This window comes from Quercus robur, chromosome 9 (genome assembly GCF_932294415.1).
Source record: "Quercus robur chromosome 9, dhQueRobu3.1, whole genome shotgun sequence".
Classification (NCBI taxonomy): Eukaryota; Viridiplantae; Streptophyta; class Magnoliopsida; order Fagales; family Fagaceae; genus Quercus; species Quercus robur.
The window spans coordinates 51,577,703-51,649,791 of NC_065542.1; the positions used below are offsets into that span (position 1 = coordinate 51,577,703).

The 72,089-nt window shown below is 34.7% G+C and overlaps 3 protein-coding genes and 1 pseudogene across 3 annotated transcripts; 1 reads left to right on the forward strand and 3 right to left on the reverse strand.

The window, feature by feature from the left end:
• Positions 1-11,911: 11,911 nt before the first annotated feature.
• On the reverse strand, positions 11,912-23,549 carry LOC126698994 (probable xyloglucan glycosyltransferase 6). Its single transcript, XM_050396542.1, has 5 exons — positions 22,548-23,549; positions 15,594-15,902; positions 13,558-13,848; positions 13,361-13,474; positions 11,912-13,023 (listed from the first exon to the last, which is right to left on the reverse strand). The coding sequence occupies exons 1-5, from the start codon at positions 23,277-23,279 to the stop codon at positions 12,388-12,390; spliced, it is 2,082 nt and encodes a 693-aa protein (XP_050252499.1). The 5' UTR covers positions 23,280-23,549; the 3' UTR covers positions 11,912-12,387.
• Positions 23,550-33,724: 10,175 nt separating this feature from the next.
• On the reverse strand, positions 33,725-37,434 carry LOC126701178 (uncharacterized). Its single transcript, XM_050399299.1, has 2 exons — positions 36,975-37,434; positions 33,725-36,843 (listed from the first exon to the last, which is right to left on the reverse strand). Exons 1-2 carry the CDS (start codon positions 37,432-37,434, stop codon positions 33,725-33,727), a joined length of 3,579 nt encoding a protein of 1,192 aa, XP_050255256.1.
• Positions 37,435-39,085: 1,651 nt separating this feature from the next.
• Positions 39,086-49,550, forward strand: LOC126698995 (SART-1 family protein DOT2-like; annotated as a pseudogene).
• A 2,683-nt stretch (positions 49,551-52,233) lies between these two features.
• Positions 52,234-56,753, reverse strand: LOC126701179 (probable LRR receptor-like serine/threonine-protein kinase At3g47570). Its single transcript, XM_050399300.1, has 3 exons — positions 54,062-56,753; positions 52,919-53,395; positions 52,234-52,510 (listed from the first exon to the last, which is right to left on the reverse strand). Exons 1-2 carry the CDS (start codon positions 56,751-56,753, stop codon positions 52,920-52,922), a joined length of 3,168 nt encoding a protein of 1,055 aa, XP_050255257.1. The 3' UTR covers positions 52,234-52,510; position 52,919.
• Positions 56,754-72,089: the final 15,336 nt, after the last annotated feature.

A 72,089-nucleotide genomic window follows, 5' to 3' on the forward strand; every position in this document is an offset into this window, starting at 1 on the left:
CTTTACCCCCCACATCCCACAAGCATTTATACTTGTGTAGTAACCACCGCACATCCTTCGTGTGGTGGTATTTATCAAACATTTCAAAATACCTAAGGATGGAGTAATTATTTAGTACTCTTGAAGTAGGATGAGGTGATACTCTCTCCTCTCACATTTACGATGAACCTCACTAATTAAACACGGATAATGTGTCAATAGTTTATGGAATAAAAACATAACAAGGTTTACTAAATGAGAAAGGAGACAGTACAGCTGACTTTATGAGGCTGCATAATCTACCAAAATGTGCCCAGCACATCTCAGGGAGCCCTACATGACAACCATTTAGTTACTTAGATTTGAATGGATCTCATGCATAAATGTCATAATTCAATCAGTACATAATAGAAGTTTTAAGTTGATGCTTGATCGCGCGTAATCAACATCTTATGATAAAAATATAAAATACCAACTGGGTTCTAACTTTAGATCATTCATTCTAATACCATGATTAATATCCGATTCTCTCAAAAGTTTAAACTGCTACAAAATAGTAAATTTAATCATTTAAGCTATGTTCTAGCATTTCATATAGTTAGATTATTCTTTTACCTACTGTTAAATGGTATGGAGTATTGTGATAGTCTGTTAACAGCAAGTTGTGTAACACAGTCAATGGCGTAGTACTACAAGTAAAACACTGTTCTAACTCTATTAGAATTATGGTCTGGTCCCTTACATCTCTCAATATGTAGGAGCTTTAAGCTACCCATAAAGCAATTGGAAATTCAGCAAAAAAAGAAAAGAAAAAAAAGAAAGCAATTGGAACGAAAACATTTTGATCAAAAACAACTGAAAGATTCAAATTGACTAAAGACTACGAAAACAGACCGATATTTTGAGCGAGATGGAATAGGGTGTTGACTAGAAACTATTTGATATAAGCGATGGATTATATCCTTCTTTCACATAAATGTAAGTTCTAAGTACGAGATTCATGTATGAAGTCCACCTTAATGTGAGAGAAGGGTATAACTCACCTAGTATGCTGAATAATTTATGGAGTTGACAATATCAATTTAGTGATAAGTCAGTAATGAGAAAGGGCTGTATTCAAATAGACTGGCTCTTTCATTCAGTCATTGAATGAAAGAGCTAGTAAGCAAATCCTTAGATGGTAATACAAAAAATTACGAAATCTTATTGCAACAAAACTAAGCAATAAAGCAAAAGAAAAAGAAAATACCAAATATAAAAATGGAGGTAGGTTCTAATTAGCTTAATTAGTAATAATTTTTATTAATCATCATAAAATGGATGTCATAAATTGAAATTTTATTATATTTATCAAAATAAAAGTGGACTATAATGGCACTTCGACCCTCCATCTACCCATCACAAAGTCAAATGCTGTTCATAAGCATTAGTCCAAATATGACAGAAATGGTGTTCCAATTTTACAAAGAAATAACATCTTATTCCAATTGCAAGTTAGAATTAAGGAATTCAAAGAGATCAATTAGAATATAACACGTTAAATCATACCTTATAAAAATAAAAAATAAAAAAAAATAAAAAATAAAAAACCTTGAATCATAGAACTACAATGAAACATACGATCAATGCTTATGAAATCAGCCATTATCAAATTTCATTATTAAAAAAAAAAAGTTTGATCCTTGTAGATGAATAAGCATACTAGCAACCTACTCTAACCCTCTTCCTTTGTCTAGGCTTGGTACCAACTATGAACAAAATAAAAGTAAAAAGTTGATATTTAAACATTGTAAAGATGCGCAATAATTATTAATATCTAATCATTTTGATATTTTATAAGTATGGAGAATATAACAGGACAATATAATTTAACAATGGATTTGTCAAAATATTTATCCAATAAAAAATATTATGTAGTGTAATATAGACAAAAATTATACAATTGTAACTTAAACCTAACATACATTGAAATTCATTTCGTAGCCCATAGGTAGCTTATGCTTCCACCATATAATTTTTTTCTTTTGAGGGATTTTGGAATATAGAGCCTCAATACCTTTTTTGTCACTCAACTTATTTTGAGACCCCAAAAAAAATCTACAAGATGGGTGAGAGGATTCAAAACACAAATTCTTCTCATTAAAAGAATCCAACAATGACACACTAAACTACAAGACTTTTAACATAAATAACATAAAACATCATTTTTAAACTGCTTCATAATGTGCATATTCATTATTCCACTCTGTATCTTTTCAACTCCCAAAATTTTACTGCTGACTTGTCTCACCTCTTTCTCATAGGGAAGGGCTTGTGTCCGGTGGAAGTTATCACTAGACACGTCAGGATTTGGACACATGTCTAAGAGTGGACACGTGCCCGCAATCCAACATGTCCAGGGATAACTTCCACTGGACACAAGCCACACCCTATTATCTTCTCCTCTTTATATTCAAGTTTTAAAACATTTTATTGGATCATTGTGTTTCCCTCAACAATAAAAATTTCTTTCAATCCTTGCTTTTTCTTTGATGCGATTTTCAAGATGTGATCACAGTAGTGATATTGTAACAGAGGAGAAATCACGGGACTACATAAATACACTTGCTGTAAATAATTTGAAGCAAAAGTGCGTTGGTAATCACCTAGTAAAAATACAGGTTGTATGATGCTGATATAATTCTTTGCATACTCTGGCCAAGAAAGAAAAATGAAATTGTAGACATTTCGAAGTGTCTAAAGTATAATGACGTAGTATTTCCTCCTCTCATAATTATAGTGAACTTCACTTAAAACATCGATAATGAGGCAATAATTTATGGAATAAGAACAAGATCTTCTAAATCATATTTTACACGCTTGGTCTCATATCATTCGTAAGCCAAGGGCTGCGTAGTCTACCAAAGTGTGCCCATCACATCTCGGCGTGCTCTGAATGACAACCACCTGGTGACTTAGATTTGATACATCCGGTGACTTAGATTTGATACATCTCATGCATGAATGTCATAATTCAATCGGTGCATAATAGACGAGTTTTTTTTTTTTTTTTTTTAACGACCGTATTGTCTTAGAATATTTTACTATTCTTTTGGTTGCGTGTCCATCCCATATACACCAAGTTATTATGAAAAAAAAAATTCCATGATAATAATCCTAAGATGCTAGCAAAAAGTTTTGAACTAAGGATCTTGTAAATTTCATGAGACCTTAGGAATCGCTAAATCAACCTCTTATAATAAAATACCAAGTAAGTTCCAATTTAAGGTCACTTGTTCTGATCCCATGACCAGTACTATTGATTTCTCAAAACTTTAAGCTACTAAGAAATTATAAATTTAATTATTTAACTGATATTCTAACAGTTCACACTGACTACACAAGAACAAGTATATTCTTTGCCCTTCATTATTGTTTAAAATGGTACGGAATATTCTGATAGTCTGCTAACATAATGTTTTGTACCACATTCAAAGGCGTGCTACAAGTAAAACATGATTAATAATTAATTAGTCCTAGAATCAACGGACACTGTAACCTTTTCAAAAAAAAAAAAACGGACACTGTAACCGACAAATATGAATACCTCTAGTAATTATTGTCCGGTCCTTTATAAAGCAGTGGGTAACGAAAATATATTGTTTAAAAGGCTGAAAGAAGCAAATTGACAAAAGATGATGAAATAAACCAGTATTTTGAGCGGGATGGGATGAAGAATTGACCTGAAATTATTCAATGCATTCGGTGAACTATACCATTCTATGTGATTTTTATGTACACGATTTACATGTAGGGTTTATCTTTATACGAGTGGAGGACGTAATCTACCAAGTACATTGAATAATTTTACAAACTTGACCATATCAATTTAGTTACGTGTCATCAATGCAAAATGGCATTATTCCAACTTTCCAATATAAACTAGCCATTTCATTCAATCATTCTCACTAACAATAAGATCCTTATTACTAAAAGAAAAAAATTCGTTAAATAAAAAATCTGGGATTTAATCACTGCCTACACCAAAAAGACAATTAATGTCTTGATCTGAAATAAAGACTAAAGAGCAATCATCATGGAACAGATGCCATTCATTTGAAATACTATGTTCTCTATTAAAAAATAAAAAATCAAGAGATAAAACAAAAGCAAAGGAAATACCATATATAAAAGTGGTCAATAACGGCACTTCAACACTCCCATCTACACATATCATAAAGTTAAATGCTGTTCATAAGCATTAGTCCGAATGACAGCAATGTTTTCCAAATTTACAAAGAAAGAACATCATCCTTTTCCCATTGCAAGTTAGAATTAAGGAATTCAAAGAGATCAAATAGGAAATATCACTTTGAATCATACAACTATTATAAAACATATGATCAATCAACACTTATCAAATTAAAAAAAAAAAAAAAAAAAAAAAAAAAAAAAAAAAAACCCAGAAAAAAATGGTTTGATCCTCATAGTTGAATGAGCATATTACACTGCTATCTTATAAAATCTATATAAACTTTTTTTTTTGTAGCATAAACTTTTATTTTCCTTGAAATATACTTTCGTGCCTAAACCCTGGGGTGTTCAATTTTTTTTATTCCTAATATTTAAAAAGTTACAATTTCATCATGAAATATTTAAAAATTCTTCCTTTCATTTTTCTTCGGTTAAAAAATTTGCATACATGCCTGATAAAACGTCAATATGGTATGTTAAAAAAATTATTTGGTTTGAAAGAGAGTTAATGACAGATGAACGGAAGGATGATATTGATACCTTTTAGATTTTTACCATTAAATTTAATTAGCCTTTCCTTCACCTAGACTTGAAACTCATATTGCAGATTTGCAGCTATATATATTGAAACTCATGTTATAGGTAGCTTATGCTTCCGCCATATGGCCTTTTCTTTCGAGGGATTGTGGAATATAGAGCCTCAATATCCAACATTACACAGCTTTTTTTTTTTTTTTTAACATTATTTTTTTTAAGTTGTTCCTTAATAGTTAATACCATTTATTATGTCCAAAAACAAAACATCTTACAAGTAAGGTGAGAAGAAATTATTAAGTCCATTAGAGGATTGTTGAAGTGGTTTTTTACTAATCCTCACAACCAATAAAATGTTGCCACCCATACAAGTGTGACATTGTTTGGTGAGTTTTCTTCTTTTTTTTTTTTCCCTCATGCTGATTCATTCATATGCATAGATGTGATTGGTTGGGAGTGCCATTTCAGCAATCCTCCCGATGAACCTAATAATTTCTTGTGATCACAGTAGTGATATTGTAACAAAGGAAAAATCATAGGACTAATTTTTTTCTTTTTAAAAAAAAATTGAAACAAAAGTGCATTGGTAATCACCTAGTAATAGTACAGGTTGTATGATGCTAATATAATTCTTTTGTGTTCTCAGGCCAAAAAAAAATGAAATTGTAGTTATTTCTTGTCATTATCATTTATGAAACACTAGTGTGTAACAATCACAATTTTATATATATATATATATATATATGATTTAGAATCTCATTGTATCTAGGCTCTTCGGTTTTTGCACCCAATAATTCACTTACCACAAAAATTAAAAAATTAGATGAGACACATGGCATAAAATGGAACTTTAATTCAAATTCAATTTAAAATCTAATTGAATTTAGACTTTTTGATTTTTTTCACCTAATAATTCACTTGACACAAATTTAAATATTAAATGAGACACGTGGTGCAAAATTAGACTCCAATTTAGAATTTAATTGGATTTTCTCTTTGGTTTGGCTATTAATATATATATATATATATATATGATTTATAATCTAATTGGATTTAGACTTGTGCGCACCAAAAATATAGTTAATTGGCTAAGCCTATTTTTGGACTCACAACCTATTTGTATTGTGGGCTTTGGGTTTCCTACAATGGGTAATTCCTTGCACAGAGACCCAGGTGCACACTCTAGACTATACAAACTTGACTCTTTTTCCTCTCTAAGTTGCTCTCCCTACTACTCATATTATTATCCCTTGCTCTCCTTTCTCTCCAGAATTGCCAACCCCTTTTTTTGAGATTATCACTCTTTTTCCCCTTGTTTCCCTCAGAGTTTTCCAACCCCCACTTCTCCTTTTATTCTCTTATTTATAGCTTGAGATAAGTGGAGGTGTTATGATTATTCATGATTATTAGTGGGAATAGGGGTCCAATTCCATCGTTTCTAAGTGGATATTTCCTTGGGAGTGGTAGTAATGGCATTGGAACTGGTTCCTATCTCCAAAAGGTTGTTCGGCAACGATATTCCCTAAGGCAATATCGGGCAATTGAGACATGGTACCCCCGAGCAATCACATTCCCAACCAAGATGCAGTTGATCGGGAGAGGCCCGAATTGTGCCTCAAGGTGTGTCCGGGTCAAGATGACAAGCTCAATGGGCATTGGGTCATTTATTGTGGCACGAGGCCTGGGCCCATGGCCTAGCGGGCCTGGGGCCCTACCTCATACAAGGGGTTAAGGTTATGGACCGTACCATAGGGCCAGGGTCGAAGGCCCAAAGGGCTTGGGGACTCCATACCATACAAGACTCTTTGGTTTTTGCACCCAATAATTCACTTGTCACAAAAATTAAAAAATTAGATAGGACACATAGCACAAAATTGAACTTCAATTCAAATTCAATTTAGAATCTAATTAAATTTAGACTCTTTGATTTTTGCACCAAATAATTTAATTAACATACAAATTTAAAAATTAGATGAGACACGTGACACAAAATTATACTCCAATTTAGAATTTAATTGGATTTTTTCTCAACTTTGGCTATTAATATATAAATAGACTAGTGTGTAACCCTGTGTATATGCATGGGTACATTTAAAAACAATCACAATTATATATATATATATATATATATAAATGATTTAGAATCTAATTGGATCTAAACTCTTTGGTTTTTGCATTCAATAATTTATTTGCCACAAAAATTAAAAAAATTAGATGAGACACATGGCACAAAATTGAATTTCAATTCAAATTCAATTTAAAATCTAATTGAATTTAGACCATTTGGTTTTTGCACCTAATAATTCACTTAACACAAATTTAAAAATTAGATGAGACACGTGGCGCAAAATTAGACTCCAATTTAGAATTTAATTGGATTTTCTCTCAACTTTGGCTATTAATATTAATATATATATATATATATATATATAGATTTCAATGTGCCTGAGAATAGAGTAAATATTTAATGCTTTTGGAAAAGGATGAGGTGATACTCTCTCCTCTCACATTTACGGTGGACTTTATTAATTAAACACTGATAATAAGTCAATAGTTAATGGAATAAAAACGTAACAATGTCTACTAAATGAGGAGACAGTACAGGTGACTTTATAAGGCTGCATAATCTACCAAAATGTGCCCTACATGACAACCATTTAGTGACTTAGATTTGAATGGATCTCATGCATAAATGTCGCAATTCAATCAGTAAATAATAGAAGTTTTAAGTTGATGTTTAATTGTTATTAACATCTTATGATAAAAATATAAAATACCAATTGGTTTCTAACTTAAAGAAACCAATTGGTATTAAGCTATTAATTTGGCTACTGTGCCGCAACAAAAACCAAGCTAAAGTTGATACACCGAAAATTCTTCTAAAGCAAAATAGAGGTGTTTAAAATTATTTATTTATCTATTTATTTTTTCTCATGTTGGATTAGATGTTAGATTAGATTATAACAGTATTAATACAATACTTTTTTTTTTTTCAAAAAAATTAAAGTTAATTGCTTTATTTGTATTCTTTAGTGAAGTTAAAGTTTAAAACAAAGTTGAATTGTTAATTGGTAACTTTTAAATTATACAAAATTGCTTTTCTTAAATGTTTTTTTTTTTTTTAAATTTGAATTGATGAGACAAATAAGCAATGGGGGAAGGAAAAGAGAAGATAGAAAATGAAGGCATCACAATCCAACTGATTGCCAAAGTTATCACATTGCCTTATTATTTGAATTAGGGTGGTTTAAGAATTATAAATTACGTTCTTTGTTTTTTTTTTTTTATGATATATATGATCCATTTTTCATTTTTACTCAATCAACGCTCTTTTGCCTTTCAACTGGTATTTCTTATTCTTTTTTTACATTTAGATATTTCAAAATCTATTCTTTTCAAATTTCTCTCATTTGTGTGTGAGGGTTTGTTTTATTTACTGGCTTAAAAAGTGTTCAAATGAATTTTTTTTTTAAAAAAAATAATAAAACTATAACTATTTCAGCCAAATGACTAAAGCAAACTTTACTTAATATTCGGTACATTTATTTGTCTTCACTCTCTAACAAAGTCATTTTATTCATCTGAAGGTTGAGACTATATATAACATTATTGGTGTTAGAGTTACCTCTATTGGTCTTTGTATTTTTTTTTCTCTTAAGTTGTAACTTTCATAAGTGAAAATTTACAATTTTTGTTCGACTCTTCCATGCATCGCATTGGCCAACGACTAGTTTGTTTTGATACTATGATCAATATCCAATTCTCTCAGAAGTTCAAACTGTTACGAAATAGTAAATTTAATCATTTAAGCTATGTTCTAGCATAGTTAGATTATTCTTTTACCTACTGTTAAATGGTATGGAATATTCTGATAGTCTGTTAATAGCAAGTTGTGTAAGAGAGTCAATGGCGTAGTACGACAAGTAAAACGTGGTTGATGATTCGTAGAATCAAGGGACACGGTAACCGACAAATACGAAACTGTTCTAACTCCATTAGAATTATGTTCAGGTCCATTGCATCTCTCAATACGTAGGAGCTTTAAGCTACCCATAAAGCAATCGGAACGAAAACGTTTTGATCAAAATCGACTGAAAGATTCAAATTGACTAAAGACTTCGAAAATAGACCGTTGTTTTGAGCGAGATGGAATAGGGTGTTGACTAAAAATTATTTGATATAAGCGGTGGATTACATCCTTCTTTCACATAAACGTTAAGTTCTAAGTACAAGACTCACTGTGAAGTTCACCTTAATGTGAGAAAAGGGTGTAACTCACGTAATCCGCAGGATAATTTACGTAATTGACAATGTCAATTTAGTGACAAGTCATTAGTGGGAAATGGCTGTATTCAAATAGACTAGCTCTTTCATTAAGTCATTGTCACTACTAAAAAACAAAAGAAACAAAATCCTTAGATGGTAATACAAAAAATTGTGAAATCTTATTGCTACAAAACTAAGCAATAAAGCAAAAGAAAAAGAAAATACCAAATGTGAAGGTGGGTTCTAATTAGCTTAATTAGTAAAAAAAATTATCAATCATCATAAAACGGATGTCATAAATTGAAATTTTATCATATTTATCAAAATAAAATAAAAAATAAAAGTGAATAATAATAGCACTTACCGTGAGACTCAGTTTTAAAGTTGTTTTTGTTGAAAAAAGTACTTGCAAGTCCCGTGAATAATTAAAGTTATTTTTGTTGAAAAAAGTACTTGCAGATCTCGTAAACAATGCACGAGACCCACTAAAAAAACGTACCTACCGGAAAACGCTCAAAAAGCATTTACCAAACTCACGCATGATTGAGGAATTCAAAGAGATCAATTAGAAAATAACACGTTAAATCATACCTTTAAAAAAAAAAAAAAAAAACCTTGAATCATAGAACTACAATGAAACATCCAATCAATGCTTATAAAATCAGGATTTTCTCTCCACGTGGGTCTAGTAACAAATAATATGGCTGAACTAACCGCGCTCAGGTAGGGCTTGTCCATGGCATGGACTATGGGATTTAAATTTATTTACCTAGAACTTGATTTTAAAGTGGTACTAAATTGGTTAACCAATCCCAATACGAGTTTCCCTACTAATATGATGTCTTTAATTTGTGATTGCAGGAATCTCTTAGAGCATGACTGGGAAGTGTGTATGCACCACATTTACCGTGAAGCAAATTAAAGTGCGGACACTCTGGCAAAGCGGGGAACTCACCAACGGAACCTTTTGACTGTCTATAGTACCTATCCCAGTTTTGTATATGTTTGCTATGTAAGGGATTTGGCTGGCCTGGGCGTGACTAGACTATGTGCCCTAGGCTCAGATGTTGGTGATGTATGAACATTATATAATATAAATAAGACCTCCCGTTTTCCACCCAAAAAAAAAAGAATGAATAAATAAATAAAAAAGGTTTGATCCTTGTAGATGAATAAGCATATTATATTGCTGTCTTATAAAATCTATAAACCTTTATATATATATTTCCTTGAAATATAATTTCGTGCCTAAAAACTTGGTTTAAGATTTTTTTTTTTTTTTTTTAATTCCTCTTATATAAAAAGTTTCAATTTCATCCTAAAACATTTGAAAGATTGTACTTTCATTTATCTGGGATTAAAAGAATTGCATACATGCCTTATAAAACACCGTTGTGGTATGTCAAAAAGCTAATGTAGCCTGAAAGAAAAATTGACGGATGGGTAATATTGATACCTTTTAAAATTTTAGTTTAGTCATCAACTTATTGCAACCCTCTTCTTTCATTTGGGCTTGAATCTCATGTTGTAGGTAACCTATGATTCTACCATATCGCCTCTTCTTTTAAGGGATTGTGGAATATAGAGCCTCTTACATCACACAACTTGTTTTTAAACATTAAAAAAAAAACACATGTTCCTTAATACCATTTATTATGTCCAAAATAAAATCCTACAAGCAAGGTGAGGAGGATTTAAACCCAGATTCTCCTCATTGGGAAAAAAAAATCAGATAATGGCATTGTACAAGACTTTTGACTTTAAACCTCATTTAGAGTGATAGAGTCGTTCAAATGTGCCTATTTATTATCCAGCTCTATATCTTTTCAACCCCTAAATTTTTCTGCTAACTTGTCTCATCTCTTTCTCAATATTTTCATTTTATCTTCTCCTCTTTATATCTAAGTTTTAAAACAATGTATTTTGTCATTCTGCTTACTTGAACAATAAAAATTTCTCCCAATCCTTGCCTTTCTTTGATGTGATTTTCAGGATGTGATCACAGTAGCGACATTGTAACAAAGGTAACATGAGACTACATAAATAACTCTGTAAATAATTTTAAAGCAAAAATGCGTTGGTCATCACTTAGTAATAATACAGGTTATATGGATGCTGTTATAATTCTTTTTTATCTCTCTGCAAAATTTAAAAATGAAATTGTAGGTGTTTCTTGTCATTATCAAGCATTTTAAAGTGCCAGAGGATGTACCCTCGAAGAAACAAGAAACTTTACACAATTCACTAAACATGTATCTAACTAGGGGTGTTCACCAAACCGCACAAACCGCAAAAATCGTACTAAAACCGCCCACAAAATAGCATAACCATACCACACCGCAAATAACAATACATCACACTGCATGATGCAATGTGGTTTGCGGTTTTATAATATGAAAACCGCACCCTCTCTATATACTAATATATTTATTTATTTTTAATATTAAATATATTATTAATAGTTTAATAACCCTAGTTTTCAAAAAAAAAAATAATAATCCTAACAAGTGTTGACTAAAAAAGCCAACCCAAAATAAAGAACAACTAGCTAAATAACTTAAAACTTGGCCAAAAAAGGGGGAAAATTAGTTTTGGGATGGGTAGGAAATGCCCAAAATTTGAAAAATATATCAACTTCAAACCTCATCTTATACGTAGCACCGCACATGTGACTGCAAAAATGAGATGCGATGCAATTATGATTTTGGTTAAACTTTAAACTGCACTACACTACACTGCACCGCACCGCACATGTGACCGCAAAATAAAGTGTTGTGCAGATATGATTTTAACCAAACCACATCGCAAAGTGCGGTGCTAATAATGACCCAAAACCGCACCGCACCGCGAACACCCCTGTATCTAACCGTGCCTATAGGAATAAGACAACATCCACAAATTTGAGAACATAAATTTCATTTCAACCAAAGTATATCTTATTGTACACAAATCTGTTGATAACAAAGATTAAAGAATTTTAATAATCTAACAATTCCTGTCTTGTTTGGTACATGCAAAAAAGTTTACTTGGTAGCATACAAACAAACAGATTGAACATAAGAATCCTTTCCTCTTCACCATTTTTGAGGGTCATATCTCTCTGCAACCTTGAGACAACTTTATGTTAACTTGAGGCATATGACTTGACGGCAACAACGATACAATAGCCCTTTACACAAAAAGTAAACTCATAGACTACAAATATGTGCCAGGCGTGAAGAAATTGGTTCAATGAGGGGCCAAGAAACACAAAAGGCAGGTGTGAACTGCCAATACTCTAGCCAGCACATTGGCTCCACTCATGGTAAACTGAGTCCCAGTCCAAATCCTGGGGAAATAGCTTCCAACATTACTCAAAAATCAAAATACTAAAGGTCAACTCACCTGCTCGCCTATCAAGTCAAGACCAACAATTAAGAAAGTGATCCCTTGAAATAATAGGAAATAGAAGTGAATTCCTTGGGCAGACAACAAGCTTCTCACTGAGGCAGTTAACAAAATGAATGCAAGAGTAAGTTCCTTCCTATACAACCGGTTTCTTCTAGTTTTACCCATTTTTTTAGATGTCTCTAGTTTGCTCAGCTCTTCAAGGCCCGAATCTGAGGATGACCTTAGAAGACCGGTAGTTTCCACTAGGGGATCAGATTCCTTCTCAAATGCAACTAGGTCATTCTCTGATGATCTTCCCAATTTCTTTGTAACTATCCACTCATAAGAACTTCCAAACCGAAACAATCCAGATATCATGGCATTAAATTTGGTCACAGACATGGTGTTCTCAAAAAGAAGGTAAGGAACTATAAATGGGATTGATCGTGGTGCTGGGAGAATATTCAAAATAGACATGATTCCTGGAACATAACAAACAACCCAAGCTGGTAGCTGAGCTTCTGGCAGGAACATGGTCAGGGGGAGAATGATGCAAAAGAGTGTGAACGAATAAAATGGCAGGATGAGCTTCCGTAGGAGGAAGAAAAGAAATATCAAATTGGCTTTCTTGGCAAAACTCACCTGGAACGTCAAAGAAAGTAACATTAGAATGAGATATAAAACATACTTAAAGCTGAAGTACTTAATACCAAACATCAAAGCCACAGAATGATGAGTTAAAAAACTTAATTGAAGTAATGTCTTAGAAGGATACATTTAAATGATTTTGTTTGCACAACTGTGCATCTTTATGTTTGAAAGTCTTAATGGAACTTTCATAGTTTGTTTATCGAAGAGAGTGCAATGATTTGTCAACTTCATAATCCATCTTTCCTCATGACCATTTATCAGGTTTCTTAAACTTTCATCATATTCAATGTCTTGCAAATAACACCATAAATAAATGAAACTTCCATACCTTAGAACGGAGTATGTCAACAAAGCACAAGCGGAGCAACTGCATTGGACCTGAATGCCATCTGTGTTGCTGTTTCTTGTATGCTTCATAGGACTCTGGGAGTTCACAGAGGCACTGCAAGAAGGGGTAAGATCAGAAAAGCATATGATTAATCTTAAAACATGTTAAGAAACCCTGTGAATGGGAATACATTATACCCTAACATCATCCAGATATATGAACTTCCACCCACAAAGATGAGCACGAACAGCAATGTCCATGTCCTCAACAGTTGTCCGTTCCAACCAGCCACCACAGTCTTCAAGGGCTTTAATTCTCCAAACACCAGCAGTTCCATTGAATCCAAAGAAGTTGATAAACATGCCATTGACCTGTTGCTCAACCTCAAAGTGGAATGACAAGTTTATGTTCTGCAACCTTGTAAGCAAGTTCTCATCCTTGTTCACAAATGACCACCTTGTCTGGACTAATGCCAGTTCATCATTCCCCTTCAAAAAAGATCTGAAGTTAGAAAATCAAAACTTAAAGGTCACCAATATCTACTTTATAATCTACAAAATGTTTCCATACTAAACAAAAGCACTCAATAAAGTCAATAGATGGTGAATATTGAGGGTTTGGGGAAAAGGAAGAAACTTGAATAATTACGCTGACATCAATTAGAATAGCCTCATCAAACTACTATTTCCACAACAGAGTTGAAAAAGAGTTTTCAATCGTATTTAACTTTTTTCCCTCTCTATAGGCAATTCAACTCACACACCCATAAGGATTGAACTCATGGTCTCACCCCTCCACCCTTTGTGGGAAAGGAGACACCATTTGGTTCAAAGACAATTGGTGCTATCAATCACATTCATATTTGCATCCAAACACAAATGTCGTATTGATTAAAGGAATCAATCAACTCCAACATCCAAATTCTTGGGAATGTGATCCCTAGAAATCTAAAAAGCTTGGAAATGTTAGCATGGCTGTTTGGTTTGATTAGGAATTCACTAAGATTCCCACGAATGTGAGATCCTCTTATATTGGTTTATTCCTAGGAATCCTATAGGAATTATTGATTTTTCCAAAAATATCTTTGTACATGATAAGCTTGAAATACCTCAATATTTTAATTTTACTCTAAAACATCAATCATCCAGTTCCACTAACATTTTCTTTTGTTTTTTTTTTTTTTTTTTTTTTTTTTTTTTTGGGGGGGGGGGGGGGGGGGTTTGGAACCCATTGAGACACCATAAAGGAAAGAAAGACCCAGAAAAGGGGGAAAAAAAAAAAAAAAGGAAAAAGAGGACGAAATGGAGATTAAAACAAAATTGAAGCAGTAGTGAGCACCACATAGAACAAATGACTAGGGGACGAAAAGGAGATTAAAAGAAAATTGAAGCAGTAGTGAACACTACATAGAAAAATTGACTAGAAAACAAGTATGCAGCTTCCCTTGGCCATAGGGGTTCCTACATCATGGTAGTGATAAAGCAATGAATTGAGCAACAATTGAGAAGATAGGAGAGGGTTTGTGTAAAGAGAGGAAAGTTTTAATTTGGTTAGTTGGAGCTATATTAAATGGGATATTATTGTCATTTTATGAAATAAAAATAAAAATAACATTCCCTAGTCATAGTAATGTGGATACTTACCAGTTCTGAAGGGGATCGACATTCCCAAAGAAGTAAGTTTTAATGGGAATCTGGATATATGTATGTAGGAATCCATAGGAATATCTTGGTATCCTTATGTATGTGCATGACATTTATATTGACAGACAACTATCGACTTCATTTGAGAAGATTGTAAACCACCTAAACAAGTAAACATCTTATTACTCTTGTTTGAAATAAAAACTATATACATGATTTAACAAAGAACCACATCATTCTGCAAAGTTATGAACAACATGCACAGCTGCCAGTCTAAGAAATGTATCTAGACCGAGGTTTCTCCTCTTTCTAACATATTTTGTCTCTTACCATAAAAAAAGAAATTGATTTTAATAGAATCAACTACCAGGCTAGTCCAGGTTGTCCACATCACAAATACTCCTTGACGTTGTTTATGCTGAAATTTGCACGTGTAATAAGTATTTATATATGTATTGTAGACATAAGCATGGATACAACTTGACAATCTAAACAACGGCTATTCTATGTAGTGTGCTTTTATATCATAACAGTAACCATTAAGCATGCTCGATAAATTAGAGTAGATTAAATATATCTTTTAAAGTTACCTTAAAATAAGGAATAGTTTTCTTCAAGAAATCTGGTCCTGGCTGAAAATCTGCATCAAAGATTGCCACAAACTCGTAATCTTTTACATAATCACAGCTCATTGCAGATTTGAGATTTCCTGCCTTATAGCCAGTGCGAATGAGACGGTGTCTATACAATATGCGAACACCCCTTTGTTGCCATTTCTGTACTTCTGCCTTGATAAGTTGTTGGACATCTGATTCATCAGAATCATCAAGAACCTGTACAAGCATTCTCTCCTTTGGCCAGTCCTGGATACAAACTGCTGCAATAGATTGTTGGTAAACCTGTGCAGCACCCAAGGACAGTAGATATTAAGGTTTACTGAGGAAAAAAGGAAAGAAATAATACAAAAAACACTGAAAAACTGAAACAGAACAATATATACATAGATGTGTGTGTGTGTGCAAATAAAAAACCGGCATTGTCAATTCAATGCAAATTTACTATGGATTAAATTAAGAAAAAATTAAAATAAAAATTGAATATTTGTGAACGTAAAACAGCAAACAAACATACAAACACACACAATATAATAATAAATGATTATGATTTTCTACATAAAAATAAATGAGAGCTCCTGTCCATATCCAAGTAGGTACTGAAAATCATACAGAACAATGCACATTCTTCACTCTTCTCTCCCTTTACTCTCTCATATCATGTTCTGTAATTATACCTTGAACTTTATGTTCTTGAAGAAATGTTATAATGTTTTTATTAGTACACAGAAACACACACATAGCCTGTAGGTCTTGAATTCAGGACCCAAATCTTTACCCCATTCTTATAAAGGAGAAAGTGTCATTTGAGTCAACGCTCGTTGACGTTGAGCATACAGCAACAACAACAACCACCAAACCTTAATCCCAAAATTTTGGGGTTAGCTATGGATCTCCAACACACCAGTCAGGCTCGGCCACATTTATTCTTTTCTGCCATTCTCTTTTATACAAAGTTATAATCTCTATTACTTCTTTAATTAACATGTCCTTTTTTACTACTTCTAGTAATGTTAATTTTAGTCTTCCTTTACCTTTTCCATTCCTTGAATCAACTCACTCTTTCTCACCGGTGCATTAATAGCTCTCTTCTAAACTAACCAAACCATCTCTTTTTTTTGATAGATAATAACAGTTTTATTGAAAAAAAAAAAGCACAATGAATTTACGATAGTAAACTCACTGCACTGAAAAGAATACAAACCAATCAAATAGAAAGGCTAACAGAATTAAGGAAATCAAACAAAGAGTGACAATGCGTAAACCCCCAAACCCGGGACCACTCAAACAAAGTCCTGAGTAGCAAAGACTTCACACAGTCTACAAGTCTCTCAGTTTCCTCAAAAGTACGGGCATTGCGCTCCTTCCAAATTAACCACATAATACAAGCTGGAACCATATTCCACACTTTTGAAGTGTGACTCCCCAACCAATTCCACCATGCAGTAAGAAGAGAAACAACATTCTTCGTCATCACCCACTGAACCCCAAACAAACGAAGGACTTCACTCCACAAAGTATAAGCATACTTGCAATGGATCAATAAATGATCCACAATTTCCTCTTCACATCGACAAAGGCAGCACCAAACCATCTCAAGCAACTCTCCCTTATTTTTTCATCAATAGGGGCTGTCCTTATCTTTAAACGAATTTCCTTATTTCAAATCTTAACTTTCCTTATATTCTACCTTTTATCCATCTTAACATTCTTATTCAATTACACTCGTTTAATGAATATGTTACTTCTTAACAGCCCAACATTCAGTACCATTGAGTATAGTTGATCCTTTTTTTTAATAGATAGATAGAGTAGGAGAGGGGAGAGTGGGGTTCAAACCACAAAGGACACCATTATCGCAGGGTATCATTGGAACCCCGAGTATAGTTGGTTTATTTACATTTAGATTGATGATCGCCGAAAGGCTTATGATATGATAAGTCACTACAGTAACAACAAGTCTTAATCCCAAATTTTTTGGGTTCGGCTATAGATCCTTAACAAATTAGTTAAGATCAGCTACATGAATTCTTTTCCTCCTTTCTATTCAATCTGAAGTCATATTCTATGTTACTTCCTTAATTGACAAGTCCCTTTTTATTACTTCTACTAATGTTATTTTGGGTTTTCCTCTACCTTTTTTAATTCCCTTAACTTAAATCAACTTACTCCTTTTTACAGGTGCATTAATCTCTCTCCTCTGAACATAACAACCATCTTAAGCGACCCTTTATCATCTTTTCATCAATAGGAGCTACCCCTATCTTTAAGGGGGTACAAATACAATATGATCTGTCATTGCTAAAAGAAAAATTTTCACCATTTTTGGATAACTATGTCACTGCTAAAAGATTTATTGTTAAATGACTTAAATCTGTTACTATTGGGCAACTTAAGCAGCAACAGAATGAGTCTCTTACATTTACTTTCCAAATATACTCTAACATGTACCATATTTTTATTTTTGTTTACTTATATATTATTTTTCCAATCCTATCATTACTACCTATTATTTCTCCTCAAGGCAGTCAGAAGGGATCCATTAAGATCAATTCAAATTGGACAAAAAATTTTAATTTTCTACCATCTGCATCTTCCCAGTTACAAAATCTACATGCATTCAATCTTTTTAATCAAAGATAAGACAAGAGAAAGCTATCTAAGATAGTTTGGTTATACATGATGAAGACCTCTAAACACAATAGGAGTATTTGGTTCACTTTGGAGACACAAAGGACAAGAGAAACATCAAATAACAGACTGGTAGAGAGCAGTGAGTGAAGACATGAGGACTTCGCAGAAGGCCTGGCCTATACCTTAAGTAGACCAGGATGGAAAAAGAAGACATAGGAGCCAAAACCAAGTTGTATGGACGTGAATTGAGTAGCATCCAACAGTCTTAGACAAAAGATCTCTTAATTATGCATGCTAATCTTGAGTCACTTTAAAAAAGAATATGTGACATCATTTGAGATGGTAGACAAGCTTGGCAGTTGGCGCAGCATACTTACAGTTAACAAGGATACAAAAATGTTGCACTATGCAAGACATGGTACAAACTGAAGGAGACAAGAAGTCAATTGTATAAACCCATTGTCTTTCATCTCTATTTCTCTTGGCCACATGCTTCAACAGAGAAATTGAATGCAATACACCAAAGAGGAAACTATTGTAAAACTCACATGTGGTCTCCATAAGGCTTAGGTAGAATCACAATACTTTTCATTATACATGACTCCCATAAATGTGCCAGCATTATAGCTTATACGCAGTGATGAAATTAATTAAAATCACCTTTTGTTGTTGGTCACAATTTATAAGTGAAGAACTTTTAGTTCCGTTATCTTAGTTCTGCCCCAGGACGTGAAACTGGAATGCTGCTCATCCTACTCGGTCGCAAATAGTAGCTGTTAGTGTACATGAGGCCCAAGCTCATCAGTGGGCCCAAAACTGTACTACTTTACTGCCCTACTTCATACTATCTAAGTTGCACTATTGTGGAGTACCACGTATTGTACTTGAATATTGTTACTATTAAATGGCCTCTCTATATATGAAGACCTCCTCAGTACAGTTGTATACAATTCAATCATATAGAAAATTACATTCTCAAATTTAACATGGTATCAAAGCTAGGTTCCCCATTCTTCATCAACCTCATGGGAATATCCTAATATATGTATCCTAATCTATTCTAACACTAACAAATACAAGAATTTTTTCATAACCATTGAATTTTGATAAATTTTAAGCCAGAATCATATTTAACTTATGTTTTAGCTTACTAGTGCAACAACGTCCACAATTGGCCATACAAGAGTTTAGAATCGAAAAACCAACAACTGGTTCAGCAATGGATCCCCAAATTAATCGATCAAGGTCAGCCACATGTAATATTTTCCAACATCGTATTTTGTTCAAACTCATACACCCTATTACTTCCTTAATTGATATGTCATTTTTCACTACTTCTATTAATATTTTTCGTTCCCTCAACCTAAAACAACTTATGCTTTCTCACTAGTGCTACATTTAAAAGCTCTACATTTAATCCCTCTCCTTTAAACATATTTCACAACTCTCAAGCTATAGGGCCGTGTATAAGTAAATGATCAATAGTCTCCCCATCCCTCTTACACATGCAACACTAATCAATCACAATTACTAAATGCATCCGCAAATTATGCCTACAAACACATTTTGGATAAATTTCAAGCCAAAACCATCATTTCACTTATGCCTTAGCTTAGCGGTCTTTGAAGAGTTCTATTAACATTGTAAGTTTGAAAAATCTCTCAATGCTACTTTTATTGCCTTAATCCCTAAGAAGAATGATGTCTCTAATTTTTGAGATTTCAAACCTATTAGCTTGGTATGGAGTATTTATAAGATCTTGGTTAAGGTTCTGGCAAATCGTTTGAAAGTGGTGTTAGATCAGTTAATATCTAAATCTCAGAATAGCTTTGTGGGAGGTAGAGAAATCCTTGATTCAGTCCTCATAGCCAATGAGTGTGTTGAAAGTCAGGTGAAGAGTAAGATTCTGAGAGTGATTTGTTAACTAGATATTGAGAAAGCTTATGACCATGTGAAGTGGGAGGCTCTTTTATATTTGTTGAAGAGAATGGGCTTTGGGGAGAAATGGTGTAGATGGATTCACATCTACATCTCCACAGTTCAGTTTTTTGTGTTGGTCAATGGGTCTCCAACTGAATTTTTTGGTAGTTCAAGAGGTTTGAGACATGGGGATACGCTATCTCCAATGTTATTTTTGGTCATGATGGAGGTGTTTAGTAGGATGTTGAAGAGAATGGAGGGGCAGGTTACTTCATGGCTTTAGAGCAGATGGTAGGAGAGGTGGAGGGGAATGTGTTTCGCACTTGCTATTTGTGGATGATACTATTCTATTCTGTGATGCAAATGTGGAGCAACTCCTTCATGTTCGTTTGTTACTTCATTGTTTTTAGGCCATGGTAGGATTGAAGCTCAATGTGTCTTAGAGTGAAATGGTTCCTATAAGTGAAGTGAATAATGCGCATGCTTTGGCAGAGATTTTGGGTTGTAGGGTTGGGTCTTTGCCAATGACTTATCTCGGTATGCCGTTGGGGGCATCTCATAAGGCCCCCTCTATTAGGAATCCTAAATTGGAAAAAATAGAACGAAAGTTATTTGGGTGAAAGAAAATGTATTTGTTGACAAGTGGTAGGCTAACTTTGCTTAAGAATACGTTATCTAGCCTTGCTACTTATTTTTTTATCTCTTTTCACCATCCCTACTCATGTGGCTAACAAAATTGAGAAGTTCCAAAGTTATTTTTTGTGGGGTGATTCCAAGACACGCTTGTTGGGTTGGGATAAGGTGTGTATGCCTATTGCCGATGGTGATTTAGGGATTAGGAAACTAACCACTTTCAATAAAGCCTTACTAGGAAAATGGGTTTTGTGCTTCGGGGTGGAGGAGACTCGACTTTCGAGGAGGGTTGTAGCTACTAAATTTGGGGAAGAATTTTTTTTTGGGGGGGGGGGGGGGGGGGGGAGGGAGAGAGGGGGGGGGGACTTCTAAGCTAGGAAGTGGAGTTCACGAGTGTGGCTTGTGGAGAAGTATTCAAATGAGAAACTTTTAGCAAAAACATCCAGTTTAAGGTTAAGGTGGGGAATAGAGTGAAATTTTGGACAGATTGGTGGTATGGGGATCTTCCTCTTCATTTGGCTTTTCTGGTCTAATATAATATTGCTACTAATAGAGTGGTCTCTCTCGACTCTTCTTTGATAAGGCAAGGAGCAGAGGACTTGAGAGATTGGGAGGTTCGTTTTATTAGGGGTCCTTATGATTGGGAGGCAGAGTTGGTGGATGATTTCTTTTGGTTCTTGGCAGCCAATTTACCTTCAAATGATGATGGTGACCATATGAGATGGAAGTTGACAAAGAATGAGGATTTTAATATCCGCTCATTTTATCATAAGTTGCATGGTTCATCTTCCGTTGTTTTTCCTTGAAAAGGTATTTGAAAGATAAGGCACCCCGGTGCATCATGTGTCGTTGTTGTGGGGAGATAGTGGATTATTTGTTGCTACATTGTGGGAAGGCTCATCGTTTGTGGAACTTTGTCTTTGGTACTTTTGGGATTTCGTGGGTTCTCTCAAGATCAGTTGCAGATTTCTTGTTTGGCTGGTGGAATTGGTTGGGGAAGCATTCATCTAGCATTTGGAATTTAGCTCTGTTGTGTTTGATGTGGTGTATTTGGAGGAAACGCAATTGGCGGACTTTTGAGGACTTAGATAGATCCGATGACTAGTTGCTTGCTTTTTTTACTGGTTCCCTTTTGATTGGTCTAGGGCTTAGAAACTCACATCTAGTGAATCTCTCCCTTTGTTTCTTAGCTCTCTATTTCTTTGTAATTAGTTTCTTTTCTCTGTTTGTTGCTTTTTCTTCTCTTTTGCAATTTTTGATATGCTTTTTGCTTCTTTGCATAAAACTCTCTATATCTTTGTAATTAGTTTCTTTTCTCTCTGTTTGTTGCCTTTTCTTTTCTTTTGTAATCTTTGATATGCTTTGTGCTTCTTTGCATTAATTTTTTGAATACACATCTTTCTTATTTATCAAAAAAAAAAAAGGGTCCAAGACCCTCCAAGAGTTCAAAATCACTAAAAATAAAAATTGGGTCGGGTGGCCACATTTAATCTTTTCTAACTCATACACTATTACTTCCTTAATCAACATCTCATTTTTCACTACGTCTATTAATGTTAGTATTTTCAATCTTCCTCTACCTTTTTCCATTCCCTCAACCTCCTGAATCAACTCACTCTCTCTTACCTTACCTTACTGATGCAACATTACTTCTTCTCCTCTAAACATATACTAACCAAAAACACAAAAATTACAATAGAAAAAAAAAAGGGGGGGGGGGATATGAAACCTACATGTTCTTACCTCCCTCTCATTGCACATTGGGATTTGCACCAACACCATGGGATAATACTCCTCCACCGCCCCCACATTCCCCTTCTCCTCATCCGCCGCCGCGTACCGCACCGTCGCCACCGGCTTAAGCTTCCGGAACTTGATCCAAAAACACCCAATCATCAAAACCACACGATCAACCGACTGAATCAAGAACAGCACGATACACACATTCGTCAACGCCTGCAACGGCGGAGCCAAGTAGTTCGCCCGAATCGAGATCCAGCTCGAATACACAAACCCCAGCATTCCCAACACCTCGTCCGACCCAACCGGCGGCCTGAAATGCCATCCTTTGAAGTACGCCGCAAGCTCCAAACACAGCAAGATCAGAACCAGAACCAAAAAAGCCTTGATCAGACGGTACAGACGCGACGATGAGGACGACGAAGACGAAGAAGACGAGATCCGACGGTGGGAGATGCGGAGGAGATAAACGACGCCATTGGCGAGAAAAGCGAAGAAGGAGAAGAGTTGCTGGAACCTCAAGAGGCATAGCCAGTAGAGCTGGCGAGCGCTGCGTGACCGTCCCTTCTCGACCGTCGGATCTGAGGTGGGAGTGGTGACCTGTACGGTGAGGATGTCGTTGTTAGAAGAAGAAGAAGAAGAAGTGTCGAGGAGGAGATCGTGGTTGGTGTTGTTGTTTTTATCTCTTTGCTGGTTCCACCACTCCTGGAACTCGAAATTCTCAGGTCTTGTCATAATTTTTTTTGACAAACCTTAATCTCTTTTGGTTCGGTCTGTCTCGTGTGTTTTGGTTTTTTTGGTTTTCCTTTTTTGTTGCTGAAAGTGAAGAATGGAAATGGTGGTATGTGAGTGTGTGATCCGGAGGAGGAGGAGGATTGGATACTGTTAAGGTCTTAAGCTAAATTTAGACAAAAGTACCACCAATTTTAGCGGGGAGGTTTTTTGCTTTGCCTCTTTATCATTTGAAGTTGTAGGAAGCAGCAAGCAGAGCCGTGTGAATGTGATGTGCATGTGCCTCTTTGGAGTCAAGACACATCAATACTTAAATGGTTTATGTTGTAAACTCTAGAGAATAGACCCATCATCATTTCTAATAGTTTTTTAGTGGTTAGTACTTGGGATGGTTTTTATTTTGATTATTTAATCAAATTTGATTTCACTTTGCCCTTAAAGTTCATTTCTATTATTGATCTGTTAGTTAAACACCAATAGAAAGAAGTTATTTCCTTTGGTTTAAATTTTCTTAACAATCATATTATTCTTAGACATAAACAAAATGACCCTTAATAATTAAAAAAATTAAAATAAAAAACTTAAATTTAAGAGTCCAAATGAAAGTAATCAAGGGTCAAAAGTAGGGGCATTCACGATGCAGTTCAGTGCGGTTTTTTATCATTTTATGCACCACACCTAAATTTTGCAGTTACAAGTACGATGTAGTGCAGTATACAAGGTGCGGTTTGGTTGGTTTTAAGATGGTATATTTTTCAAGATGTCATGGCAAATTTCTAATTTACTATTAATAATAATAATGACAATATGACAATAAATTTTTTAAAAAAAATATAATGTGTGTAACAAATAAAGTAGAACAAATATATACAAGACAAAAAAAAAAATCATTTAAGATTGATAGTAAACTAAAAGTGTCACAAATATATTGTATATACAAAACAAAAAAATAATAATTTTGAACTTTCGATTTTGTGAGATTGAGAGCATGAGATGGAGAAGTGAATGATTTTTTGAACTTTTGATTTTGTATTTAACCAAAACGAAATCATTTTAATATGAAACTGGAATGCACTAACACTAGGCTGATCACTTACTTCATATAATATTAAATTATTATATATATCTAATATAAAAATAAATAAATATATAGGGATGTAGTGCGGTTTTTTACAGTTTTTTTATCATAAAATTGTACTCCACACCACACAATATGGTGAGGTGCAATTACTTTATTTTGCAGGTGATTTTGGTCGGTTTAGATGTTGTCATGCATGCATTTTAAGTGGTTTGAAAAACACCCTAGTCAAAAGTATAATTTTCTCTTTCTAATACTAATCATATTTTTTTTAAGTTTACAAAAACTAGTTTTTTTTTCCCCATTTTTCAAGGCAATTTTACTATTTTAACCTCTTTAAACATTTTCTCTTCTTCTTTTTTTTTGGGTTGAAAAAGGCCGATATATAAAATTAAATGAAATAGAAATAAGTTAATTACATATATTGGCTACCTTATGTTGAAAACAATTTTTTTCGCACCAAATGGCATTATTTCATTGGTGACTCATGCCACATCAACATTATTATAGATATTTGGATAAATATCTTTCAAAACACAAAAGAGCCCATATTTTATTCATCTACATGAATTTGGCTCAAATGGCCTACAAGATCTTCACTTATAAGGTGGGTTCATGGTCCATAGTCCTTCTTCATCAATTGGGCTCATGACCCACAACATCATCAACATCACTATATGGATCAAGCTCGATCAAAGATTGAAGAATTATGATCCATATTATCTCTCTTATACTTATGGAAACAACTTCTCCAACAAAAACTTATATTTACACAAAATGAAACTTATGGTCATATGCCCATGGCAAATTATCTTATATTTTTGGGCTCATGATCCAAGCTCATGAGTCTCATTGAGGAAACTTTGGGAGTTGTGATTTTGAAGGGCCAAAAAGTATGTTCCGTAAATCTCCACAATCTATATTTGATAAAAGAAGCCTGTTACTTGACATGTCTTCTCCAACTCCCTGAAGTTTGACAAGACAATTTGTAGTAAATAACATTTGGTAAGCATTCTATATTACATAACACTTAAAATGATAAAACTTCTCAATACTCTTTACCTAAAACTTAATGTTCATTATATGGTACAAATTTTGAAATCTAGCCATATTATTTCATATAAACTATATTATAATTTTCAACTAAATCTAGCCCAAACTCATGGCTAAACCTTATTGGCTATCTCTAATTTCCATATATAAGAAATATGTTTAATATCTAAGCCAGCTACTGTAATCAACATTAAATGCAAGATCAGCCCAAGTATTCCCTTCTAACTACCTAATTTCAGCTTTAAATACTCTTATTGTTCTCCAAGATTTTGTCACAATGTAAAAATATTAGGATTTGGCTTATCTCCAGTACTTTTTTAACTGGAGATCTCCTTTTGTTTTAAATACACAATAGCAAATGGTAGTAAGTTTTAATCTCCACATTTTATTTAGTTAGTGGGTGATGTAGCAGTTTTTCAATAAAACAAAAGGAGATTCTAGTTAAAAAAGTATTTGAGGTAGGCCAAACCCAAAAGACTGTCACTATATCTCTAAAACTTCATTAAATATCAACCAATTAGTTTATTACTTACTAAAATTACATTGTAATGAAACCATGGACTAAAAATATAATTTCCAAAACATAGAACTTAGCTAACAAAGCACTAGTAATGTTCAGCACCTGACACATGTCCTAAAGTGGCATTATCAACCATTAATGCTCAATCCCAATAACTAGATGCTATACCCAAAATAGCAAGACATCCTCAAAAGGGATTTTACCATTTTAATCCAAAATCCTAGTAGCCAACTGCCCTTCCAAAAATAGCAAAATTGCATAAAAAAAGATCTTACCATTTCAAGCCAAATCAATGAAAAATATGCTGAATATTTTGTCACTAGCATGACATCAGCAAGTTAATCTCATCTACTTCAGCTCCAGGCAACAACTATCTTAAAACAGCTTCCTTCTAAAAAAAAAAAAAAAAATCTTAAAACAGCTATGATAGAACAGCTATTCCAGTAACCTTAAATTTTAGAATTTCCTCTTTTGGATAAAAACTAAAACTCACTAAAGAAATTACCCTTTTTTGGCTAAAAAACCTTTCCAAATTTTCCTTATTTTCTGATTTTGCCTTCAACTAATTCCATTTTAGTTTCATACTTGGTTCCATTTAAAGAGGACCTAGCTAAGCCTTAAACATATACTCTTTTCCTACACTGTATACATACATTCTACAACTCTTCTAAAGAATCTAAATACCCCATTCTCTCATCTTCTATCTTTCGGAAATTTTACTATTTTGCTGCCCATAAACACATTTCCATGCACTTTTTTTTTTGCTGGAGTAAAGAATGTGGAATGATGTGAGTGTTTGATCCGTAGAAGGAGGAAGAAGCTAATTTTAGGGTCTTAAGCTAAATTTAGACAAGTACACCAATTTTAGCGGGGAGTTTTTTGCTTTGCCTTTGTCTTTGCTTGCAGCTCTATTATATATATGTTTTGTTTATCTTATCATTTGTAGTTGTAGGAAGCAGGTCATGTGAATGTAATGTGCATATGCCTCTTTACTCTTTAGACACGTCAATACTTCAGTGGTTTATGGAGTAAACTCTAGAGTGTAGACCCATCATTTCTAATAGATTAAATTTCATTTTTGATCCTTAGTACTTGAGAATTTTTCATTTAAGTCCATCAAATTTGATTCCATTTTCAAAGTGGTCCTTTCGTACATTTCTATTATTATTTTTTTTTTTTTTGATAGGAAATACTCGCACTTTATTGAAGAAGAAGCAAATTACAATTTGTCCTCATTACATGCATGATCTATTAAGCTAGGGCACTCCTCTAGCCATGCAATGTAGTCCTCAACATGTTGGGCATGTTGGGCCAATAGATGGGCAGGGACATTTCCCTGCCTTTTGATATGTGACACCTTCCACTGCCTAAAGTGTGAAGCGTGATCCAAAAATCCTGTGAGTACGTTGACCACTGAGGAGGGAGGGGAGACTAGTCCCTGTAATGCATTGCAGACCATCAACGAATCCCCTTCGAATTCTGCTTCTCTGATCCCCACCTCCCTAGCAAAGATGACTCTCATTTCCCATGCTTTTGCTTCTGCTTCTATTGCTCCTAATGGGAACTTCCACCTTTTGCTGAGGGCTGCAATCACTTCACCTTCACAGTCCTGAATAACAACTCCAGCTCCAGCTTGCTTTCTTTTTGTGAAGACCGCACCATGAATGTTGACTTTGTAGAGTCCGTGACTTGGAGGTTGCCATGAGACCGTGGCAGTGGTTACCCTCAGATGCTCTGTTTTGGCTTCATTGGCGCTTTGATATTCCGCCACCAAGTTCATGGCATTTCTCAGGATTGTCCGACCTGCCTTACCTTTTCCGCCCATCCGGAGATCATTTCTATTCTTCCAAATGCCCCAGCAAACCGTAGTGACCTGCTCCAACAACCCAGGCCGAAGGTGCTCATTCCTCTGCAAACCCCCAAGCACGTCAATGAACTTCCAATTTGCCGAGATTTCAAAAGGCAAAACAAATTTGCTGTTACGCCAGACTTCCTTGGCATGGTCACAGAGCCACAGTAAATGACAGATGGATTCTTCTTCTTTCCCACACAATTCACAAACCCCGTTTTCTGTAATTTTCCTCTTCGCCAGATTTTGTTTCGAAGCAAGGATGTCTCGGCTTGCTTTCCAGGCAAAAAATTTGATTTTCTGAGGGATGTTTAAAGACCAGATAGACTTCCATAACCTTCTTCTGGCTGCCCCGTTTGAGCAGTCAGCCATGGCTGTTTGCTTTTGCTCCTCTAGCGCCAATATGTAAGCACTTTTGACAGAGAATTTTCCGCTCCGGTTTTCAGCCCAGATTACTCTGTCCCTGTTGTTCGTTGTGCTGAGGGGAATGCTCAGAATTTCATCTCTATCCTCGGGAAGGAACCATTGCTCAACCTTGACTCTATCCCACTCCTTTGTGTCTCTGTTTATGAGCTCACAGACCAGAGCATCTTTAACAGAGGGCCTTTCTGGTGTAGTTACCTTGTAGGTACTCGGCCTTGGGATCCATTTGTCACCCCACACCCTTATTTCATTTCCCATTCCTACTTGCCACCTCATGCCTCTTCGAATTACTCCCTGAGCTGCCATTATGCTTCGCCATGCATACGACGGATTCCGGCCAATAGTCGCCTCCCTGAAATTACAGTGCGGGAAGTATTTGGCTTTGTAAACCCTGCTAAAAAGGGATGTGGAATTAGTTGCAACCGCCACCCCTGTTTGGCCAAGAGAGCCAGATTAAAGCTCCGTAGGTCTCGAAAACCCATACCACCCCGATCCTTCGGCATACACATTTTGTCCCAGCTCAGCCATGCTAGTTTCTTCTCGCTCTTAACTTGACCCCACCAAAATTGTCTGATCATTCCTGTCAACTCCTCACACAGCTTCTTAGGCAGCAAAAAACAATTCATCGTGTATGAGGGCACGGCTTGGGCCACCGCCTTTATTAGAATTTCCTTCCCAGCTTGTGTTAAAAGCTTTTCCTTCCATCCTGAGACTTTGTTGGCTACTCTTTGTTTGAGTTGGGCAAAGGTATTGTTTTTTGACCTCCCCACGAGAGATGGCAGCCCGAGGTAAGCTTCATGGGGCTTGATCACTTGGGCACCAAACATGATTTTTACCTTCTCTTTTGTTGCATTGTTTGTGTTGGGGCTGAAGTACAAGGAGGTTTTGTTGCTGTTTAATTGTTGCCCTGAGGAGAGTTCATAGACTTTGAGGATCCGTTGGATTTCTGTGGCTTCGTTCACTGTTGCTCTTCCAAAGATTAGGCTGTCGTCGGCGAAAAAAAGGTGGGACACCCTAGGACCCCGGGCAGAGGCAGCCACACCTTTTATGGCATTTCTTTGGGTGGCCTGATGCAGTAGGGCAGAAAGGCCTTCGGCGCAAAGGAGGAAAAGGTAGGGCGACAATGGGTCGCCTTGCCTTAGCCCACGGGTTGGGAGGATATGACCACAAGGATTCCCATTGATACGGACAGCATACTTCACCGAGGACACGCAGCGCATCACAATGCTAATCCATTGATCATGGAAACCAAGCTTCCGCATAATAAGTTGTAGACAATCCCATTCGACGCGGTCGTATGCCTTGCTCATATCCAACTTGACCGCCATCTCCCCACATTTGCCTTTCCTTTTCTTGCTAATGTGATTCATCATTTCATGAGCAACCAACACATTGTCTGTGATGAGGCGTTCAGCCACAAAGGCGCTTTGGTTCTCACCTATGATTTCCTGCAAAACCCGTTTCATCCTATTCGCCACAACTTTGGATGCTATTTTGTAAGCCACATTACACAATGATATTGGTCTATAATCAGTTACTCTCTCAGGATTCTTTGTTTTTGGGATAAGCACAATGTGAGTGTCATGGAATTTTGGGGGAGCAATACCATGGTTTAAGAATTCAAGTGCTGTATTAATAACAATGGACTTAACAGTGGGCCAAAAATGATGATAAAACAGGGGAGGCATACCGTCTGGGCCCGGAGCAGTAAGGGGATGCATTTGCTTGAGCGCCTTCTCCACTTCCCTTGCCTGGAAGTCTTGGATGAGAGAAAAGTTCATTCTCTCGGTGACCTTTGCTTGTATGGCATCTAACAGCTCTCCCGCCACATTTGGTCGTGAGGTAGTAAATAGCTGCTCAAAGTGGCTCACAAAAATCTGCCCAACGAAATCCATATTGTCATGCCACACATTATTTTCATCCATGATCCTGTTTATCATGTTCCTTTGATGCCGGTTTGAGGCCTTGGTATGGAAAAAGGAGGTGTTTTTGTCCCCTGCCTTCAGCCAGTTGTTCCGGCTTCTTTGGTGCCACATTTCTTCTTCAATACCGAGCCACCTGTTCAGTTCCTTTTTTATGTTATGAGTTTCTTCTAGGTCTGTGGCAGCACCCTTCAGATTCTCAAGTGCTTGAAGTTTTCTTTGTAGCTCAGCAACTTGTTTTCCTACATGCCCAAAACTTTGCATGTTCCAAGACTTTAGTGATGCTTGGCACTCCTCAATGCAAACTTCCAAAGGCCACTGAGAGACTTTACACCGACCCCTTTCCCAAGCCTCATGAACCACATCAATTTACATTTCTATTATTGATCTGGAAGTTAAGTACCAATAAAAATAAATTGGTTCTTCTAGTTTAAACTCTCTCTTAATAGTCATATTCATAGACATAGACAAAATGACCCTTAATCAAACACCCTAAATTTAAGAAACCAAATGAAAACAATCGATGGTCAAAAATATAATTTTGTCTTATTGATACTAAGAACATTATTTTTTTTAAATTTACAAAAACTGGTTATTTCGTTTTACAGGGCCATTTGAAAAAAAAAAAATAATATATATATATATATATATATATATGTGTGTGTGTGTGTGTGTTGGGGAGATAACACTTATAGAGGAATTAAGAATTTGGCTGCAAAGTGAGTATCAAAACCAATTTTTTGTGAGTTTACATAATTTTGTCCTATTTTTGTAATCAAAGTTCTTGGCATTTCCGACCTTTGTTTGGCTCAAGTGAAGTACCATTGGAAAGATTGCAATGTTTACTTTCTAAAGATGCTTACTTTATGGCTCCTATGTTCATATTTGGTAAATTTGATGCCTTGAAAGGCAGTGAGAAATTCAATTTTAAGCACAAAAATCTCATTTTGGTATTTTATCAAATTCTTTAATTTTTAAGGGAATTTAAGGCAATCAAGAATAGCAAATTGAAATTCACAATGAGACATTTTCGACAACTCCTTATTTGGGTCAAACCAAGGTTGTTTAGTTTTAATTCAATCGAGTTTAAATTAGAATAAAGTTTTATTACACTGGTCTAAAAAATGACCAAGTGTTGGACACTTTTTTCTTATTTTTTGCGGTATCTTGCTCATTTTAAATTTGACATGGCCCCATTACTTGTCATTTTGAAGGGAATTCAATTACTTACAATATGGGTTCAAATTCATCCCGATCAAACAGTTGGATATTTGGTCAAATTAAGGTCAAACTTGTCATTTATAGGAAAAGTGATTGGAAAATATTTAATTTTGATGCGAAATGATGAATTTTGGTGGTGGAGTGAATTTTTGACTTCTTTTGACCATCAGTCAACTCAATCAAAGTTTGATTATCAAATAGTATTTTAGTTATTTTGAATCTTGACACACAAAATTGGTACATTCGACATCTCATTATGACAAATTACATTGAATTTAGCACTCATTCAATCCTGGGATCATAATTATAATTTTTGCAATTTTTTGACTTAAATTGAAATTTTGACATGCGAGGTGAGGGTGAACAAAAATATTATGTCAACACGTTCTCCACAGCTAATCAATCCAATCTCTCCTAAAGTCATTCTTCAAGCTTTCTCAAGGCTTCATTTGTGGCTTATTCAAGGCATTTTCGTGGCTTCTTCAATTTCGTCTTCAAGACATTCTTCACGGCATTTTCACGGGACATTCTCTAGCTTAAACCAAACTTAAAGCTCCATCCAACTTCCACCTTGAGTTTGAAGGGGGGTGGGGGTGGGGTAATTGGAGATGTTCAAGCCCTAATATTCTAGGCCCAAGTCTTGTACTTGTATTGCAAGTCTGTTAACTAGGGTTTAGCTTGTTATAAATACCCCTAATAGGTTTATTGTAACTTAGGATTTATACTTTACTCATACATCAAGATGTAGTTTTCAAGGGGTTTTCTTTTGTGGACATAGGTCATCAAGTTGAATCACATAATGTGTTATTTCTTTTATGCTTCCACTTTCGCACTCACCTCCGATTTATTTAACATAGCATCAAAGCATCTTTGACTTCATTCAAAAAAAAAAAAAAAAAAAAAAAGACGAAAAGAAAAAGAAATAACACATTATGTGATTCATCAAAATAATTTCATATGAAGAAACAACAATATCACTCAAACACAAAATATTTATTATTAAAATAAATTCCTTTATTATATAGGTAAATTAGCCCAAGTCGAGTAAAGGTATCTCAATGCTACTTAATCATAGATTAAAAAAGGGAAAGCTATGATTTTATAAACTTACTTTTCTTAATTGGTTTGTTTATGAAAAAAAAAATGGTGTGTGTGGGGTACAGAAATTGAATAGGGTAGTATTGTCATGTGTCGTACCGAGGCCAAGAAGGCCAATGTAGTTATGAGGAGACCATACCCTCGGACGGTAGGGTCGGAGGGGCAAGACATGGCCATGTCAATGACACATTAATAGAAGAGGTTACACTATAGAAAAAGAGTTTCAGAGAGGAGGTTAGCTCTGATGTGACTGAAGAGATGGTAACTGCCACCCTATTTAATGCATCCCACCAAACCTCCTAACCGCATTTATGTGGAAAAGACCCCTAAACAGTACTGTTTTAATTGCCGTAACTCACAGAAAATTTGGGAGGGCGTTTGATGGAACAAGCACTCGAGTAGTGGCTTGCATGATCAACAAATTGAGGGCCAAGATCAGCTAAAAGGGGCTATATAATGTAAGAAATCCTTTAGAGAGGGGGGATGGGAAAATCGATAGAAAAAATACTGTAACACAAATAATTGAAATTGTAATAAAGTCCTAGACTAATATATTCAAGAATTACTCTCCTTGGACTTTGTCGAGGAAGAATTTCCTTGCCGAAGGCTTTTTTTTTTTTTTTTTTTTTTTTTCTTGCCCTCTTACCATCCTTGATCCATTGTAAGCAAGGTCCAATCCATTGAAGCCTAGTTTTCAGTCCACTTTCTAAAAATTCATTGTGTTGGGCTCTTTGAGCCTGAGTCCTTCTACCTTTTGGGCTAAAGAACCAAAACTTGCCCTTACAATGTGTATGGGTCAAGTTGGAGAGGTTTTTCAATCCAAGCTAAGTTTGTTGAGTAAATAAATTTCCAACCCAACCCATCACATTTGTAAAAACCAACATAACCTAACCCAAATGGATTGAGTCGATGGGTTGTGTTTACATTTTTTTTTTTTTTTTTGAGAACCCAGATCAAGGACCTGGACAATTTATTGAAATAAAACTAACAAAATCAATGAACGTCAAAACTAACTAAGGGGGCAATGTCTGCTGGCACATCATGAAGCCAAACCTGATCCCCAACTAACTGCTTAGCTTTTTTAGCCAAAGCATCAGCTACCGAGTTACAACCTCGATTAACAAAAATAAATTCTACGAACTGAAAAACTGAAGAAAGCATACGTATATCATCCAAAGTATTGCCAAAAGAAGCAAATGCACCCGCGCCGTGTAGGAGGGCGTTAATGATAACTGCTGAATCGCCTTCAAACACAACTCTGGTAATACCCAGTTCCAGTGCAAACTAGACAGCCTTCAAACATGCTAAGGCTTCAAGATCAGCCACCGAATGGGCCATAGGAATGGACGAGGACAGAGCACCTTCAACTTCACCTGCATTGTTGCGGATAACGACACCAATGCCCGCCTTACTTGGTCGACGAAACACCGCTGCATCGAAATTTATTTTTAAACAATGATGATTCGGAGGACGCCACTGCTGACTGGGAGGAAGACGAATTGGAATTGGCTCTTCTATCTGGGCTTGCAAAAATTCCTGCAAGTAGTTTCCTGCTCTGTTGCATATGCTATCCACAGGCAATGAGGGCCGTCCAAAATGGACAGCATTCCTTCTATTCCAGAGGAACCACGCACTGGTCACGAAGATCTCAGCTCTGAATTCTTCTCCACAGGACAGGAATCCAGCTAGAAGTTCGCTAAAGGATGCAGGCTGTGGCGGTGCAGTTTGACGGATCCACTCCAAGGCCGCCCAAGCTCCTTTGATGGTTTCGCAGCACCATATTGCATGGAGAGAGTCTTCAGGATAGTTTTGGCACTGGGCACAGATCGGACTAGGCACAATGCTGCGTCGGTGAAGATTGACCAGTGTAGGCAGAGCATTGTTGCAAATTCTCCACGCAAAATGCCTTATTTTGTTGGGTACCCGAAGCTGCCAGATACCTTTCCAGAATTTTTTCTGGCTGTCCGGATTAGATGCACCTGCACTAGTAGAGATATCACAAGAAACCAGTAGCTTATAAGCACTACAGGAAGTAAACATACCAGATGGTGTGTGTGCCCAAGTAATGCGATCATCGGGGCGTCGAGAGCTCAATGGAATGCCCAAGATCATGTCGGCTTCATGGGGTAGAAATAGTTGCTGCACAACCTCTGTTTTCCAGGCTACTCTTTCTGGATCAATCAAGGAACTCACTTTCACTTCCGGGGCCATAGAAGGAAGGGGAGAAATGACTGTACCGTGAACACGTCCAGGCAGCCACCTATCCTCCTTAATACGCACTGCCTCCCCTGTCCCAATACGCCAAACCATACCTTTTCGAATTACATCTCTAGCACCAATAATACTTTTCCATGCATAGGAACCGGAACTTGACTCTTTTGCATCTAAAATGGAGCAATCCGGGAAGAACCGTGCCTTAAAAACACGATGACAAAGAGAATCAGTATTATGGATCATTCTCCAGACTTGTTTAGCCAATAAGGCATCATTAAATTTTTCAATCTCTCTAAATCCCAGCCCACCTACTTCTTTGGCTTCACATAATCGTTCCCATTTTACCCAGTGGGTTTTCCGATGCTCTACACTATATCCCCACCAAAATTTGCGGATCACGCTTTCCAGGTCCCTTACAAGGCCCTTCGGAAGTTTAAAGCAACACATGGTGTAAGTCGGGATCGCCTGAATTACTGACTTAATCAGCACTTCCCTGCCCGCCTGAGACAATAATTTTTCTTTCCACCCCTGAAGCTTTTTCCATACCCTTTCTTTGATGTAGATGAAACTTTGTTTTTTTGCCCTACCAACCAAAGCCGGCAAACCCAAATATTTCTCAAATTGACGGATAGAAGGGACACCCAAAATCTGCTGAATCCGAACTTGGACCTCAGAAGGAGTATTGGAACTAAAAAATAAATTAGTTTTCTCCCGGTTAATTTTTTGCCCTGACCCTCTCTCATAAACAGCCAGAATATCAAGAATCTTTTGGCACTCAGCTTCTTTAGCACTACAAAACAGCATGCTATCATCTGCAAAGAACAAATGAGAGATTTTTGGACCATTCCTACAGATGGCCACACCCCTGATATGCCCCTCCATTTCAGCTTTATGCAACAGACTTTGTAAACCCATGGCACACATCAGGAAAAGATAGGGGGATAGAGGATCTCCTTGACGTAGACCACGACTAGGTTTGATATTACCAACAGGCTGACCATTCACCAGAACTGAATAGGTCACAGTGCTAATGCAAGACATAATGAGAGACACAAACCTCTCCCCCAGCCCAAGATGCCGCATAGCCCGCTCCAAAAATTCCCATTCTACCCTGTCATAAGCCTTACTCATATCAAGTTTCAAAGCCATCTGACCTACCTTCCCAATGGTTTTCCTCTTAAGATAGTGAAGAGTTTCAAAGGCCACAAGAACGTTATCTGAAATAAGTCTACCTGATAAAAATGCATTCTGAGTTTTCGGAATAGCACAGGCAAGGAATTTTTTCAAACGATTGACCAAAACCTTAGAAATCAGTTTATAAACCACATTACACAAACTGATAGGGCGAAAATCTGCCACTTTCTTAGGGTGTTTTACTTTTGGGATTAAAGCAATAAAAGTGGAGTTTAACGACTCAGGGACTACACCAGAATTAAGAGCATTAAGCACCACAGAAGTAACATCTCTACCCACAATGTGCCAAAAAGATTTATAAAAGATAGGGGACATACCATCAGGTCCAGGGGCGGTAAGAGGGGCCATTTGATCAAGAGCAAGCTTAACCTCACTAGCTTGGAAGTCACGGCCTAGCAACCCTGCATCCTCCTCAGATATGGCCGAGTGAACACCACCCAAAATTTCCTCAAATCCTGAAGGATTGGATGTAGTAAAGATGTCCCTGAAATAATCCTCAATGATGCCTCCCATTCGGCCCTCATCCTCTCTCCACACCCCATCATTATCCTCCAAACCTGTGATAAAATTTCTCTGATTCCTCTGATTAGTCCGACAATGGAAAAAACGAGAATTGCTATCACCTTCCTTGAGCCAAGCATTCCGAGACCGCTGCTTCCACATGCATTCTTCCCTATTTTTCAGCCTTTGTATTTCTTCCCTCAACATGTAGATTCTCCTAGGGTTAGTTCGATAACTCCCACCTTCTTCTGCCTCCTGCAATTCTTTAAGTTTCTTTTTTAAAGAGTTACGGACATGCCCAAAACAATTTTTGTTCCACACCTTCAAATTATTTTGGCAAGCCGCAATCTTTTTTTGGAATACCCAGACCGATTCAGACACAGCATGTTCACCCCAAGCATCTTTAATCACCGATTCACATGATAGGTCTTTTAACCACATAGCTTCAAAACGGAACGGTTTGCCCCTTCTATAAAATCGCTTATACTCAGAATCTGGCAAAGCAACAAAGGCTTATGATCAGAATGGAAAGCAACTAGATGATGAATACGGGTAGTGGGGAACTGTAAAATCCAATCAATGGTAGCAACCCCTCTGTCCAGCCGAATCCAGGTATTTTGATCACCTGGCCTACGATTACACCAAGTGAAAGGGTATCCATTGAAGCCAAGGTCTTTCAGTCTACAGTAGTCTAAGGCATCCCTAAAACTCTGCATTTGTCTCTCTGGCCTATCCAACCATCCCAATTTCTCATCAGCAAACAAAATCTCATTGAAATCCCCCATACAAACCCAAGGCAAAGTTGAACGGCGGCTCAACTCTCGAAGTAAAGACCAGGAGTTTTCCCGGCTGGCAGTCTCAGGATCTCCATAGAAACCTGTGAAACGCCAGGCGTCATCCGCTCCATGGTTAATAAAAGCATCAATGTGGCGATTTGAAAAAGATTGAACATCCACAACAAGCTCAGATTTCCAATACAATGCAAGACCACCACCTGAATTAATACGAGGAACAATGAAAAGATTAGTAAATTGAATTCGTCTACCAACCCTTTCCAAAATAGGTTTATCAACTTTGGTTTCCATTAAGAATTCGTTTACATATTTTATTTCTTATAAAAAGTTGAACTTTCATTTTAATTAATTATTTTCAAATAAATGATTACAATCCACGTAATACTATTTTTTTTTATAAGTTAAGATCCACATAATATAACTAAATTATATTAAAAGTTTCAAATTCATCTAAACTAATTCTTAAAAAATACCAAATTAAATTAAACTAAAAATTAAAATAATGACAAAAAAGTAAACTTATATATAATATATATTTGTGTATGTGTCGGGTTGGGTGTTGAACAAACTATTAACTCAAACTTAACCCAATTTAAAGCTCAAAATATAATTTCAATCCAACAAAGCTCATCAACCCCCGAAAACCAACCTGAGACATCGGGTTGTGTAGTGATTGGTTAGTACTTTTATCTAGTTGGTGGATTTGATACACACCTTCTACAATCCTATCAAAAAAATGGCCATACACCATTGTTTGGTAAAATATTTAGCAATATACTACTGTTTACAAAATATTTAGCAATCTACCATATTTTTGAAACTCAATTTTGTGAAACTCGAGTTTGTCGTGTAACTCAAGTTCTGGAAATTCGAGTTCTTTGAAAAAATAGTCTTCAAATTTGCCATGCTATTTTTTATGGAACTCAAGTTTCATAAAAAATTTTCCATAAAACTCAGGTTTGTGAAACTCAAATTACACAACAAACTCCAATTAAAAAAAAAAGTAATATATTTCTATTTATTTCACAAATAATGATAGATACTTATATATTTCTCCAAAGAAGTTACTTGGCCATTTCGGCCTTAAAAAAATAATAACAATAAATAAACCGGCTCTTTTCACCAATTTTTTATCCTATCTTTTTTTTTTTTTTTTTTTTGGTTTCCCAACCGGTATCCGAACCCACTGGGCCGACTAATCCGGTTTCGAAACGGGTCCCGGGGTTAAGGTTTTAAACTCCTCCCAACGGGCTTGCGGGGGATCGAACCGTAGTTCTCCCTACCAAGTCTAGCCCCTGGCACCACTAGACCAAGACACCGTTGGTTATTTTTTATCCTATCGGCATATACAACAGTTTGGCAAATACAAAACCGGCGTCCTGAAAGCTTTTTTTTCTCCTCTGTAATACATACAACTCTCCCTGTTTTCCATCTCCATCATCATGCTCACTCACTTTCATCTCTAACAAAACTCCCAAGCCTCTTAGTCTCTCTCTCTCTCTCTCTCTCTCTTTCTCACTCAGTCACGGTGAGTTTTCCTCTCTTAACTTTTTGCGTTCCAGTAATTTACTTCTTTAAATTTTTGCGTGATTATTTCTATTTGAACCCATTTTATTACCATTTTGTTCAATAAATAATTTATTTCTGTTTAAATTTTGAGTCCTTTGCAGTTAGGGTTTGAAGAGTATCTTGTTCTTGTTGTTTAGAACTAAACAAAGCAAAGTATTTCAATAAAAATGATATGTAGTTTTATTTATTTTTTAAATTAATTGTTCACTATATGTTTGATTTTGCACTCAAAAACATAAATTGAATGCTATTGAGTTCATGTTTATGCTTGGCAATGCCTATAATGTTAAAAAAAAAAAATATATATATATATATATATTATTCTGATTCTGGGTTTTTATTTTTTTATTTTTTATTTATTTTTTAAGTTGTGATGGACATGGAATGGTCTGAGTCGAAGGATGAATACCAGGAAGATAGGGATGTTGACTCTTCTCCAATGAGAGAACATTGGGATGAGTTGGAACAGAATGGGACTGATAAGTTGAGTAAGCACCAGAGCAAGGATAGGAAGAAGGGTAGTCGAGGGGAAGATAAAGAACATAGGAGTAAAGACCGGGAACGGTCGAAGAGAAGTAGTTATGATGTTTTAAAGGAAAGGGAGAAAGAAAGCGGTGGCAGGGATAGGAGGAAAGAAGATAGAGATGAGAGAGAGAAGGATAGGAGTAAGGATAGTAAGGTGAGGGAGAAAGAATATGATTGGGAAAAATATAGAGAGAGAGTGTGATAGGGATAAAGATAGAAAAGATTGAGGGAAAGACCGTGAGAGGGAGAGGGAGAGAGATGCAGAGAAGGATAGTGATCGAGGATGGGACAAGGAGAGGACAAAGGAGAAGAATAGAGATAGGGATAGAGATAAAGTAAGAACAAAGGAAAGGGAAAAGGAAAGAGAAAAACATAAGGATCAGAATAGGGAGAAGGAGCGGGAGGCAGATCAAGATAAAGAGAGGTTGAGAGATAGAGTGAGCAGGAAAACTCCGGAGGAAGATGATTGGAGCAAGAATGATAATTCTAAGCTGGACTATGAAGATAATAGGGATAGGGATGCTTCCAAGCAAGGGAGGTTATCTCATCATGCAGAGATTGAAGAAAATAATCGGGGGTCATTAGGTGGAGCACACTTGTCAGCGTCAGAACTGGAGGAGCGCATCTTGAAGTAAGTAAATCTTTATTTATGCCTTCTTTGTTGCATGTTGACACATCAAATCAAACAATTGGTGTTTAAAATTTTTACTCTTGCAATTCCTACCCTTGGATTTTGTGTCTAAACTAGCTGAATGATGATTAGTTTGTAAACTGATTTACATTTGCATTGTATTTATCTCTTTCCTAGGTTTTTTGCATTCTACTTTGGTGGTGAACTGAGAAAATCCATTTTGTGTAATGTGAATATGTTAACCTTTTTGCTCAGGAAGAGAGAAGAGAGATTGAACAAAAATTCTGAAGGTGTTTCTGAGGTTTTGTCATGGCTTAGTCGGAATCGCAAGCTTGAGGAGAAAAGGAATGCTGAAAAGAAAAAAGCGTTGCAGCTCTCAAAAATTTTTGAGGAACAGGTTTTGTTTCAATAGTGTTTCTTTGTATTCTTTTTCACAATACTATTGATTTCATGTGGGATCTTTTATTTATCTCATGGTGTGAATTTTCTCAGGACAACGTAGGTCAAGGAGACAGTGAAGATGAGGAACCAAGCCAGGGTACTGCTCGTAAGGGTTCTTACTCCTTTTGATTTGTCTTATAAAATCAAATTGATGTTATGCCACATGATTTTGGGTCAGTCCATTCTGAAACATATTGAATTTTGAGTGCTTGGATCGGACTGATTCAAATACTGAACTCATTCAAGTTCTATTGAGGAGTCATGAAATTTCCTGCGTGCATGCGAGGACTGTAGTTAATTATTCTTTTGAGTTTGCACCTGTTCATAATTTATGCCCCACTAGTGTGTTCTTCTGGAACCTGATCTGTAAGCCAATGGTTTTGTGTGATGGATTCCTTCATCACTGATCAATACTGATATGATTTTTATTTTGAATACTTTATAGATAATCTGGCTGGAGTTAAAGTTCTTCATGGCATTGACAAAGTAGTGGAAGGTGGTGCAGTTGTTTTAACGTTAAAAGATCAGAATATACTTGCAGATGGTGGCATCAATGAAGGTAAACTATTTGGTGTTACTTATCGTTTTTCAGGGCCCTTCTAAGATGAGTTGACACATGTATATAACAAGGGTTTTTGGTCTGGTGTGACAGAGATTGATATGCTTGAGAATGTTGAACTTGGAGAACAAAAGCAGTGAGATGAGGCTTACAAGGCTGCAAAGAAGAAAACAGGGATCTATGATGATAAGTAAGATGGAAACTTCTATAATTTGTTATTATCTCATAATTATACCATAAGTATATGAAAAAATGATTTAACATATCATGCATCCTGATGCTTTAGGTTTAATGATGATCCCAGTGCAGAGAAGAAAATTCTGCCACAGTATGATGACCCCACTGCAGATGAGGTTTGATTTTTGGTTTTGTCCATTCACTGTATTTTAAATTTTAGTCTGACCCATTGCTTTTCCTTTTTTATTCAGTTTATTACAAGGAATGTTGTGCATGGGGATTGATCATGGAACTTTGTACTTATTCATTCTTCTTTACAGGGGTTAGCTCTGGATGAAAGAGGATGTTTCTCCGGCGAAGCAGAGAAAAAACTCCAAGAGGTAATTCTTATTAAACCCGGAAGATAAAGGAGAAGATTGGTTGTGTTTGAAAATGAGGAACTCTTTGCATACTGTGCAGTAATGGCATTATTCTTTTTTTGGTGACTTCCTATTTATGCAAGTTGTAGTCCCATTCTTCCTATTTTCTGTTCTGTTATTGTACTGAATTTGCAGTGTTAGGATTTCCCATGTATAATGAGTTTATGCTTCTTTTGGTTTTAGAATTCATTTTAATTACTTCACTAGTTTTTTTCCCCTTACTTATAAACGTTTCCCCCCCCCCCCCCCCCCTCTAATTGCCAGCTGCGTAAAAGGTTAGAGGGCACTTCCACAAAACAATCACTTTGAAGATCTCAATGCAATTGGGAAGATCACATCAGATTACTATACTCAAGAAGAAATGCTTCAATTTAAAAAGCCCAAGAAAAAGAAATCCTTGAGGAAGAAAGAGAAGCTGGATTTGGATGCGCTTGAAGCAGAAGCTCTCTCTTCAGGACTGGGAGTTGGGGATCTTGGCTCTCGGAATGATGCAAGGAGACAAGCCATCAGAGAGGAGCAAGAAAGAGCTGAGGCTGAATTGAGAAACAATGCATACCAGTCAGCTTATGCTAAAGCCGATGAGGCATCAAAATCATTGTGGATGGAACAAACTCTTCCTGTTAAATTGGAGGAAGATGAAAATCCTGTTTTTGCTGATGACAATGATGATCTTTATAAATCCTTAGAAAGAACAAGGAAATTAGCTCTTAAAAAGCAAGAGGAGGCGGCATCTGGTCCTCAAGCAGTTGCACTTCTTGCCACTACTGCCCACAGCAGTCAAACTACAGAAGATCAAAACCCCACAACTGGAGAGTCGCAAGAAAAAGGGTTGTCTTTACAGAGATGGAGGAGTTTGTCTGAGGTCTCCAGCTTGATGAAGGTATTTTTCTTTTATGTTTGTTCATGTGTTTGAATAAAATTGAAACTTGAGCTTAGGGATGGCAATGGGGCGGGGCGGGGTCGAAGGATGGGATCTTCGTCCCCGCCCCGCATGGTCTTGTCTTGCCCCATCCCCGCCCCGCCCCGCATGACGGGGAATAATGTCTCACCCCATCCCCGCCCCTTGGGGCCCCGCGAAGCCCCACCCCGCCCCGTAAAACTCTACTTTTTGTTAATTTGCCCTACAACTAGTACAATTTTTTTAATAAAACTTATTTTATTAATAAAAATATACTTGAAATTACAAATTTATCCCATCAAATCAAATCAATTTTTAGAAAAAATTGAATAATATATCCAAGTGTTTAACATGACAATCATAAAAATAAAATAAAAATCTCATATTATAACACATAACAAAATAAAGATAGAGAATCACATTGAGTAGAATAAAATATGCTAATATTAATATATTTGTTTAAATAGTAGGGTTTTAGGGTATGAAAAATTTACAATTATAACCCTTAGTAATGCGGGGCGGGGCGGGGCGGGTCTAAAAGGTCTAAACCCATCCCCGCCCCGCCCCATAGTGCGGGTCTAAAATCTTGTCCCATCCCCACCCCACTGCCTTTGCGGGGCGGGGAAAACCCGCATGGGGCGAAGCGGGGAGGGGCGGGTTAAGCGGGGCGGGGAAAAATTGCCATCCAGTTGAGCTGCCTTACTACCTCCCTGCTTGAATTGAGATTTCTACATATGTAATTTTTTTGACTGCTTTACTGTTTCTGGCCATTCACCATCTTGTGGTTTGTTGATATCCATCATTTTATCTGGTCAAAATTCAAGTTAAATCATGACCATTTTTCTTTGAAAGTTGTCCTGCTCTTGTTCCTATCAATTTCCTTTAGCTTCCATTTGTACCCAAATCTTGATCTTTTTGTTCTTTTTGGCCCCTGAGCAATCTAATACATTTTTTATTTTCTTTTCCTAGTTTGCTAAGTTTTGGGCATATATTGCACAGTTTATATATTATATTATAATGTGAATTTGAACCATCACCTTCTACACCACCTGGAAATGCCAGATCTTCTCCCAATTAAAATACTAATTCATGTCTTAGTGATGGCAAATTTAAGTGGCAGCCCTCTTTGAAGACCTATAAGAGGCGAGGGAAAGCTGATCCTAGTGCTGAAGCATTTATTTGGGATGTTTCAGATGATGGAGAGCTTTCTTGGGAGCTTGCTTAGTCATTCTAAAGTTGAATTGAGTCTCATTTTATGTTTTGAGTCATTTTCCTATTTGGTTGAGGAGTTATTAAGTCCATTTTTGTTTGTTATTAGTAATTTTAGTCATTCCAGGAAAGGATATAACAACAGCCTATATTAAGGCTTTATTGTAGTCAATAATATTTATAGAGGTTGATTCTAATAATATTCTAGTAGCTTATTTTTAGTTTTGAGGGTGTGATTGCCTTCTCCTACCTAAGTGTGATTACTTAGGAAGACCTAGGTGTGATTGTCTAATATTTTATTTATCTTGTTTTCTATTTTATCCCCTGATTCTGCCCCAAACAGCCATTAAGATTTTTTTTTTTTTTTTTTTCTAACCTAAAACCCTTCAGCATCAATCCTTATTCAAGAACCCTTCAATGGCTCATCAAGAAATCTATTGTAGTGCTGAATTCTTAAAGATCCTACATCACTTAGTTTGCTGCAGGTATTCTTCCAATGGTTGATGATAGAAATAACTCGTGTTTTTGTGCTTTTGCAGAAGCCCGTAAGCCTGAAAATGAAGATGTTTTTATGCAAGAAGATGAGGAGCCAAAAGCTTCTGGTGAAGAAATAAAAGATGAGACTGGTGGATGGACCGAAGTTAAAGATGTCAGTAAAGATGAGCACCCTGCTGACGAGGACAAGGAGGAGATAGTGCCAGATGAAACTATCCATGAAGTTGCTGTTGGAAAAGGGTTATCAGGTGCACTGAAGCTGCTTAAAGAGCGAGGAACCCTTAAAGAAAGCATTGAATGGGGTGGCAGAAACATGGATAAGAAAAAGAGCCAACTCGTGGGTATCGTTGGTGATGATGAATCAAAGGAGCCTCATTCATCCTCTTTGATCGATTATAGAAAGGAGATTCGCATTGAGCGGACAGATGAGTTTGGGCGAATTGTAAGTGCTTCACTTAACCATCCAGTCATTTCATATTTTTCTTTAGCTCAAATGGCCCCTCTCTCTCTCTCTCACACACACACACAGATGTCAGTTACATGTACAATAACATTCTCTATTATATGGTGTAACATGACATCTGGGGCAGATTGGATGTGGGGGTCCTCATATTCCACTTAAGGAGGGATTTTTCTTCTTTTATTTATAAAAAACCAAGGGATTTTTAATTTTTTTTATATTACTTTCTAAAGATGAACTCCAATGAGAAGAATAGATGTTTTCATAAGTAAATTATCAGAAAAGGAAAGTGAATTAAGGGTACAATCCTACTTATTAAAAAAAAAAAAAAAGGCACAATCATACTACACAGAAATTATACAGGAGAAACACCCCAAAACAAAGGCTAACTTTATGATGTCCAATTATAGTGAGAACCTAAAAGAATGGAAACTTCAAATTCTTCAAGGAAGTCCACACCCATCAAAATTCTTCATGTTCCTCTCTCTCCAAATGTACCATATGATACAAAAGGGAACTACTTTCCAAATTTCATCACTACAAGGTCTTCCAAATTGTCTCTTCCAACATGCTGACAAATGAACAACTGTTTTAAGTTTAGCCCATAAAACCTCGGATAGATCAACCATCAATGACCCCAATTCTCTGGCTACGTCACTGTGAAGAAGTGGGTGATCTGTTGTCTCTCCACTTGATTTAGACATACATACAGCACTAATGCAATAGTATTATTTGATGCTTTTTCAATCTATTTATTGTCAAAACCTTTATATGCTTGCTGTTGTAGAAGTAAAATGTGATTTTAGGCGGTGCTCTAACCTTCCAAGAATACATACTGTCATGTTATTTGACTATTCGGGTGAATGATACTTATGCTTATTTAGAGAGACAATTGACATATGGTATGGAGTGTAATTTTTTGAGTGAAATCAGTTGGGAATGGTTCTTTAAAATGTATGTTATAATCAAGTGGGCTGTTAGATATATTTATTGTATAAATCTCACAACATGAGGGCTGGATCGCATATCTTAAGTTCTGACTTGTCATCTTATGGAATTGGATCATCTCTCTTTTGCTTCTTCCTTCTTCCCATTGCTCTAATTGGTAAAAAAAAAAAATCCTTGAGTGGAGTTGAGACGAAACTAACTGGGTACCACATAGTTGAATTATTTTACGCCATATGATTCCATGCCAGTATGGTTTTTTATAATGGTTATGAATATGTCCATGCATTTAATGCCCATAAAAAAGTAACCCCAATGGGTAGCACAATCAGATGAGGACCACACTTGATGAAGCAGATGTATTCATGCAAAAAATTTTGAAAAAATAAAATAAAAAAAAATAATCTCATGAAGCTAATGTCACTAGTTCAAATTTCCCCTTCCCCTTTTTCTTGGGGCCAAAACTTGATTAGAAAACAATGAAGCCCATAGAAAAAGTAATGCCATATAAAATGTATTGAAACTACTTATAGTGGTTGTTTATTGAATTGGAGTCATGATTGAAGACAGGTGATGTCATGATAGCTATAGTTGCTATTGATCATATGTAAAGAGAAGATAGACATGGGTTAGGTTATCAAAATAGATGTGGTGTAATATGCATTGACGACTTCTCCTGTAAGGTTAAAAAGTGACAATCTCATTGAATTTTGAACTTTGAGACTCTTTTTGCACGGCCATGTCTAAACATGCTGTCTGGTCTGTGTGCCAGTCTAGTGTTGCAGAATAAGTGAACTTACTCAGATCTTTGTGAAAATCACAAAATGAGACAACCTTTTTTATCCTTGGGCAAAGAGTTCTATGACCCATATTATAACAATGTGGATTCAGTTTGGTGGGTGATTTTAAAAAGTGAGTTGTCCCTCCTTGGAGTCAAATTCTGCTTTTGATGATGCTTTTCATTCCCTGCTGCTGCTTTTATAATTAGCTTTTTCTTCTCAGTATTTTAAGACAAAATCTTTCATGATTCATCTTGTACTTTCCTAATGATACCTTTATTTAAATTTGAAAAAGAAGAAAAAAAAAGACATTTCATGTACAGAACAAGTGACTGCCTATCAATTACTCCCATGCACTGACACCACTCAAGCAGAGATCTCACAATCAAGGTTTTCTGCTCTTGATCCATCTCGGAATTGGATAGAATAGTTTGGATATTCTGCTTTGGAAAAGAGCCGGGGGTTTTTGGAGTGGGGGGGGGGGGGGGGGGGGTGGTTGTTAATGAGTAGTAGAGTATTAGTTAGAGGGTAATAGAGAGTATGGCATTGGTTAGAATAGAATGGCGGAAACAAAGCTAACCCCTATTAGTCTGTTGAGAATCCATAATTGGCCCCAAAATTTTGGGACTAAGTCTTGGTTGTTTTTGTTGTGGTTGTTAGTTGATGACTTTGTGAAACCTCAAAGCAGTGTAATGGTTTGCTTCTTTCACAATCAAGACAACTCTCTTTGGTTCATAATTGAATTTTGTAGCTTCTTAGAAAAAACAAAGTATTATATTATAGTTTATTTTGTTTATTTTTTATTTATTTTTTTGTGTTAGCGTGTATTCTTGACTTATGTCCATGTTTTTACCAGATGACTCCGAAGGAAGCCTTTCATCTGATTTCGCATAAGTTTCATGGGAAGGGTCCTGCCAAATTGATGCAATACCTGGAAGAATTGAAGCTGAAGAACATGAAGAATTCAGATACACCATCAGACTCTGTGGAGAGGATGAGGGAAGCTCAAATGCAGTTAAAGACTCCCTATCTTGTCCTTAGTGGCCATGTTAAACCAGGGTATGCGTCATTCATCTTTGTCATATGTTCATATATAATTCTGACCAATGATTGCTGGATTTCACTATATGGAAAGATAGTTGATGAAAAGCTTATTCCCTCTATGATTGGGGTAGTAGCTAAGAGATGGACTGGCATTATATATCATACCACTAATTATAACTGTCTCTCTCCCCAAATGAACCATCTGTGGTTGCTTAGATACAATTGGACACCTTAGAATATGTGAGGAAATAATATGTATACAAAATTCTATTCCTCAAAATATCAGTGTAGTAGGTTAAATAATTAGTTAGAACATTGTGCAGCTTATTTGGATGTTCAGGTATTGCATATAGTACCTTACATTTTATTACCCTTTTTATGTGAGTGCTGGTAGATGTTCATGCTTTTTTCCATATTTTGTTGTGAGGGTACTGTCAGATGATAATGTCATTACAGTTCTGATGCCATGTCAAAGAATCTTAATTTCTTGTTGGGGCAGTTGGGGAGCTTGACGGTTAGGTTTTAATCATTTACCCATGTTGGCTTGCATCAATTTGGTGTCAATACCTGCTAAAAGATCATCATAAGGTTAAGTTTTGGATATCTAGATTTTCGTATTTATATTTGGTTGATAAACACATCTTATGTTTTGCATTGCTCCAAGGAAGGCTTTCTTCTTAATCAAAGCTTTGAATTAGTGAAGCATGAGTAGTCTGTAGCTGTATGGTCTAAATAACATTTTTTTAATTTTTAACCTCTGTTTACTTGGTTTATTTATTCTTTCTTTTTTGTGTGTATTTTTTTACCAGGCAAACGAGTGATCCTAGAAGTGGTTTTGCTACTGTTGAGAAGGGCTTCCCTGGGGGCTTGACACCAATGCTTGGTGATAGAAAGGTCAGTAACATCTTAATACTTTTTTGTGATATTATCCTTGATTTTATTATATCCATAAAAATAAAAAAGTATGTACCCAGCCTTCTAAGTTTCATATGTTAGTACGGTTTTAGTAGTGGTGGTTGTAGTTTTCTTTAGTAAATGATTTCACGAGACTTGCTTCATGGGGAAAAAAACAAAAATAAAAATCAAGAGATGCCCAGTGTACAACAGGAGAATGCTGCTAATGAGCCCTAGCTCTAGCTCAAATGGCACCTTCTTCCAATGTAAGCGCAAGCTGGAGGATTTGGTTGAGGTTTAACTTTTAAGACCTATTGGGTGTGGTTGTAACTTACCAACTAAAAAAAAAAGGGAATACTTGTTTTTTTTTTTTTTTTTTTACTTATCAAAAAAAAAAAAAAAAAAAAAATTCTTAGTTTACTAATATCAATCCTGACAACTTGTAGATTTGTGAATATTACAAGCTAAAAATACCTCTTCATATTTCTAAAAGTTAGAGAATAGGTCACTAGAGGTATGCATTTGCATCCTTTTCAACACTGCTGATTTTCCTATGAAAAAGAAAGAGGTTAAGAATCACGCGTTCTGCTTAATAGCATTCCATCTGAGGTTTATGTATCCTTAATTTTATTCTGTCTTTCCGTATTGCTTGCACTGATTACAAAGTGCAATTTTCTGTCCATCTTCTAGGTTGAGCACTTCTTGGGGATAAAGCAATTAGCTGATCTGGATTTGTGCTATAGACTGTAAATAAACCTTTTTTTTTTTTCTTATTACAGAAAAGAGCTATTGTTTAAAGAAATTTTGCTCTTTGTTTATACTACACTTTACTTGAGCAGGGTTGCATTCTGTGTGTGTGTTAAACAACATGCTGAATCAACTGGATTTTACCGTCAACAGCTCAAGTCAGATGTGAAAAATCCATATTATTGATTAATTCCTTGGCCTGAACCCACATTCTTTGCACTTGAGACTATGGGAGATACCTATAAGTGGGTATTTTTTTGTATATTAACATGAGCGCTGATACCTGTATATGCTTGTCTCTTAAGAGATGCTCTTCCTTTCTAAGACCTGGATATAGTTGCTAAATGATCTTGATTTTGAACTCAGCTCTGGACATGCTATGGGTACGGACTACGGAGTCTAAGGACCACTTGGCTGTATAGCACAAATTATTAAAAAGAAAAAGAAAAAAAAATCGACTTCCTCTTTCTTTTCTTTTCTTTTTATTTTTATTTTTTGAATTGCCTCTTTCTTTTAATATGTATCTTTTTATTGAGCAAACACTAGTGAAAATATCATGTTTCTCCTTGAATATTTATCCTTTTATTGAGCAAAAATATCTTCTCAGCGGTATAATTATAGTTATATCTATGTAACAGCTTGAAGTAGATTTTTTTTTAATCATAAAAATAAAAGACGCAAGACTTAAGCATGCGCATGCAGGGACATAAACCTGCGTACGCAGGCTCAACCTTGAATGTGTTTATCGCTGTTCCTCGGCCCCGTTGGATCAAAATTAACTTTAAGCATGTTTCTACTCATCCCAAGGCACAAGGTTTTCATCTAAACCCTTTCCACAACAAAATCCAAGCATTTTTAAGCCTAGAAATGGATTAAAATGCAAGATTATAGAAACACTTGAAATGTTTTTCCATGAGCTTGCATGCATGCAGGCTTAACCCAGAATGTCCAGAATTGTTTGTTCATCCATTTCTTTGCTTTTGTTTAGTTGAATTCCATGTTTTAGCTTCTGTTTGAGTTAGATAATGTATGCCTAGGTCTCTGTTTAGTTGGTAGCATGCTTTAATTGCTTAGATTAGTTAGATTAATGATTAAGGTTTGAGTGTACTTAAATGAACATATGAACATGAACATGCATCTATACATGGATGCTGTGGTGGTCCAAAAATGGTATTTCATGCATTTTACATGAACATGCACATGCACATTTGGATGAGATGAACATGATAAATTATGTTACTATGAATGTGTATATGATAATATGATGTATGCTTGTTGCCATGTGATGATATGTTGTATGTTTTCTGCCATGTGGATGAGATGATGTATGTTTGTGATGTATGTGAGTATATGCTTATATGTATGCTAGGACGAGATAACATGTTGTATGACATAGAACTAGAGTATATGTGTGTGTGCATGTTTAGGATAGCCTCTTAAAGGTTTCTTTAATAGAATTAGGGTATGAAATACAATGAGCGGAGGTCAGCCCATGGGTTGAGGGGGGGTTAGGTGTCTAACACCTTTTCATCCTTGTATTTTAACTTGAACCTACAAACTGGATATACAAGTCTCTATGCAAGGGCCCAAAGTTTGGTTTCTAGATCTAAACTAGATGATGATTCCCACAAACCGCCTCTAGTCCACTTGGCTGAGGTGTATTCTCTGGAGTACATGACTTGCAAAGCAAGGGGAGGAAACCCATGGACAGGCGCTTGCGCCCACAGGTGGCATGCAAAATTATTAGTCTATTACACTAGAAAATTTCGTAGATGGGATTTATTGTCTCAAAAAAAGGATCTAGTCCGCGCCTTAATTCTACTACCTTTAAATTGATGGAATTGACAGTAAAAAATTATTTTTCATGTTATGAAATAAGTTAAGAACTAACAAGGTAATTTCTTTTAATTTATTCTCTAATTTTATGTTGAAATACAATCTTAGTGAAATATGATTATCTAAATAATTATTCTATGAATTATTATATGCAATTTATTATTAATTTATGTTCATAAGAACAACATTATTTAGACATTTTTTAATAAAGCATTACGATTCATATAATATATTTTAATTATATTCCAAATTTCTAAATTCATCAAAACTAATTCTCAAAATACCAAAATCAATTAAACTAATTTTTTTTTAAAAGGTAATAAAATAAACTTATATACATGGTGGGTTGAGTTAGATTGCATGAGTTAAAAATGCTATCAATCTAAAGCCAATCTGATCAAAGGTTCAAAATAAAATTTCAACCCAACCCAACCCAACCCAACCCAACCCAATCCATCAACCCATGAAAACCAACTTGAGGCTTTGGGTTGGGTCAGTATCATTGAATTGGTAGGTTTGATGCACACTACTATGTGTAGGTTAAATCTCTAACAAACATAATGTTGGAGGTTTCCTAGTATATAAAGGTTAGTTATATTTTGATAAGAAAATAAATTAGAATAAACCTTTTTTTTTATAATTTTGTATTTTGGGGTAAATTTTAGATACATTTTTTTTTTTTTTTTTTTTATAATTATAGTATCTTAAAATTCCAATTGAATTTAAAAAAAATTAATGCATTGATTAATATAGCGCACACAATATAAGATATTCACTTGAGGCTCCTCCCCTTTTTTTTTTTTGGAGAAACAGAGGCTCTTTTTTAAGAGTGAATGCATAAGTTGAAATTCTATTAAAAAAAAAAAAAAAACACTTTGAGGCCTGTTTTATTTTCCTTCCTCTGGAAGCATCCAATGATTTTTCACATTGTTATTGAAATTCCCATGTCAATCTTTATTGTTTATTCGTTATTTGGTAACATATTTTACTGTGGTAAATCAACTGAAATTGAATTGATCATACAATTGATTAATGTGCAAAGTTGATTTAATTAATCTATCATGGTCTAAAATGTTCCTTTCAATTTTCTTCTTTTCATTTCGTTCAAATGTCTTAATAACTATGTTTAGAGTGCGAAGAGTCGTATATTTATATTGCTACCTTGCATGAGGAAAATTAGAGTTCAAATCTCTCTCTTATTTTGTATTGTAAACTATCAAATTATTTTAAAAAGAAAAAAAAAAAAACTTTATTTATAAGCTCTATTTAGAGGAAAAAAAAAAAAAAAAAACTCTATGTTTGGGGAAACTTTAATAAATGACATGTATTTGATACAAAAATTCTAATAACAAGTAACAACATCGTCCTCGATATTCTTAATACAAAAGGCTTTCGTTTCTCAAAAAAAAAATACAAAAGGCTTTCAGCAACTAGATCAATTATCAATAGAACACAAAACCCATACAAACACACTATTCTTTTTATTTATTATTTATTTAAGCTGAATATATACACACCATACTAAAACCTGTAGCAGAAGTGTTCAATATACTTTTATTGTCAAAGAGTAGTGATATCACTGATATAAATACACAAATAAGACTGCCATATCCAGAAGAAGAAAATACCCTGAGTAAATCATATCCTGAACATTTCGACAAAGAAGATTGAACTAGCAAGCCAATGCTCAACAGGGACATGAAAGAGGTTTCAATGATCTCTTTTGATAGTTTCATGCTCTGCAGACCAAATAAAAAGTTTGTTATATTCCTTATTTCCTAGACTACATAAGAATAAACCATGAATGTAGACACAAGAAATGCCATTGCATCTGCATGAGACCATTTGAAATAACAAATATGAAGGAAACTTTCATAAGGTTGTGGGTCTAAAAAGGTGAAAAATTTTAGTCAGAAATCTAATTTTATAAGGAAAATTCTTAGTTTACATTGTACTGGTATTGTAAATCTTACATTGTACACATTTGTTTAGTCTACAATGTAAGATTTACATTGACTGTACAATGTATTCCTATAATTACCCATTTGTGTTTATACAAAATTAATAGGAGTCAATCACTTTATGAGATAATTGTCATTGGTGACTTTATTTTTAGGCAAATTAAAATTTAAAATATTTAGAAGTACCTCAAACTAGGATTTCACTAATTCCACTGCGGATGCCAGAACCAAGATAAGCATTTTTGATCAAATATAGTTCTCTGGTAACTTCCTCCATTTTCATTCTCTCTTTTGGTGACTCCATTGAACATGCAAGTCCAATTTCAAGGATTGAGACTAAGCACTTATGCATATTGGCATCCATTTGGGACAAGTTTGCAGTACTACCTTGAGCGTCTTCGTATACATGAATTTCATTGTCATTATTATCTTCTCTAGTTGCCACGATTGCTATTGGCGTTGCGACAACTTCTCTTGGTAAAAGGATTGGGTCCACAATCTGAACAACTCTTTCCGACAATCCCATCTTAGCAAAATTGTGAAGATTGAGATCATTTTTAAACATTTTGTCAGTGGGTCTCTTTCCTAGAAACATCTCTAGTAGTAATATTCCATAGCTATACACATCTCCTTCCATCGATACCTCGCCACTCATGCCGTACTCTGCAATTAACAATTTAATTATGATATGTAAGGAAATGTTGCAGTTGTTTACAATGATAATTGGCATTTAATGTAAGTACAAATTCAAAGAAATTAAACGTAAAGAAGAACATGAAGATAGAAACCATCATGGGAAAGTGTGCATGTTCTAGTGCAACATTTCTCTCTATTATTTATTGGTGATTCTGTTGCTCTATATACCTCCCAAATGGGCCAAATAGTTTGTAAACTTCTTCATGTGGAGCAAATCTATTTAAAAATAAAAACTCGCTTCCTTCCATATTACAATCTGCCGTAAATTTATTGTAATTTATAATTTATTGTACATACTATCTTTAGAATATAATAGGATAACATCTATGAAATCAAATAAAAGAAAAAAATAACAACTTAAAAATACAAATTTAAATCATATCAACAACATAAAACTAAATCACATTAATCTAAAGTAGAATTCTAAAGAAAATAAAAATTAATCAACCTAAAGTAGAGATGCAAGATAAAAAAAAAATCCCCCCAAAAACTTAAAAAAAAAAAAAAATGAGAGAGAGAGAGAGTTTTAATATCCTCCCTTTATAGTTGTAACTAGTAAGGTAATTGTCAAAAATAAAACAATAACTATAAATATGTTTAAGGGTATAGCTAGAAGAATTGGAAACATATTACCTGGAGCTGCATAACCAATTGACCCCTTTATCCCAATTGAACTAGTTTGATTTGCAGAAGAACCATTAGTAATTGAGAGGAGTCTCGCTAAACCAAAATCGCTTACATGAGCAACCATGTCATGGTCAAGAAGAACATTGCTTGGCTTTAAATCACAATGAACGATAGGTTGTGCAGAATGATTGTGAAGATAATCTATTGCAGAAGCCACATCGATTGCAACATTTAGTCTTTGAAGAAGGCTTAAGTTCCTCGATTGATGATTGTTGGGTATCTCGGGATGCAGCCAAATATCTAAGCTCCCATTTGTCATGAATTCAAAGACTAGTGCTTTGAATTGATTTCCACCATAATCCATGCTAGAGCAACATGTTAATATCTTAACAAGATTTCGATGCCTGATATTTCGTAATGCATTACATTCAGCCATGAAACTTTTGGAAGCTCCCTTGTGTTGAAGGTTAAGGACCTTTATAGCAACTAGTCTTTCTTCTTGATCAAGTGCTCCTCTATATACAGATCCAAAACTACCTGACCCAATTAAATTATTTGGAGAAAATCCACTAGTTGCTTGATAGAGTTCTTTGTATGACACATTTAGAAGGAGGTCTATTGTTGGAATCATAGAACATGATTTCTTTTTTGATTTTTTCATCCAATAAAGAACAAAAAGGAATGAAAACAAAATGAAAGATAGTACAAGGGAAGTAATTACAATTGCTAGTTTCAATCGAATGGAACTTCTTGGTTTCGTGACTTTTATAGGGCATTTTGGCAACTGCAATTGTGGTATACCACCACAAAGGTTAGTATTTCCAATCAATGATATAACACTTGTGTTTTTGAAAACCCCTTTAGTTGGTACCTCACCCTCAAAATTATTGAATGAAAGATTCAAAAATTCTAAAAAGGGAAGCATCTCTAAACCCTTTGGAATGGGTCCTGATAGGTTATTTTGTGAAACATCTAGACGTCGAAGACCTCTCAAAGAAGCCAAAGATGATGGTATGGCTCCTTTGAAGGAGTTCCCTTGCAAGTAAAGATGTTCCAAGATCAAACAATTTCCTATAGATGCTGGAATTTCACCAGACAAATGATTGTTAGAGACATCCAGTTCATTAATATTTTTCAGATTAGCAACTTCAAATGGAAGTTTGCCAGTAAATGAGTTATGTGACAAATTGAGGAATACTAGTGGAAGGGAAGAAAGACCAGTATGCTGAGTTATGGATCCATTAAGTTTATTTAATGAAATGTCTAAGAACTGCAAAAGTTGGCAATTTACAATACTTGGAGGTATGGTTCCTTCAAATAGGTTTTCATCTAAAAAGAGTTTGAACAACTCAGTAAGGTTGCCTATAAAGGTTGGTATTTCTCCAGACAAACTGTTTCCTCTTAAAACCAATACTTGCATCTTCTGAAGTCTCCTGAAACTAGCTGGAATGATTCCTGTGAAGTGATTATAATCTAAGCTCAAGATAATTAATTTCTCGAGGTTCGCTAATGATGCAGGAATAGTTCCAGATATTTCATTTTCTCCCAAGTATAATTTAGTGAGTTGGTTTGACAAGTTGGCTACAGAATTGGGCAAAACGCCTCCAAATCGGTTCATACTTAAACTCATGACGTCCAGTTTGCTACAGTTTGTCAAAGATGTTAAGAATTTCAAGCTCCTTCCTAAACTGTTGTTAGTCAAACGTAGAGAGTAAAGATCCAAAAGATTTCCCAAAGTGGTTGGAACTGATCCCAAAATATTGTTATGATTTAAATCAACTATTTGAAGTTTAGTTGCATTGCATAATGAAGTAGGGATTGGCCCGGAGAACTCATTTCCACCCAATGCAAGAACTTGGAGATTAGGAAGATTGATGCCCATGTTCGCTGGAAGTGTGCCATTAAGTTGGTTGTCTGTAGCTTGAAAGATTTTGAGAGATGACACATTATAAAGAGAGGAAGGGATCATACCTGACAATTTACTGATTGAAATATAGAGCTCTATTAAGCTTTTTAATTGGCCTATGGCATCTGGAATATTTCCCCCCAAATTATTGCGCCCAATACCAAGAGTTGCGACCGACGAAAGATTTCCTAGAGATGGTGGGATCCCTCCTGTCAAATTGTTTTCGTGAATCACAAGCTCTTCCAGCTTCATCAAATAGCCTAGCTTCGACGGAATCCTCCCTTTAAGCTTATTCGCAGCAAATTTTATGACCATAAGGTTGGAGCAATTGGACAAGCTAGATGGTATTTCTCCTTCCAACATGTTTCTGCTAAGACGCAGTTGTTGCAATCGGAACAAATGACCGATTTTTTGTGGAATTTCACCATAGAAGCTGTTATTATAGAGTTGGATGAACATTAAAAAGGTGAGGTTTCCAATATAAGGTGATATGGATCCGTGTAACTTGTAGCTTGGTAGCTCCAAGCGAGTGACTCTTTGATGCCTGCGGCCACATGTGATTCCAAGCCAATTACAGAAGTGCATAGAATTATTCCACGAGCTCAATATTTTATATGGATCATGAGTTACTGATTCTTTGAATTTGAGCAAAGCCAAACGATCAGTCTCATTTGTTGGAGCAGTGGTGGTAATGGTGGGTTGCAAGCAAAGTAGCCATATGGAAAAGAGAAGAATCACATGAAGGTATATAGAACAAGATGATGCACACAAATTCGTTTGTTGAGGCGGCATTTAGTTTGGAATAGGAAGCTGGTGAAATATTAGGTGTTGTGTGTGGAATGTTGGCTCTTGGAGTGGTTGGTGAGTTCACAACTAGTGATCAAACATGATGTATTTGCTACACAAGCAAACATAATAGGGGATATATATATATACTAACACATCAACAAATGGTAATCACCAATATATCCCTATTCATATGTCAACATGACAAGTTGGATGGTGGGGTAGCTTAGGGCCTGTTTAATAAGAGATTTCTAATAACGTTGTTGTTATTTAGTGAAAATACGTGTGAGTGAAAAAATGTGTAAAAATACGTGTAATATTGTTTAAACATTGAAAACTGTTATTTAAACAACAGTACCAAACACCTCCTTAATTTCTATTTTCTATGGCTAATGTGGAAGTGGAAGTGGTCCAAAGTTCCAAACAGCCCGTGAAAGAGTGATACACATTGGCTGTTTGGACCAGATAATTCTTTCCTCCGTGTTTGACACTTTTTCGTATAATATTTTTCTTTTTTCCAGCCCGGTTTCGCACTTTGCCTTTTCCTGGTTTTCCACATTGGATGAACAAGGACTTCGGACTTCGGACTTTGGACTTTGGAGCATGATAATTTCCCATCGTGTGTGACACTCAGAAAGATTCTTTTATTCTTCTGCTCTGTTTGTCAATTTGCTTTTTGCCTATTTCCACATTGAATGTACGAGCCATATCCTTAATTCATGTCTACACTGAAACTATTTTTTCATTAAGATGTTGGTCACTTACAAACACCGGATTGATTTATTTCCAGCAAAGAACATCTACACAATATATCCTGTTGCACCATGTCAAGTATTTTATTGCAAAAAACTATTTTACACACCCCCAAAAGCAATCAAAATCATGATTTTCATGCAGAAATCATTACTTGAAATCATGATTTGAGTTGTTTTTTGGCGTTGTGTAAAACAGTGTAAATCACTTTGTGTGCAATAGGTTTAATCCTTCTATTATATCTGAAATGTTGTTTAGACTCCTACAACGACCATGCCCAACAAAAATATCTTATTTGTTGATACTGTATTTTGTTCACCCTCGTTTTATGTACAAAATATCAATTTTATCTCTAAACTAGCATTATGTCCGTGCGATGCACGGTTTAATCAAAATTCATATGTAAATATTTTTTTTTATTAATTTACTTAAAAGTAGATAATAAAAATAAATGAATATTTTACTTTTAAGTTATATAATGAATGTATATTGTGTGAGACTTAAGGTATCATAATATATATATATATATATATTTATATTTATATATAATTGAATGGAAGATGGTAAAAATGCTTTAAAAAAATATATAAAATGATTTTCAATAATATATTGAACTTTAAAGCTCAATTAATCACATGTATTTAAATTATTAAACCTTGAATTTAATAATTAAAAACTATCGAAAGCAACAATTAAAATCATATTTAAGTGGAAATCTCAATTCAATCATTAAGAACAATCTAAATTACTAAATATTTAAAATTTTGAAGTAAAGAGACTCACATGAGAATTTAATTTTTTTTCCTTGAAAGCATGAGAGAAAACACTGAAACTTGAAGTTTAAGTCTCGTGAGTATAAACTCATAAAACGTATAATTTTATTTTAAAAAAATAGCTAAATGAATTACAATTATATAATCAAAAGTAAAAATCATGCTAAATGTTTGTTGTGCGTGCCAAAAATGAGGTTATTGGGCTGAACCTCACTTGGGCTCACAATTTATTTATGAAGTGGGTTTAGGATTTCCTACTTTGGGTTGTTCTGAGCCCAAAAACCCAACTTAATTACCTCTCCTTCTGAAATATTTTACTCTTTCTATACTACTCCTACATTGACTTCACGCTTTCCCCCTCTCTGTATTCCCTGTTGCCTTGCGCACCTCTCAACAATCCTCTCTCCTCCTTAGCTTCTCTTATTTATAGTCTTACAATTAGTGGGGAGATATGATTACTCTTGTGGTTAGTGGTACAGGAGGTCCAATGTTATTATTGCTAAGTGGATGTTTAGTTGGGAGTGGGGTATGGTAAGAATGGCATTGGAATTGACTCCCCACTTCAGGAGATCTTCCTGGCAGCGTTACTTCCCAAGGCAATACCGAGCATCTATGAATCCACCTTCTCGAGAGATCCGCACTTCTCGGCTGGGTTAGAGTTGACCGGCAGGGAATTACATTTGCAGTTCGTGTCATAATGGTACCATTGTGGTCTTTGAGTTTTGGAAGGGTACCAAGACTTATCTGGACCAAGGCCGTGGGCCCAATAGGACACATATGCGCACGCAAGGTCCTAAGGTCTAGGGCCCACGGCCCAACAAGGTTAAAGCCTCATATACATGGCTCCAATACATTGGATCTTACAAACACAGGAGCCCCAAGGGGAGTCGTGCCCCGTGCATTTGTGTATATGCATGAAAAAAGAACTGAATTCAACATTTTTTTTTATTTTATATATATATAATACACGTTGCTATTTTTATTTTATTTTTTATTTTATCATGATTAGATGGATTAGATGAAGAATTTGAGAAAGATTAGATTACACAATGTTGTTGCACTTTTTTTTTTATAATACATGTTGCTTTTTTTTTTTTTTTTTTTTAATATATATAAATGTTTTCTCTTATGTGTAGTATAGTAATTAAATAAGGATTAGATGAATCAGATGAAGAATTTGAATTGTAATTAAATTAAGATATTTATCAACTTAGAAATTATAGGAGAAGAAAAATTATATATTTTTTTATAATATACGTTGCTTTTTTTTTTTTAATAATACACGTTGCTACCTTTTTTATTTATATATATATATATATATATATATATGTTTTCTTTTACGTGTAGTATAGTGATAAAATAAGGATTAGATAGGTCAAATGAAGAATTTGAATTGTAATTAAATTAAGATATTTATCAACATAGAAATTACAGGAAAGAAAAATTATATATTTTTTAAAAATCTAAAAAAAAAAATTCTACCATATGGTGCAACCACTTGGCGCAACCACGGTTTCTAAACCCAACTTTTATTATATAGTATATGATATCAAAATCCACATTTTTCACCAAAAGGCTATGAAAATGATGAATGTGATCTCATTTATTTTATTTTATTTCAATTGGATGACCAAATACCCAATTTCGCAATCTCAATGTGAAATGACCAAAAAATACCATTTTGAGACAAGATTAGTCTGAGTTGACTTGAAGTCAAGTAAAGTTAGAATTTTCATCAAATCTTATTGGTTCCATCAATATCCATAATTTGGAAAGTTTTTTCTTAAATTTAACCAATTTTACTCTAGTCAACCTAGACTTGGTTCAAAATAAATTGAAATCAAACTGTCCGATAGGGATAAAATCAACATTAATTTGTGAGTCATTAAATTCCCTTCAAACAACAATCCATGGTGGCTTGAAGTTGCAATTAGAGCACAATTGCAGATCCGGATGTTAGATTAGAGAAAGAAATAGTGGAGTTGGCTGCAAGCAGAAACTTGGAGGGCTTGAGTACATAAATACTACTAGATTTGGAGAGTTTTATAAGTATTCTGTACTGTAACTTATTTAGTATTGGACGCATGAAAAATACAAAATTATACCACAGTTTTTTTTTTTTTTTTTTTTTCAAATTTGGGTATATATAATAGGATTTAAAACCCATATTATCTACTACATGCTGATTATTTTTAATCATTCATTATTTAATTTACAAAAGACTATCAATTAATCTAACTCAAGGGCGGAGTCAGGGGGGTCGAGAGGGGGCAACTGCCCCCCTAACTCCTCCTAAAAGACCTTATAGTTGCTAATATTTAGGAACCATAAACGTTTTGCCCCCCTGCCATGGTAAAAACTAAAAAAATGAAAAACCACTCTCTATTTGTATAAGACTTTCTTGACACGAATAATATGGAAAAAAAAAAAAAAAAATTCCTAACACAGTAAAACGCAATACTGGAGTCAAAAGCCTTATGTTTTATCTTTTTCATGCTATTCATGGAATCATGCCTTCTTTTTAGTGCTAGTCACCTGTTTAGAAAAGAAACAAAGTCACCACCGAACACCCTTGGTACGATGGTTACTCCACAAGTATAAGTGCTTGTGGAGTGTGGGGGACCAGGGCCGGGGTTCAAGTCTCCAGGAGGGAACTTTATACACATATATATTTAGATTAGGCTAGAGTAGAATTCTATCTTGTATCAAAAAAAGAAAAAAAGAAAAGAAAAGAAAAGAAACAAAGTCACGCTCACGGCACTTTTAACGTTTCTTCTTTTTTATTTTTTCACTTCATTTTTTATTTATAGTCACAACATTTCAATTGATGGGTTTTATATTTTTTTACACAAATTACTGTTATTTAAAAATAACAATAAAAATCTTCCTAATGTCCTTGAATGGTACTAAAACCCTAAAGCCTCCAATGTCTTTTTTTTTTCCCTCTCTCTCTTGAAATTTCAATTTCAAACTCAAGAATTTTGTTATAAACCAAAATTTTAAACCAATCACATTCATTACTACATTAGTATTTGTATGTTTTATGTAGTAAAACTTATGTAGTAAAATTTCAAATTTGGATAAATATAATAGGATTTAAAACCCATATTATCTACTACATGCTGATTATTTTTTATCATTCATTATTTGATTGATAAAAGACTACCGATTAATCTAACTGAAACTGAAAGCACAACTTTGTTTTAAGGCCATTTATATCATATTTGATACAGGTGAGGTGATTACAAGCTATCATCATTCATCACAATAACATGCCTCTAGTGTTGAAAAAATAAATGCCAAAAAGAAAAAAGAAAAGAAAAAGATACAGTGTTTCAATATAGTAGCCTATCAACTACTCAATTTATGATTATCAATTAGAAGAAAATGAGTGGGCTCTTAGTTAATTATATTAGTAATTTCACATTCCAAGTTGGATACTTGGACTGTGATTGATGGTACTTCCACTTCCACATTGGATGTTTGGACCAGATAATTTTTCCGCCGTGTTTGACACTTCACTTGATATTAAAATTTTCCTACTTTTCCACTTTATGGTTTTCCTCGTTGGATGAACTTTTTTTGGAGCATGATAAATTCCATCGTGTTTGATACTGAAAGATTTTTCCATTTTTCCGCTCTGTTTGTCACTTTGCTTTTTACCTATTTCCACATTGAATGTACGGGTCATATCCTTAATTCATACGTGGACAAAATGGGCTTTTGCCCTTTTCGGGTAAATTAATTAGCTTTATACTCCTTTCCCAAACTAAGTAGGGAAATGTCACTATTTTAAAACTCGATTTATGATAAATCGAGTTAGAAAAAAAGAAATTTCTAAAACCCTATAGTGGCATTTTAACGAGTCTATAGTGACGTTTTTAAGACCTATAGTGACGTTTTTTAACTTGATTTCAATGAAATCGAGTTATAAGTAATTTTTTTACCTATAACTTGATTTCATTGAGGTCGAGTTAAAAAACGTCACTATAAGTCTTAAAAAACGTCACTATGGGTTCCTTAAAATGCTACTATAGGGCCTAACTCGATTTATCATAAATCGAGTTTTAAAAAAGGGGCATTTCCCTACTTAGTTTGGGAAAGGGGGTATAAAGCTAATTAATTTGCCCTGAAAGGGAAAAAGCCCAATTTGTCCATTCATACATTGATACCCTATTTTCTGACTGTCTTGTTATACGTGTTAAAACAAGCAAGCAAGATATCCCTTAAGTCATGGCTGTCAAAAATAGGGTAAATGGAAAAGTGATATTAAGGGTGGACCGGTGAAAATCAATAAAAAGTTGGTTACATTAATAATTTGTAAAAATGTTATAAAATAGTTTGTAATTGTAGCATTACTCTTAACAACTTTTCACATAGACTTTATTGTGATTTTTGTGAAACTATTGTGTTCATAACTTTCATTAATATGTAACCCGTGTTTACACACATAAGAAATAAAAAATTAAACCACTGGTGTTTTTCTTCTTTTAAATTTGGATAAATATAATTGGATTTAAAACCTATGTTATCTACTACAATGATTACTTATTATCATTCATTATTTGATAGACAAAATACTTTACCAATTAATCTAACTAAAACCTACAACAGAACTTTGTTTTAAGGCCACCTTTACCATATTTGATACAAGTGATTACAAGATATCATCACAAACATGCCTCCAGGCTCCAGTATTTAGAAAATAAATGCCAAAAAAAAGAAAAAAAAAAAAAAAGATATAGTGTTTCAATATATTAGCCTATCAACTACTCAATTTATGATTAGTTTGGGCTTCAATCGTGTTAAACGGTTCAGTTTGCTTTGAATTAGTCAATTAATAGAAAATGAGCGTCTGTGTATCACTCTTTCACGGGAGGGCTCTTCGTCTCTTACAGTTAATGATACTAAAAATTCCACGTCCACATTGGCTGTTTGGACCAGATAATTCTTTCCACCGTGTTTGACACTTCGCATAATTTTTTTTTTTTTTTTCCAGCCCGGTTTCGCACTTTGCCTTTTCCTGGTTTTCCACATTGGATGAGCTTTGGACTTTGGAGCATGATAATTTTCCATCGTGTGTGACTCTTGGAAAGATTCTTTTATTCTTACGCTCTGTTTGTCAATTTGCTTTTTACCTATATATGGAGAAAATAGGCAAATGCCCTAAAAAAAAAAAAAAAATCCAGTATTTTGCCCAATTTTCCAAACTAATTAGGGAAATATCACTCTTTTGAAACTCGATTTTCTCAAAATCGAGTTATAAAAAAAAAAAAAAATTCTAGATTCCTATAGTGACGTTTTAAGGACCTATGGTGGCATTTTGTAACTTGATCTCCATGAAGTCGAGTTACATGGAATTTTTTTTTTCTTTTTTTTACCTATAACTCGAGTTCAAGGAGCTCAAGTTTCAAAACGCCACTATATGTCTTTAAAACGTCACTGTAGGCTCCTTAAAAAGGCCACTATAGGGCTTAACTCGATTTTGAGAAAATCGAGTTTCAAAATAGGGGCATTTCCCTAATTAGTTTGAGAAATGAGGCAAAATGCTGGATTTTTTTTTAAAAGGGTATCCACATTGAATGTATGAGCCATATCCTTAATTCATGTCTACACTGAAACTATTTTTTCATTAAGATGTTGGTCACTCACAAACACCAGATTGATTTATTTCCAGAAAAGAACATCTATACAATATATCCTGTTGCACCATGTCATTAAGTCACTATCAATATATTCTATTATGAGTAGTTTTTATTGCACGCAAACTATTTTACACACCTTCAAAAGCAATTGAAATCATGATTTCCATGCAAAAATCATGACTTGAAATCATGATTTGAGTTGTTTATTGGGGTTGTGTAAAACAGTGTAAAACACTTTGTGTGCAACAGGTTTAATCATTTTATTATATCTAAAAAATGTTGTTTAGAGTCTTTAGACTCCGACAACGGCCATATCCAACAAAGATATCTTATTTGTTGATACCGTATTTTGTTGACCCTCGTTTTATGTGCAAAATATCAATTTTATCTCTAAATATCAAAATCCACATTTTTCATCAAAAGACTATGAGAATGATGAAAGGGATCTCATTTATTTTATTTCAATTGGATGAACATATACCCAATTTTGCAATCTCGATGTGAAATGACCAAAAAAAAAAAAAATTACCATTTTGAGACAAAATTAGTCTGACTTGACTTGAAGCCAAGTAAAATTGCAATTTTCATCAAATCTTATTATTTTCCATCAATATCCATAATTTGGAAAGTTAAATTTCTTAAATTTAACCAAAGTTTACTCTGGTCAACCCAGACTTGGTTCAAAATAAATTGAAATCAAACCGTCCAATATGGATAAAATCAAGATTAATTTATGAGTCATTAACTTCCCTTCAAACAACAGTCCATAGTGGCTTGAAGTTGCAATTAGAGCACAATTGCAGATCTGGACGTTAGATTAGAGAAAGAACTAGTAGGGTCGGTTGCAAGCAGAAATTTGGAGAGCTTGGGTACATAAATACTACTAGATTTGGAGGGTTTTATAAGTATTATGTACGGTAACTTATTTAGTATCAGACACATAAAAAATACAAAATTATACCATAGTTTTTTTTTTTTTTAATTTTAAATTTGGATAAATATAATAGGATTAAAGACCCATATTATCTACTATGCTGATTACTTTTTTATCATTCATTATTTGATTGACAAAAGACTACCAATTAATCTAACTGAAACTAACAGTAAAGCTTTGTTTTAAGGTAATTTATACCATATTTGATACAGGTGAGGCAGTGGCGACGCAATGTTATGCTTAGGGTGTTCCCAGGAACACCCTGACTTGGAAAAAAAAATTTATATATAATAATTAAAATTTTTTTATTTGTTTACCCTTAAAAAAAAAAAAAAAGGAACACCCTCAAATTAAAAAAAAAAAAAAAAAAAAATCTCAACTAAAATCTAAAAAAAAAAAAAAAAAAAAAAAATTGTAACAGAGCAAAACAACGGACGGCAAGCCCAACATCAAGCCAACGGGACGACAAGCCCAACATTAAGCCCACGGCAAGCCCAACAGATTACAGAGGAAGCAAATCCACGGATTCTCACCAAAAAAAAAAAAAAAAAACCAAACCCCAATACAGAGCAACGGCCAAAATGGGAAATTAACCCTGATTTTCAAATATTATAATTAGTAGGCCACGTTTTCAAACTATATTTTTTACTAGTATCTCGAGTCTAAGAGGCTCGATTTAAGGCCTATAAATCGAGTCTCAAAGACTCGATTTTCATGGGTTGATCAAGTCTGATGTGGCATTTTTTTCACGTGACGACCACCTGGAAATCGAGTCTCTAAGACTCGATTTATATAATGTTTTCTCTTTTCCGATTCCCAGCACGTGTATGATGGGTTCCGTTCCTTATTATTATTTTCATCATCTCACATTTTCTTACCCAGCAAAAAATTTCTTGGTGCTACTATTAGAGCAAGAGCCGCCTTCCAAGAACATCAAGCCTTGGACGACGAGGTCTGGCCTGAACATTAAGCCTTCCAAGAGCAAGACTGGCCTGGGTCGCGTGGGCCGCAGTAGCGCGACCCAGGTCTTTCTCTTTCGGATCTGATGGGTTCTTTCTCTCTCTGATCTAATGGGTTCTTTCTTGCTCTGATCTGAATCTGATCTAATGGGTTCTTTCTTTCTTTGATTTGATGGCTCTGATCTAATGGGTTTTTTTTTTTTTTTTTTTTTTTTTTTTTTTTTTTTTTTTAATCTGGATTTTAGGTGGTTGTTGGGGGTAGATTTGGATGGATGTTTTGTACTAGCTGATCTCTGATTTGTGTTTGTGTTTTGTACTTGCTAAAATTTCATCTTTTCAGTCTGAATGATTTAAAAAATAAATTGAGTCTTTGAGCGTAGATATATAAATTAAGTTTCTAAGACTCGATTTCCAGGTGGACAAACTGCCACCTTGGACCCGATCAGAACATGAAAACCGACCCTCAAAGACTCAATTTATAGTCCAAAATCGAGCCTCTTAGTCTCGAGATGCTAGTAAAAAATATAGTTTGAAAACGTGGCCTACTAATTATAATGTTTGAAAATCAGGGTTAATTACCCTGAAATGCCCAAAGCAAATCACTAAATCAGAAACCTCAAATCAGTAAATCAGTACATCAGAAATCACTAAAGCTAAAGTAAACCTAAAAACAGAGCAACAAAGCAATGCCTCCCCTAAGAAGTTAGATCGGTCTAGTCGCAGTCTAGAGCACATCGTCGCTCATCAGAGATTGGTCACACCATCATGTCTCTCGCACCTCGCTTGTCGTCGGAGATCGCCCCTTGTCGTCGTCGCTCGCTCCTCATCGGAGATTGCGCGACTTCAGGCCTCCCTGCTCAGTTGCTCCTGCTCTGATGCTCGATGCTCCCTCCCTCAAGGTATTTCTCTCTCTGACTCTCTCTCAATCTCTCAGTCTCTCAATCTCTCTTTATCTGAATCCACAAATGAAAACTATGAAATGAAATAATGAATGAGTGATGAGTCTCTCTCTCTTTATTCTTTAAGAGTCTAAAACTCTCTCTCTCTCTTTTGAACTGGCTGCGATTGGCTGGCCGAATGCTTTATTAATATTTTGCTTTTTGCCATTTTTTTTTTTTTTTGTCTTTTTGAATTTGGCTTTATCTTATCCATTGGTGTTGGTGTGTGTTGATGTTGGTGAGATATTAATTGTCTTTTAGTGTAATGTGTATTGTGATTTGTGGTTGTGAAATTTTTTGATTTGTAGCTGGCTCTTGTGACTGGGGCATCACAACATGAGGCATGAGGCATTGAGGCTTGTGTTTGTCTGTGACTCTGTTGAGTGGGGTGGGGGTAGATGGGCACATAGGGCCGGGCAGCACAATATAATTAATGACAAATAAATTAAAGCAATATAGTTTATTGATAGGCTAAACAACAATAATTAAAGCAGTATAATTAACCAATACGTTATAAAAGATAAATAAATTAAATTATGTTAGGCTAAACAACAATTAATAATTTTATAATTAATGAAACAACAATATAACAAATTATAGTTTATAAAAGGCAAATAAATTAATGAAACTACTAAACAATAATAATTAATAATTTTATTAATATTTCAAATGAACTTATAGTTTATTGTACAGATACCTCTGTTTGTTTCTTTTCTTTTCATTTTTTTTCCTTTTGAGGTTTTTCGGTGTACAAAATTAAAATTTGTTTTGGTTTTAAGAACATTTTTTTTTTCCAAATCTTAAATTTCGGCTGGTATTTACTGAAACATCCCGAAACACCCGAAATAGACTGAAATGATCCGAAATTTTTTCAAAGTGGAATAGGAACACCCTGGACAAAATTCCTGAAGTCGCCATTGAAGTGAGGTGATTACAAGCTATCATCACAATGCCTCTAGTGTTTAAAAAATAAATACCAAAAAAGAAAAAGAAATAAAGATATAGTGTTTTAATATAGTAGTCTATTTACTATTCAATTTATGATTATCAATTAGAAGAAAATGAGTGGGCTCTTAGTTAATGATATTAATAACTTCACATTCCAACTTGGATGCTTGGACTATGATTGATGGTACTTCCACTTCCACATTGGATGTTTGGAAAAGATAATTTTTTCCACCGTGTTTGACACTTCACTTGATATTAAAATTTTCCTGCCCAGTTTTCCACTTTCCTGGTTTTCCACTTTGGATGAACTTTTTTTGGAGCATGATAAATTTCCATCGTGTTTGACACTCAAAAGATTTTTCTATTTTTCCGCTCTGTTTGTCACTTTGCTTTTTACCTATTTCCACATTGAATGTACGGGTCATACCCTTAATTCATACGTTGATACCCTGTTTTGACCGCCTTGTTTTACGTGTTAAACAAGCAATATTTCCCTTAAGTCATGGCTGTCAAAATAGAGTAAATGAAAAAAAGTGATATTAAAGGTAGGCGGTGAAAATCAATAAGAAGTTAGCCATATTAATAATTTGTGAGAATGTTATAAAATAGTTTGTGACTGTAGCATTACTTTTAATAACTTGTCACATATATATCAAAAACAACTTGTCACATAGACTCTATTGTGATTTTTGTGAAACTGTTGTGTTCATAACTTTCACTAGTATGTAACTAGTGCTTATGCACATGAATGATAAATTGTATAGTCATACCATTGATGTTAATTTGGGTTATTAAATATATAGAACATTAGTTCGACCAGGAAATTTGGAGGTACTAAAATGATTTTTCCTTATAATTTTAATGATATTGGTTACGCCAAATTTTTCATTATACTGTTGTTATCTATATAATTTTTAAAATCATTATTAGACACTACATATACTATATCAATTCACTATTATTGTTCATGAAATTCTACTAAATACAACACAAAATAAAAGAATAAATTGGTTCAATAGTATTTCCTAAATTGAATGGGAATAAATGCATGGAATTGTTTAGCTCAATTATAGTTTATTACGTTTAAGATCTTCATATGCAAAATATCTAAATAGAAACAATATAAAAAATATATACTCATTAGTTCAAAAAAAAAAAAAAAATAACAACAAAAATCAAACAATTTAATTTGTATGAAAAGCTAACAAAGGCAAAATATAATTTTGATTTTAATCAAAGTTTCTCAAAGCTTTGGTTATATATATATATACATCATCCAATAACTTGTTATTGAATTCATATTTTAAAAATTCTACCGATGGATTACATGTTCAATATGTTTTTAACATGTATACCAATATTTTGATATTCATGCTAATCAGTTGAAACAGTATAAAAAATATATACTCATTAGTTCAAAAAAAAAAAAAAATAACAACAAAAATCTAAACAATTTAATTTGTACGAAAAGCTAACAAAGGCAAAATATAATTTTGATTCTAATAAAAGTTTCTCAAAGCTTTGGTTATATATATATATATATATATATATATTTATATATATATACACTCCATTCAATAACTTGTTGTTGAATTCATATTTTAAAAATTCTACCAATGGATTACATGTTCAATATGTTTTTAACATATATATCAATATTATGATATTCATGCTAATTAGTTGTCTATTCAATCCATAAATTTATTTTTTATGCATTATTTAAAATACAAAAACTTGAATTTAAATAATTGATTGATGACATGACTATTAATATTTAATCATCTTAAAATTTTGCAAGCATGAAGAATGCACGAAAATAATATAATCCAATGGTTGATTTGTTAAAATTCACATTTAATTACAAAATATTGAGTAGTGTAACATTACTTAAAGTTACATTAGGTGTAACTTGAACCTAACCTATATATATTATTTAGGTTTATTTATATTGTATACCTTGTTTTTTACACTGAATTAACTCACTTGGTACAAAATTTTAAAAAATTTTGATTAGATAAGACACATGGCGTAAAATTAAATTCTAATTGAAATCCAATTTTTATACTAAATAAACTCACTTGGCACAAAAATTTAAAAGCTTAAATTAGATGAGACATATGACGCAAAATTAGACTTTAATTGAATTCCAATTTGAAATCAAATTGGATTTTCTCTCAGTTTTGGCTATTAATATATACTAGCTTGTAACCCCATGCACACGCATGGATACACTTAAAGATATACAATAAAATGCATAATATAATTCTATATATATTAGGGGTGTCCAACTCAACCGGTGGCCCAACCCACCCAATAAACCCAACCGGACTTGGGCTGATCGTCGGCTGACCCGACTACTCCGGCAGTTGGCAGTGGGTCTTTTTCTCCAGAATCTGATCTAGACGGTTCAGTCTTGGATCTTCTCCCCAAAACCCGAAGAAACCCAAACCGACCGAGATACATAGCATTTTCTAGCAAGATTTTTTAGATCCCACGAGATCTTAGCTAGATCCATGAAATCTCTACTAGATTTGGCGAGACCTCGTCGTTTTTGCTTAGATCCAGTTACAATCTAGTGGGTTTTGTTCAAATATGGTTCAGATCTGCTGAAAATCTAATGGGTTTTGCTCAAATCGGGTGAAACTCCGATGGGTTTTGCTCAAATCCGACTATGATTTGGTTTTTTTTTTTTGCTTAGATCTCGTGAGTTTTGGACAAATCTAGTGACGATTTGGTGTTTTTTTGCTCAGATCTAGTGAGTTTTGCACTAATTTGGCAAAGATCCGGTGAAAAATATAGATTGCCGCCGAAAAGAACCTCTAGTAGCATCTTTGACCGATCCAACCGCCGATCAAACAAATTCGATCCAACCTAACCTGTTGGTTTTTGCGGTCGACGACGGGTTTTCTTGCCGAAAACCCAATGTCATTGGGTTGGTTGCTAGTTGGGCACAAACCCGACCCAGACCAACCCGTGGATACCTCTAATATATATAATTTAAATACTACAGATAGTCATTTTTATATTTTATTAACTCTTTAAAAAATTTTGTAAGGATATTATTAGGTATAAAATGTAAACTGTCAATTTTTTTAAATTATTGTGAAACACTTTTTTTTTTTTTTTACGGTTCATTTATTCTAGACTCTTTAGTTTTTGTACTTAATAACTCACTTGGATGAATATTTATGATGTGGTCCTACATTTGATTCTAAAATTAAGAAATAAAACTCTTTAAGAATAAATAATTTAAGATATATAGCGTAAAATTAGAACTCTAATTTGGAACTCTAATTTGAGTTTCTTTCAGTTTCATCTATTCATTTATATATATAGAATATAGATTAGTGTGTAGCCTTGTGCATATGTACGATTACAACTTAAAATAATCATAATTATACTTTTTTTTAAAGAAGAGATTCAAATTATACATAGTATTAGCTTACATTTTTTTAAAAACCATATATTTCTAAAATATATAATGGTTTCTCATTATATATATATATATATATATATATAAAATTTAAAATTTAATTGGATTTATACTCTTCGGTTTTTTCACCCAATAATTTACTTGCCACAAAAATTAAAAAAACAAATGGACACATGGCGGAAAATTGGACTTCAATTGAAATTCAATTTAGAATCTAATTGAATTTAGACTCTTCAATTTTTACACTCAATAATTTATTTAGCAAAAAATTAAAAATTAAATGGGACAGGTGGCACAAAATTGAAAATCTAATTTGATTTTCTTTGAGTTTTGGCTATTTATATATATATATATATATATATATATATATCTGTGTGTGTGTGTGTGTGTGTGTGTATTAGGACATATGTGATTCATGTTAGAAACATATTTCAATCTATAATTGGCTAATCTTTTGACAAAACTTTACTTGTAATTGGGTAGATCTAGGATGTATTTAATGCTTCAAGGAACAAGAGTTCAAGTCCAAGTGTTAAAGCCATGCAAGCTTGTCCAAGAATCAAGTGAAGAATTGTTGCATTTTAAAGCTTGACAGATAGCATCTATTGAGGTTTAAAAGGCAAACTTAGCCCAATGCTCAAAAGTTGCTCAATAGATGACCTATCTATAGAGATTTACAAAAATCAGTTTTTTAGATCTAATTTCACACAAATCCGCGTATAGTTGTTTGGCTTTCTTTTCTCACAACCCTAAACATATATAAGGATTATTTTAAGGGCCGTCACAGATGATGCAAGTGAGTGCAACTTGATGCAAAGGTTTTTCACAAGTATATTGTGACCAGAGACAATTTGCCCTAGTTCATCTTTCTTTTGAAGAAGTTGCTGCGTTTGTACATCGTAGGGTTTTGTAACCAAGGAGCTTCGTGATCTTCATTGTGTTGATGAACTGAAGAACTT

Bases quoted from the DNA above. Each gene is read 5' to 3' on its own strand.
- LOC126701178 (XM_050399299.1), bottom strand. From the start codon at position 37,434: ATGGAAACCAAAGTTGATAAACCTATTTTGGAAAGGGTTGGTAGACGA. The intron at 36,844-36,974 runs GTGATCAAAATA...TTGCTTTGCCAG, and splicing joins TTGGTGTAATCGTAGGCCAG to ATTCTGAGTATAAGCGATTT.
- LOC126698994 (XM_050396542.1), bottom strand. From the start codon at position 23,279: ATGACAAGACCTGAGAATTTCGAGTTCCAGGAGTGGTGGAACCAGCAA. The intron at 15,903-22,547 runs GTAAGAACATGT...GGTGCTGCACAG, and splicing joins CAATGTGCAATGAGAGGGAG to GTTTACCAACAATCTATTGC. The intron at 13,475-13,557 runs GTATAATGTATT...CCCTTCTTGCAG, and splicing joins TATATCTGGATGATGTTAGG to TGCCTCTGTGAACTCCCAGA.
- LOC126701179 (XM_050399300.1), bottom strand. From the start codon at position 56,753: ATGCCGCCTCAACAAACGAATTTGTGTGCATCATCTTGTTCTATATAC. The intron at 53,396-54,061 runs GTAATATGTTTC...TGTTAATTGCAG, and splicing joins AATTGGTTATGCAGCTCCAG to AGTACGGCATGAGTGGCGAG.